Here is a 72,089-nt window from a genome sequence, read left to right on the forward strand (position 1 = left end):
CATGTTACCATCCTTGGTATGCCATTTTATCATTCTAGGTATCCAATGTTACCATACTAGATATGCGATGTTACCATACTGGGTATCCCACGTTACTATACTAAGTATTCCGCGTTACCATACTAGGTATTCCATGTTACCATACTAGGTACCCAACGTTAACATACAAGGTATCCTGCGCTACCATATTAGGGTGGGTTACCATACTTGGTATCCTACGTTACCATACTAGGTAGTAGTTTGAAAACAGCAACTTCAGTGCCGTCAGGGTACCCTCTTGTCATTTTGATGATAAGTCTACAACACGGCAAGATAGCGAAGTCTTAACGACTATGTTATGCCGTTAGGTGAGAATCAAGTGAGAATTTGAGGTTAGAATCCATAAACAATACCAAAAGTCCTTAACCATTCATCATATATACGCCAATGCACACAAAAAAGAACATCCAAACAAATAAAAATAAAAATTGAATTCCCAAGCAGATAATTGACCGTCACATCGAGATATGATAGCCATTTTTTGACGATCAATAGTCTAAATGAAACGGTCAATTGTGCACTAAGGGATGAAAATTCAACCTTTTTTTTTGCTCTCTCAATAATAAATTTCACATACATGTATAAAAAAAAGAGAAATAACAAGAAGATGCTAAATAAAAGGAAAGACACTTAATAGGACATATTTTTTGACGGAAATCTATTTATTATCAAAAAAAATAAAAACTTTCTTCTTATAAAAGAGAAAATAAAAAAATTAAACTTTCAATAAATGTGACAAATAAATAAAAAAAAGTGAAAAAAATTTCATTCAATATGTGACAAATTTCAAAGATTGAAATCGAATATTTTGTGTAGTGTTCAGCTCATAGAAATGACAAAAACTAAAAAATCTCTAATAATTATTATAATTCGAAAGAAAATAATAGACAAAAACAGGTATAGATTTAGAATATTTAATTAAAAAAATGAAAAATGAGAACTACATACATGTATGATACACTATATTAGAATCTATATTGAAAAAAACAACGCTAATAATCGAATGTTGACAAAAAAAAAATATTTAATTAATTTTTTCTTTTTAATCTTCAAATTTTCAATCTACATATTTCAGAGAACCAACTTAACTATATTAATATATCTTTCGTGTGGAGGAGTAATTAAAATAAAAAAGCTTAATAAACTCTCTTTGTAATTCAGGGCATGGGGTAAAAGCTGTTTGCGTGGCTCTAAATTGTTGTGTTTTCGTCTATTTTTCTCTCCCCCCTCAAATTAATTATTAATTGTTTTGTTAACGTGAAATTATATTGTTGTTGATTGGAAAATGAGGATATTTTGACATTTTACTTAAGAATTTCTTACTTTGTATTTCTTTACTTTTGTTTACCTTTAGATTTTTACGTCTTAATGCCTCTTGATAAAGATTAGACATTGAAAAAGCTTTTATGAACTGTTTTAAATTTAAATTTCCTACTGAATTTAATAAAAATGGCGAATTTTTGAGAATTCTATGGAAAAATTGAACTAAGCAGATAGGTTAAACGTTAACAGAGCTATTAAGCAGCTCTTTTAAGATGCATCCAAAAATTGTAGACCAACGTACTTAGAATTCAGGAAATTGGTTATTAACCGAACTCCAGAAATCTCAATTGATTGTCTTCTACAATTGGCAAACATTTTCGATCGATTGCTGCCGATTAAAACAGAATTGTGCAGTCTTTTGTCGTCTATCGTATTTAGGAGAAAGAACAATACTTATTTATCAATAAATATAATTAAAGAACTTCCTAATGGATTTAAATAATAATTATGTTTATTCTTCAGAGTTTAAAAACAAACTAATGTTTTTATATGAAAGGGGTCAGCAACTATGAAAGGGGAATATCAACTAATTGTAGTTGCAAATACAATTTGAATATTAAACGACAGTTGATATATTCTCAGCATATTGCTTTTATTGACAATTTAAATCGATTTTCAAGAATCTTTAGTCAACCTTAACAGACAAAGAGTAGAGCTAGCTGAGAGCAGCACTCACGAACTTGCTCATCTAGTATGTGTAAGATGAGCACAAGCTTGAGCTTGCTCATCTAGTATATGTAGGATGAGAAGACCCGAGAACTTGTTTTATGTCTGTTGCAGCAATATATTCTATATTATCCTTATCAAGTGGCATTAATTCCTACCTAACCTTAAAAAATTCTAAATTTTTATCCTACTATAAACTCAATAATTTCAAAAAACATTTATATTCTCCTCTATAACTTGATCAAAATTGAGTATCGTTCAAATTTACAAACACAATAAAAATTTAAGTGAATGAGAAACAAAAAAAAAACAAAACAAAATGTGGAAAGAGCCTAGTTCAATTAAATACCTTTAGAGATCTCAGAGCAATCATTTTAATCAAAAAAAAAAAAAACGTATGAAAGCTTTTAAATATATCCAAAAAGTCATGGATATAACTCATTCAGGCTCAATTCATGACGAACATTTACATACATTAATTTAAATTAGATTTATGCAATAAAAAATTATCGTTTAAAAATTGAAACTGATAAGCCAAAATTGAATCAATAATTGCATTTTTTGCAGAATATTTTAATAAAAAAATTAAATTAAATTAAAATCAGATAAGTGAAAATTCAGAGTTGGTAAAAAGGTGATTGGGATAGACAAAAACCGTACAAATTCTTGATAATTTGTAGGGTTTTCCTACAATCCAAACAGGCAAAACCGTACAAATTCTTAGTAGTTTGTATGGTTTTTTAAAACACAAAACAAGCCAAAACCGTACAAATTTTTGATAATTTGTATGGTTTTTCTTACAATATCAAACAGACAAAAACCGTACAAATTCTTAATAATTTGTACGGTATTCTAAGAAAAACCATACAAAATATCAAGAATTTGTAAGGTTTTTCCCTATCACAGGAACCTTTTTTGCAACTCTGGTGAAAATTAAGTTTTTTTTTAAATCATCAAAAGAGCTTTTTCGTTTGTAATTCCTACATTAAATAAGAATTTTCATTCAAAATAAATACGATTTTCATTCCCTCATCTATTTTGAAATAAAAATAATAAAAAAATCATACAAAAAAGGCATGATTATGCATTACATTTAAATTCTCAATAAATATATATATTTCATACTATAATTAAGAAATGAAAACGTACTAAGAAAGAGCTTTTGTAGAATTTTTCATTGTAATAAAAACTAATAAATTGAGAGCATGAAAATGATGAAGTAAAGTCTTTATAATATTGTATGTTTCTATATTCAAATTTGATTAGATAGTATATGAATAAAGTTATTCTATAAAAAAAAAAAAAAAAAAAATCTGAAACAAAAATGAGAAAGAAAATGTATCGGAAATAAGAAGCTTAATTCAATTTATTCTTGTTATAATTTACTTTTATATCTTTCAGGTGCGATGAGGAAGGGAGCGGCTTATATCATCAGTGAAAATTATTATTGAATGCGAATGGATTAAGACAGTGATGGGCAACCTGTGTGTTGAGGCACACTAGTGTATCTCTAAAACAAATTAGAAATGCGATAAACAGTAAGCAGAGTGTACCTTTGGTTGAGGTTTACCACTAAGATGTGCCGCAAAGAATAAAAGGTTGCCCATCACTGGATTAGAATTTCTCTTTCGCTTTGAAGATTTGAGGGAGAATTAAAGTGTAAGATTGCGATGCTAAGAGTTATTTTGGCGCATTTTATCTCGTTTTTGCTCAATAAACTGTCTTTAAGATAACCCTGGGAGTAACTCTTTATGAAAATAAATTACAGAAGTTGCTCAATTGCTTGGATTTGAATGTTTGTTACGTTAGAACTTGTTAATGTCCAGTTGATGACTAGTTCTAACGTAATTTTGTCCACTCGAGAAACTGATTTCCAACTTTATTTTCTAAAATAACTCACCTTCGCAGCAATTTTAAAAAAATTTTGCAAGAATCTCTGAGAAAATTGGCAATATAATGCTCTTGTCCGAAAAGTTCCTGAACTTGATGTGTTGGTAGAAGTTATCGAAAGATAGAGCTATCTACAGACGTTCTCTAAACGCAACAATGAGCCCCCTTGCGCCCTAGACAAGGAAGTAAGTATGTAAGTAATGCTCTTATATAGGCTAGTATATACCAATTCAATGTACCTAGCCACAGTTTGATTCTGGCAACACTTCGTAGAAACCGAGCAGAAATAATACAAAAGAAATCAACTCATACATTCTCAAAGTTTTCCCGTCGGAAATAATAGATTTAGAATTTTCCTTTCTTAAACTCCAGAACTTACTAGTCAAATGCATTGTCCTAACAGGTTTTCATATTACAGAATGTCCACTGTATCTAAGAGCGGTCTCTTTACCTGTTAGGATTGACTATTAAATAAATTAAATTTTTGAGTTTTCTTCATATTGTTACTAATTTGACGTTAAAGCAAAGGCTTCTTTGTGTTTTGCAGAGTTAACTTTGACTAGACTCTTCTCATGCAAAGTGGATATGCCAGAATATACTGTCAATATGTATATAAGAACAAAATCTATTATCTGAAAGTAAAATTTTGTCAATTAAATCTAAAAATACCAATTCTTACCTTCAAACTGTCAAAAAGACCAAACTGCATCAAATAAAGCTTCTTTTTAATAAAATCAATTTTATTACAATTTTCTTCAACTTCATTTCCTCTCTCTCGCCGCAAAAAAAATATTGAAACCGAGTGCTCATCCCACAAAAAATAACCATTCACATTCATGACTTGATTAAAATATTCGACTCAAAGTATCAATCTCATAAATATCTTGATAGATTTCCTCAAGTCTCGTACCAATTTTCTTCGCAATCTCCTGCTTATCATTATAATTTAAATGCATATACTGCCATAGTAATTCACCATCAAGAATACCCCGTGCTGGATTTGCCAATATTTTTCTCCATTGTTTGATTGTCCTAAATGATTTTGGATTCAATCCACATAAATGAGCACTATGGGTAAATAATAGATTTTGTAACATAAAAAGACGACGATATGTCTTCTCCGGAAGTGGCAAAATATATCCAAAGCTACCATCTAGCGTCGCATAGAATGTCATGTGCTTATTATCATACGCAATAACACGTTTATCATATTGCTGCTTTAAATTACATGCTACACGAAACATTGCATTCACCTTTTGTCCTAAATGATAATCAGCCTTACGTATAAGCTTTTGTCCACCATGTGATTCACGCGAATCTGGTTGATACATAAAAATTGATAAATTTGATTCCGTATCTGATGCAAGAAATGCTAAATTAGCATTATCAACAACATATTCAATCTGATATACCATTAAAGGATTATAATCACGTGATACAATCGATAATGTCCTAAATTCATCTTGAAATCTCAGCAATGTTACTGATTTATAAACGTCAGCAATAAGTATAAGTGATTTTATTGATACCATTTGATGAATGTAGATATTAGTGTCAATAAAGGCAACACCTGTCAGATCACCATCTTTTAATTGCCATAAATATACTTTTTGTCCAACAGACGATACGAGTAATCCACGACAACTTGTTACAGCCGATACCGGACCTTTTTGCTCTTTCGCATAAATTTGCTTCAATTTATATTTTGTCCATGGCTTATCTGGTTCCGGTACGACTTCAATTAAATCAAATAATAATATACGACCACGTGATGTTATATCCTCACTATAATTGAAATTTGTACCCATACAAATATATCCTTTAAATCCAGATTGTGCACCTTCATATGTCAGCATGACCATTTTTAATGTCAGGACATGCTCCCATTCGTCCAATTCTTTTTGTATTTCAGGAACAATTTGCCAATTTGATGGCGACACAAGAACAAATGTAAATTTATCAACATGTGGATATAAGAATCTCTCGCCACGATTATCCTCAAATTGCTCCTTATCCTCGCCATTAAAACGGAAAAATTTATTTGTTACTTCCTTACTGTCTAGAACTAAACCATAAACTTTAACGTCTGGATGATAGACAATATGTGTTGGTGTTGTACGTAATGATACTTTATGCATTGGACAATCAGCATCAACATTAAATTGCTCGTTAAATGTTGATATTTTTAAATTATCATCCGTAATGTTAAAGTATAGAAATCCATTTGGACAATTGATGTTATTAAATTCAGCAAAGCATCTTATACTTCCACTATTTGATGGAATTGAATCGTCATTAAACTGATGAGTCCTTAATTCACCTTTAACTGTCAAGTATACAAAGTATGATCGACGATTTCCACAAATACAAACGCCTGACAGTCCATTAATGTTGTTAAAGAAACGAAGCTTTTGTGCATGTCCTGGATTAATTGTAATTTCCTCATTCTCATCATTAACATCCATCGGTTCATCTTTAGCTATTTGATCTATTGAGGAATAAATTATTGTATGTCTCATACGACGAAAACGTATTTTTAAATTTCCTTGGATATACCGAAAGACACGATAAATATATAAATCATTTTTCATTCGAATGAACAGCAATGGACGACTACCATTATGTCCAAGACCACGCATTAAAATTTCACATGGCATTAAGTCAGATAACGTTTGATCCATTTTCTGTGATGTCTCTTCATTTGTTAATGGTACAAATTCCATAGCATCTGTTAATACTTTATTGCCACTTCCAACATCCGTAATTAAATAAACAAGCTTTAAATCCGGTACGGAATAAATTTCAAGATTTCCATTATCTCGTGTCACAAACAGCCAGTATGATGGCTTAATTGGTTGAAGGAAGCGACGCCACCAATCAGATCGTTGTGCATTTGAACTTAATGACATGTCAGCCATAGATTGCATTTTAAATTTACTTCCTGTCTCACCATATAACAAATCCTCTTCATCCTCAATATCCTTGCCGGGTTCAGCCTTCATATATCCACCAAACTCATGTGATCCACTTGCTGTCTTTGTCAAATCCGCATAATCATCACAGCTAGTTGTAAACATGCCAGATGTGTCTTTATAAATTGAAATGCATGTTGCAGTACCGCTAATACGATTACGATTCATATATAATCGTTGTGATGTATTTTCACGATTGTCACGCAATGCGAGCGTTATAACTTGTCCATTAGAAGCACGTACACAAATATATGGATCGGCAATTGAAACATTTGTTAATGGATGTCCTAAATCAATTGGAATATTTTGGACCAATTTTGTACCTTGAATTAATCGAATAGATTTCGATGTGACTTGTACGATATAACGATTGGAACCAAGATTACCAATAAATATTGTTGGTGTATTGCATGCAAATCCTGTATTATGAATGTCACTGATTTCATCGCCCGTTCTCAAAACCATCGTTGTTGACCTTTGTGTGAGAATCATGAAGGAATGCTTATTTTCATTTTTCAACTGTGAATCATCGATGACCGTCCACAAGTCTAAACATCCATTTAATTCAAAACTTGTAAGAACTTTTGGTCTCAATGTGTTATGCATAAAGACAACAGAACCATTCTTTCCATGACCTACACTTGCCACAACTTCTAGTTCCATTTTTGATACATCACGTTTATCACTCTCATCATCCTCATCTAAATGTTCATCTTGTCGTGATACACGCTCTCCAACAGCCATAAAACCAATAGGCGAGAGATTTATTAAGCTATCGCATACTTCAAATATATAACTTGATAAATGTACAGATGTCTTTGTTGACTTTGCACCGTATACCAATAGTTCTTCTTCTTCTAAACGCATCTTCTTGGCTACTTGTAAATCCTTTTCGACTGTTGGCGTGTCTGTATCCTCAATTGTTATAACTGTATTGTCATCTTTCTCTTTAAAACGTAACAGCAGTGAATTTCCCAAACGTGATCCCAAAAATAGGTATTCTTCGTGGAACAAGCAAATCTGTGGAAATTAATAAAATTTTTATAACTGTCAAAATAATTTTGAAAAATAACGGTGAATTTTGTTTTGAAAATTTCAAAAAAATATCGACCGTTAGCATTTAAAATTCAAAAAGCCGTTAAATTCGTTCAGAAAACGACAGCTCTAATTAATTAATACTTACACAACTCGTAAGGACACTCGATGCAGCACGACTAAAATGAAAGCTCCTCACACTTCTCATCGAGTCGGCAAGAAGCGATAAAACATACAACTCACCATCTTTAAGTGATAATACCAATTTATCGTTACTGATGAATGCCACTTGAGCACAATCTAAGCTAATTTTCACACCATCTTGTGGTCTTAATGGAAAATTTGTTGAGTGATCGGCCGAGCTATTGAGACTGACACCATAACTTGGTACACTTTGGTTAAGATAGATTAATGAATTTACGCATAAAATTAAGCATCCACTTATTGGCTTATTAATTGGAACAGCTTGAAGTGCATCAAATGGTAAATTTGTTACTGACCAAATTACAGGATGTACACGTTGTTGAATGTTTAATGATATGGCAACAAGACAGCATGTATCATTTCTTACGGCGATTCGTCTGTTATTACGAGATAAAAAGCATGTTAATTTCCACTGTTGACAGAAGTAGTGTGTTGCAAACGGTTTTGTGCAACATATCACAACACTTGATAGTATGTGTGACTGTATCACAATAACCGCACACAGCACACAATTATCTACTCACCCAGGATAAGTTCTAACAGGTTCATATAAGATCAATAAAGTAGGCTCATAGTAGCCTTGTAAAAATTGAATATCAATCACATTATCGATTTTCTCGTCAAGATCCTTCAATGTAATCAAATAAGATGGCAAAATTGGAGTTTTGGCAATAAGCTGCATTGGGGTCTTTTTCATTGGCTTAACATCCTGAATCTCAATTTCATCCAACGTATTGTCTTTTCTGAATGGTAGCACGACAAGCTTTTTGCCATACACAAGCATCACTGCACATCGATTATCTGGATCAACTCGGACCATTGGAATGTGATGATTTCCTGTCCAGCCGCATTTTACGTCATCTTCCTCAAAATAATGGAGTGATAATGTTTTCAAGTCATATGTGTCAGGATCGTGTTGAACAACTGACAATTTAGCTTCTTGGAAGCTGATTAGAAGTGCATCTCTTGGTGAATTATTTAATGACACAGACTGTAAGGACATGATGTTTCCAAATATCTCATATGATGCCATACATTCCATTCTCATGTTTGGTGGTCGATTATCTGGAAATTAGATAGTATTATTATGCGGTTCCTTAGATTAATATAATTAACTTACCGGAAAATTTCTCTTTTGTGTTAAGCTCAACTTCAGGAATTACTCGATAAATTTTCAGGACATTGGCACCACCAACAACTAAGTTCTCTTCGAGATTGTTGAAGAACTTGCATTTAATTGCGAATTCAACGCCTGTTGCAGGAATTACCTGCTTACAAATCGAGAACATCTCTAAAAAATAAATTTTCGGCTTAATTAAAGGTTATTGATGATTATTGGATAAATAATGATTTTCTTACCGTTCTTTTAGTTTGTCCTTATGCTAAGAAATGTTATTGAGACAGTCTTTATGTTTAATGATCAAGTAATGTTGATTTAAGAACTTAATTTAATTATTTTCTCAATGTTTATGTTTTGAAGTTTTTTTGAAGGGATTGAAGCTATGAAAATTATTTTTGAAACAATTTGAAATTATTTTGACCGTTAGACTCAGCTGAAGCGTGGCTTTACGCAATGATTAGCAAAATTTTGGAAATTATTCACTTTCGTCTAAATTTGACTGTCTGTCGAATATTTATCATATATTTTAAATTTCAAAAGACCGTTAATCAATGTTTACAAGTCTTTAACAACTTAAAAATCGATTTATGAGATTTTATGCAATTTAATAAAATCATTCGTTTGTAGAGTACCTAACTTGATGACGAATTGCGCCCACGCCTACACAACCACTAAGTCATTCACACTTAGTTATTATTATTTGTGAAGTTCTATTGGAATGTTGAAAATATATTAAGAAAAATTATGTCTGTTGATTTAAAGAAAAATAAGGATCAAATCCTGGATGCTTGGAAGAAGGTCACTGAGAATGAAGACGGATATGACTGGGCACTATTTGGATATGAAGGAAAATCAACGACATTAAAAGTGGTAATTTTTTTTCGCATAATTCTTCTTCTTCCTGTAATTTGTCATTCTAGAAGCATTTATTCCTCACACAAACATTTGTTATCATATTTACGATAACGAATGAGTAATACAGTATACAATTTCGACACCTGTCATAACATTTTAATTCAATATTTTCTGAATGAAAATTTTCATTGATTTTGCAATTTTATCAATTTTTCTTATTAATTAATTAATAGGATGCAATTGGATCAGGTGGAATCGAGACAGTTGCAGAAGAGATCAATGAGGGCAAGATACAGTATGCATTCGTGAGGATTTTAGATCCAAATACACATCTTGTTAAGTTTTTATTAGTTAACTTTCAAGTAAGTTCATTAACATTTTTCCATTGTTCACTTCCATAAATAATGATGAATAATCATAAATTCGTTCATTCACAGGGCGAAGCAGGTAACTTTCATTATGCAATGGGTAAATGTATTTTATAAATAATTAATTAATTAATTTTCTCACTTAGTGCTGGATTTAGTGCATAAAGGGACCTGCTCGAACCATATTAGAGATATTAGTAATTTACTAAAAAATCAATTAACAATAACAGCATCATCAATAGATGATTTAGATGAAGACATTATTGTATCAAAATTATCAAAAATCACGTCATCTTATGACTTCCAAAATCGTGCAGCACCCACTGATGAAAGAATTGTGATCGGAACAAACTATAAAAAAGTCGTACCGACAAAAGAAATTGATTCCGTTAAGCGAGATGAATTTTGGAAGCAAGAAGAAAAGATTGAAAAAGAACGTGTAGCACTTGAGACAGAAGCACGACGACTTGCCAATTTAAAACTTGAAGAAGATCGTTTAAAGCGTGAACAAATGGAGCATGCAAAGCGCGAACAAATGAATAAAGTGTTAGATGCAAAACAAAAGACAGCACCAAAACCTGAAAAAGTAGAAATTCATCCAGTAAAGCCAATCATTGAACGTGATGAGAATGCACGTCCAAAAGCTGAAGAAATGCGTACTGAAAGACGTAAAGAAGCTCAAGAGTTAATTGGTAATAAAGTTAATGCTGCTAAAATGATGTTTCAACAGCAAGCAGCTCAAACTACAGCTGTAAAAGCTTCTGCACCTGCAAAGCCCATTCGTAAGACAATTCCTAAACACGAGCCAGAAATTGTTCCACAGATCCCACAAAAAGAAGAGGAAGTAGAAGAAATTCAAGAATCAAGCCACGTTACCGAATCTTATGAGCAGCATGAAGAACCAGAACATGAAATATCAACAATCAAACGATCACCGAAAACACCAACAACACCTGAACAAAATAATGCATTTATTGAAAATACCACAAATGGTAATAAGGTCGAAGATGTTCAAATTATTCCACAAATTGAGCCTGAACCGCAACCACAACCTGTCGTTGTACAAGAAAATGTTCAAGAAATTTCTCAAGTTTATGAGCATGAACAGCCAGAAGCAGTCGCTGAGGATTTAGGAGATCAGTCAATGATGAAGGCTGTTGCACTTTATGACTATCAAGCTGTTGATGATACAGAAATTTCATTCGATCCAGGCGATTTAATCACTCATATAGATCAAATTGATGCAGGTAGGGTATTGGATAATTTGGAACCTTACAAATGTTTTGGTTGGAATTGTATGGTTTTGGGACTTGAAATCAACTGTAAAAACTGTGCAAATTCTTTGATTGATTGATAATTATATTTATTAAGGTCTATCAGCTTATAGCTATTAAATGACCGTTATCTATTCCGATTTGTTTACATATTAATGAGAGATATACAATGTCCTTTGTAAAAATATTTAAGAAGAAAATTTCAAGTTTGACACAATATTCAGTTAATTAAATAAATTGGTACGTAAGTCTATTTCCATAAGGAAGCCAATTAAAAGTCAAAACACCATCAACTATCAGTCGAACTCCGTTCGCGATATTTGGCCACACACAAAAACCATCGCTGAACGGAAATTACTGCTAACAATCGACAAAAGTCAAGACTCGTCAATGGCTCCAATTCAATTTGCTGTTTGATATATTCCTTTTTGTCTCAATTCCATGTTGTCGATGCTAATATGAAGAAATCTGGTCAATTGTAATTGATTAGTTGAAGCTTACTGGTGATATATGGCCAAAACACTAAAAAAACCATCACCAAGTAAGAATTCTACGTCACATTAACTGATGATCCAGGCAATTCCATGTTGTCGATGATAATATGTAGAAAATCTGGTCAGTTGTAATTGATTAGTTGAAACCTACTGCTGATATATGGCCCAGACACAAAAAACCATCATCTAGCAGGAAATCTACGTCACAATCACTTTTGATCCAGATATGTCGATGATCCAGATTTGAATTGATGGTATTCCCGTAAATATAGGTTACGTTTTTGGAAAGAATTGTTTTTTGATGGAAAAACACTAAAAACCCATCGTAATACAATTAATATCCTTACAAAATCCTATTTGTTACTGTCAAATTCCGATTAATCAATTTTCGGCCAATATCAAGGTTAATTTGAAAACCTCATTTTTGTCAAGTCCAGTTTTTCCTCAATTTCTCATTAAATCGCGACTTTGTTGAGTTCTCTCCTATGTTTCGTTGTTCCTTGGTCTTAATTGTGTACTTTCATCCGGTTTGTCACTTATTCCTACACGTATTTAATTTAAAATTAAGGATTTGAAAATTCCACAACCTCCTTGTTTGGAGGTTGGGAGAGAACTCCCTGTGCAAATTCTTTCTTAAAGCATGCATATGGTTTTAATTTCTATTTAAATTTTGTAGAGCCCTACAATTGTTTTGTGATATCTGTCGTATGGTTCTTAAACCAATTTTCTTTAACATTTCATTTCAGGATGGTGGCAAGGATACTCTGTGAGATTCGGGACTTATGGACTCTTCCCAGCTAATTATGTGCAACTCGTTGATGATGACGTTCAAGTTCAATAAGGGAAGAAAATCATCAAAAATTAAAGAAATCTATTTCTTAATTTTACATTTCATTTTATGCAGTTATGACTTATGTTAAGAATTTTTTTAAAAAAACAGGAAAAAGAAAAGTATTTCTATGCAATTTTACTAATCAAATCCTTTATTTTGCAATTAAATTCATTTAATGAAGAAAACAAAATATATAAATTTAACATATATGTTAATCTGTTTAATCTAGTATTATCTTGATCAATAAAAAGATTCATCTCTTCTGTCGTAATAAGATTGAGTAATTGACTGTGGATTATTGCTCTTGAAAATGTGAGATTCTTAATGCTCTATTTCCAGCTGAATGTTTGATTCTTTGATGTTTCGGATGCTTATTAACATACATGAGCGATGATATTTAATTGAAGTTCATGGAAAGGTCAATTATGCGACATAATATAGAATTTAAAGTGCTTTAAAAAATACATTGCGACATGTTAATTTTTAACGATCTTTTGAAATTTGAAATGTTAAAACTTTTGAAGGGTTTTAAATGGATTATTTTGAAAATATTTAAACCGTTAAATAATAAAAGTCAGCAAAAGTCAATGATATTGATCCAGCACAAAGTATTCATGCTTTACACAAAATTGACATAGTGTCACATAAGATTAAATGCATTCTTCTCAATAATTGTGCTAAAAACAACAGGTGATCAAGATAAACATTTAGTTCCGTAATTTTCAAGTATTTGATTAAATTCAAGCCATGCATTCATTCCTCAAGAATTTATTAGGTACATGGGAAAGTGTTGAAGCTGTTGGAAAGTATCCAACAATTAAGGATTTCTCATATAATGAGGAATTAACATTTGAAGAAAAAGGCCAACCAATTTTGATCTACAAAGCCATAACAAGCATCGGCGGAGTCACAAAACACTGTGAAAGTGGATTTATTCGTGCTAATCCACAGACAAACAAGGCATTCACCAATGAAGCTCACAATTTTGGACTGTCTGTTGTTATGGAAGGTGAAATAAGTGAAAATAAAATGACAGTGGAATCAAAGGAAATTGGAAGATTGTCAGTTGCAAAGGAACCGCATGTCACAAAGATTTCCAAAGTTTACGATCTGTCCAATGAGGACACTCTGGTGATTACAACTGATATGGCCACAACAAGCACTGAAATGACTAATCACTTAATTGTAACATACAAAAAGAAAAATGTTTAAAAATTCTTTATTAATGTGAATTGTGTCTGGATGTTTTAACATATTTGGAAGGCATCATTTGATAAAAACTGTTGTGATCTACTCTGTAGTCTTCAAGACAACTCTGTAGGTGTTTAATGTAATTAATCGCGATCCTGGAAGTTGTAAGAAATTATTTTAGTCTGTTTAGTTGTCAATAAATTTGAATTTTTCTACCTCAGACATTCGATTTTTGAATATTTCTTTCCAGAGGGCTTACTCACTGGTAATCTCCTGTAAGTTAGGGATGAAAAATTGAGTTATTTTAGGATTTCTTAAAACCATACAAATTTTTAATGTGAATTTGTAAGGTTTTGAGGATTTAAATTTCAAAAATACGTTAGATTTTCAAAAATTGTAAACAAAACTTACATTCTTAAAGTATCAAACGCACGATTCATATCTCTCATTCGATTCCTCTCACGATCACATGCTGTCTTTTTAAAAGCATTCTCAACTTCCATTGCACGCTTCTTCCAGTCTTCTTTACGCATCCCCGAATTTTCATTTGAACTTTTTGAATGATGTGAATTGTAATTGTTATGGAACATTGGACTATCAGGAATTGAATGTAAAGGAATGGCACCAGCGAGTGGATAAAACACATTTGCAGGATTTGTGACATAAACTGGACTTGTATAATTTGTGTAATTTGGAAAATTTAATCTTTGGTTCCAATCATCTCCATAAATTGTTGTTGTGGCTAGTGGATTACTGGCATTAGAAAAATCCAATGTAAAATGCTTTGGCGATGATCGAATGTGATCAGTAATTGAATCAAGAATATAATTTACAGGCGCATGCGACTCTAATTCTAAAATAGTTTTTGGCTCATCGTTGTGCAGTTCCGATGGTAATTCACGATATTCAGCCACTGGTTTCATCACTTCCAAATTTAATGGCTGTAGATTTAAATCATCCATGAATTTTTATTTTTTTTATAAATTTTTATCAACTTAACACTTTGAACGACACTTAAGGAATGATGAGATACTTGACGGTACCCGATTAGTCATCATCCAGGTTCTCTCTCATTTGTGGATGGATAGAGAATAAAAATTTTTATCCGTTTGAACAAGTGTTTCCGATATACAGGCAATAGTTCACATATTTATTACTTTATATTGTTATGAAGTAACGTAAATAAGGGAGAATATTAACAATAAGCAATAGAACAGTGAATGAAGAAAGGAAGCAAATATAAAGTTAAGAAAAAAATTGGAGCAACAGCATTTTCTTCCGTTTTTTATGGATATTGTTATGGTAATTAGGATCCTCTGATGTTGTCTATCATTCAGTCTTCTTTTGTTCATTACAGCAGTAACGCGTGGCTTAATATTTACAGTCAAAAGTGATGAAGAATGAAAGATTTCCTAAAACTATTAATTAAATTAAATGTTTCATCTGCATTAGTATTCAATTTAAGGCTGTTGAAGTAGTTCTGTTTATTCAAGTGTGGATGCAAGTGTCTTGTATTGTGGCAAAACTCAAAAAAATATTAAAATTGTGGATATTTTTGAGTTTATTCATTAATTACGTCTATTGAGAATTGTGAATTTTATGTTCATTCCTTATCTTAGTCAACACATATTTATATCCTCGATTTTGAACTAAAATTTGCAAATTATTAGCAAATCACCATCAAAATTAAACTTAGATCCTCAATATTCTAACGACTTTTTCAATTTCAAATCAATGTTTAACGCTTAAAACGCTTTCAATGATTTGTCTTAGCTGTTGCATTGCTAGAAACATTGAAGATGTTTCCAAAAACATTGCATCATAGTTTCTATCTAAGACACTTTCTTTCGGCCAGTTTTCAGATCGCCTCAACAGTAAATGTTTTTCAAAGCATTGAAGACACAAATTTCAAATGTGTCTTGACTATTGAAACATTGTAATGTTTTGATGTTGATGTTTTTTAAAGAAGAAACATTGATTTGTAAACATTTATCAACCGTCGTTAAAAACTTGAAATTTTAAAAGAGCTTTAAATTTTAATTTGATGGAAAATAACGGATGTTTATAGGATTCACGTGTTTAATAGGATAGTTGTGAATGTGGAATCGTTATTTATGATCTTAAGAGTAGCTAAATTAACCCGAGCGATAAATCAGGACGATTACGTTGGAAAAGCATTTGTCAGGGCTTCCTTATGACGGAGTTGCTTGGGATAGAGTTAAATTTGAAATTATTTTACTGAATTTTACGATAAAATCAGGCTTAAATATCAAAACATTGCAGAAATTCATTGAAATTCAGAATATTTGATTGAATGTCGTTAGAGTCGTTGCAACGCGTTGGGTCAAGGTTAAAAAACACTTTTGAGGATTTTTGGTCATAAAATATCAAAATATTTCCATTAAAATTCTGCCTACGACTCTGGTTTCTGACAAATGATCAAAAACCTTAAATGCATATTCAATCTAAAATACGTCACTAACAATCGATTACCATCAGTTCCCCTCATTCTGAAGCTCTATTACCCAAAATATAAAACTTAAATAATTTTGATTAAATTTAATAAAATTCCTGCAAAAACTTCATAAACATTTATTTACCCATAATTTTTATCTCACTCAATTTTCCCCAACCACAAACAAGAACTAAAAATGCACAAAGCAATTTCCACCCAAAAATTATCAGAAAATTAAATTAATTACACAATGGGTAAATATTCTATTATCATCATCACAAAAACATGCATCTCTAGCAACTAAACTAAAATTAAAATTAAAATGAGCAAGCACAGCATTTTTTGCATAATTCGTTATACTCGACGATAAAGTCTACATAATAAAGAAGCGGTAAAGAGGGAATTGAAAAAAGAGAAAAAAACTTAATAAACATTAGAATTGCGAAATTACATTTATGCTGCAATTAGCAGTGGTAATAAAATGCTAATCGTATTAGAGCGAAAGATAGAGACGGAAAAGGAGAAGAAAAATATGCGATAGTGGCCAAACAGTTTGTGTAAACACAATAAAAATTGTGGATATTAGGTAACTTACAGCTGTGAACAAAGGAGGAGGTGGAAGTAGAGCGACGGGATTTAGGGATTTTTAGGTTATTTTGACCGTTAAATTTTGAAAATCGTACCCGTTATTTTTACAATCCATTCAAATTTGTCTTAGCCGTTAAAATTTTAAATTAGTTTTGAACGTTAAAAATTCAAATTTATTCTAGTCGTTATTTTTTCCAATTTCTTTGGCCGTTATTTTTCAAAAGTTTTTGATTTTAATTGTTGAAGTTTCGAATTTGTTTTGGTCATTAATTTTCAAATTTCTCTTGATTTTGAGCATTTCAAATTTATTTTGACCGTTAATATTTCTAGTTCTATTTGACCGTTAAATATTCAAATTCATCTTGATCGTTAATCATTTAAATTCTACTCGACCGTTAATTATTCAATCCTATTTAAACTATTATTTCAAATTTGCACTAACCATTATCTTCAATTCCAATTCTTCCCTCAAATTCTCGACATTCCCATTCCCATTCCATCAAGAATCCCCATTTCAACCCACCAACAGTCCATTAAAATCATCAGAAGTGAAACAAACTCATAAACATTGATATACACGCGACAAAACAAAACCAAACCCATTGCAAAAAAAATCAATTATTGAACGATATGCGACACAACAAAACAAAAAAAAAAGTTAAAAGAAAACGAGATTAAAACCATATTGCCATAATAGTTTGCGGTAAGTAGAAAGAAATAACCATAAAGTCACATATTGGAAAATCTTCTCAGAACATAAAAAGAAACCACAAAAATGATATGGTGCAAAATAAGTCCCCACACTCGTATGAGTTGTGCGGTACACAACAAAAAAAAAAGATATAAACGAGCTGAGTTAAGAAGCATGAAACAAAAGGAAGAAGACACAAAAAAAAATTTCTTTTATTTTCGTTTTTATTCCCATAAGTAAGTCAGTTGAATGTTTCTATCCATTTGATACTGCTGGAATTAATGTGAAGTGAATGAAGAGACAAAAGAATGCGAAAATTTATGTGAAAAAGGAGAATGGGGAATTTAGTTTTTATGACGGTCATGAGTGGGGCTTCTTACTGTGTATTGGACTTTGGGGTTTCTTGGTCAATCATCTGCAATGAAGACTCTAATGGTAAGTTGGCAAATGCCAAGCAAATACTTTGAATATTAGATTAAATGCTTAATTTGTAGATTTAAATCACAAATTTTGCAACAAAAGTACACGCAGGAACTAATTGAAATAGATCCAGACTTCCTTTATGTAATTGTGGTATTTGTAGTTTAATTAAATGACTTCCTTACGGATTTATTTATTCACAATTATGTTTATTCTTTGGAGTTCAAAAACAAATGATTTTACTTGAAAAAGGGGTTTCAACTATGTGCAATAAATAATATTCAAATCTCAAATGAACGTTATAAAACTTCTTATTACTCAGAATTCAAAACCGACTGAATTTAAGTTGACTTCACTCAACTTTTAGCTCTTCCAATACTCAATTGCTGATACATTGATCAAATATCAATCCTTGATCCAAATCCATACCTTAAAACATAAACTATAGCTATGACTTCATCAACAATCTTCAAAATCTTAACATTAACTCACTAAAACAGAGCATGCAGCACTTGTTACCATTAATTTACCCTTCTACTTCTCAAATCCAATTCCAAAACACCTGATTAATTTATTTACTTTGTAATATTCTTAACACACAACACTCTTTGTCACACATAAATCATAAAAACATAAGTAGGCGGTGCCAGTGCCATCAATTTTTATTTTACATCACTTTTCGTCTCTCTTTAATTAACCCTGAACGCGTGAGCATCATGAGGAAAGGTATACAATTTTCAAATTAATAACCGTGATAATTATTTCTCTTCTTTCTGTTTCTGTTGCTGCTTTACACAACAGTCTGTGTTAATTGAGAATTTATTGAGTGAGGGAAATGAAAAAAAGGGGAGATGAGAAGATGCTCAAATTAATTTCGGTTAATCGTTAACTTTTATGACGTTTTTTTGTGCAGCAAAATTGGATTTGTAGCATGTTTTTGAGTTTCAAAGAGGTTTTGTAGAGAAAAATATTAACGGAAAAAAAAAATTTTAAATTTAACGGTTTTCAAAAATTTGAAATGCGTCAAAATAATTTTGACAGTAAAACTTTGGAGGAATTTCAAATTATTTTTGACAGTCGAGTCTTTATTTAGTTCAAAATTGGAAATTCCCTTTTATTACAGTCTCAACATCCAAATTAACATAAATCAACAAAATAAATCATCGACATTTCCATCATTTACTCGACTAATCACAATATCTCCTCGACATAATTACTAGTTAAATTCTAGAGATTTCAATCAAAACTGAAATTGAATTGCTGTTTATAAAGTCTTTATAATTAATAATTTAGTTGATATGAGTAATAAATTATTGTGTTGTGCATGTGGCTGCTGATGCATGAGTGCCTGCAATTGTATAAATTGACAACAATTAAAGTTGAATTGAATATTAAATTCGACTGGTACACAACAATTTTGGAGTTAACAAGAATGAGATGATTTTTTGGGGTAATTTGTAAGTGACGTGAGTTGTAGTAGGCATAGAGTAGTCAAGGAGCTTATTAAAAGCAACTCACAAAGCACACGACGATCAATTACGAATAATTTGGCTACTAGCCGTTGTGTGTATTGCCTAGAGTCAGATTCGGTGTCCGTTCTTCGACCAAAGTCATAAAAATCAGCTCCAACATCAGATTTCTATGGTCGTCATTTGTCAAGAACCCCCAAAGGCACTGACCCGTTAAAAAATTCATTTATAAGTTAATATTTTGATATTAGGATTGAATTTGTTGCTTTAAATTGAGAAAATTAAGACGACTGACTTTATACTGAACTAAGATCCAGAATACTGCCCATAAAACACTACCAAATGCATTCCAATATAAAACAAATTAGCCATTACTGCAATTCCATCATTAAATTCATTAATTTGAACATTTAAGCACAAAACAAGAAGGCAAAAAGTATTTTAAGTACTTCAAATGAAACAATCAGTGCTGATGATGATGCTTTTCAAGTACTTAAAATAACTCCAATAAGCTACACTTTCGCAATCTTCTTCTCCGTACTTACTCTTTAACAGCACATAACAAATAAACACAAAAGAGCGCAGGAAAGAATGGGATGAAAAAAAAAATCTCATAAAATGCACTTGTTGTTCTCTGTTGATGGAATTGAATGAAGAATTCTTCTTTTTTTTTTGATCAGCATCGATTATGTTCACAATACGACCCTTGTCTGACCTTCTCGCATTGTTTGATTCACTTTGTATTCACAATGAGCGTTGAAAATGCAGATTTATATTTTGTGATATTGTTGTGCTGCATTTTTTGAGATGATTTTTATGGATTTTGAAGGGAATTAAGTGAGATTTTAGGGAGAAGTTGTTCTGGATTGGAAAATTTATTGTTTTGGTTGTGAAAAAATGCGTTTTTGGTTATTTTATTGGAATTTTGAGACATTTATGGCTTGAAATGCTATTAAAGTTGCTTGCTCCTCAATTTTCAACTGATTTTAACAAAAATATGCTTTAATTAATGTTTAATTAATGAGAAATTACATTAAAAACTTTCGATGTGAGAGATCCATTATGCAATTTTCAAATATTCTCAAAACGTTAAATTATATGCATAGGAAACTTAGCAAGCCATGATTTCAGCAATATTTCAACATTCTCAACAAAGGAACATTTTTCACATTCAAAAACTCAAATACCGCACTTCAAGAGCTTCATTCTAGCCAAGCACCGCATTTGAAATTTTGTTTTATTTATTCCGTCCCAACTCATGACATTCTAAAGCCACTACTAAAGTATTTAATCATCATTATTTCATCAAAGAATATCCAGAAAAAAAAAGAATTCTTTTTTTTATGCGCACATTAAGTGCACGAAAAGGAATTAAAATTACGGGTTTCTTTCATTTCTGCATATTGTACAACATACATATTTATCCGTGAAAGAGTTACATGGGAGAATGAGATAGACGTTAAGTGGGAATGCATTGGAATGTGAGTATAAAATGAACAGCATACTGTAATGAATCATTCAATTCTTTATATCCATTTAACCGACCGCAAAAAAAAAAAAAATTAACAAGTGCATACAGCAATGTAATTTACACGTATTCAGATGTTATAAAGGATTTTTAATGCTGCTTCTACGCTTTATTCAGTTTAGCACAATCAATGGGGTTATTACTGCTCTCCGATTTCAATCCCGCTCTACACTATTCCATCCGTTTTAATTCAGATAGAAGTACAGTCGACATCGAGGAAATTTATTGAACTTTAAATCAGGTTTCTCTCACAGTTCTGATTGAGTAAGAGGAGGTATGGGAAAATATAAAAGAATTATTGAAGTACGTGAAATAATTTTAACTTGCTTGCTGGATTTTGTTATCATTAGTGGCATGATAGTTTGTCAAATTGACTATTAAATGGTTGCTGGATGGTATAAGGATGTCGTCATGTAGCAAATTGAGTTGCACTACTGTTTTGGCATCTTCTTCAATGTGATACGTATTGGAGGACCGGAAAGAACAGTAAGGAACACTTTGGATTGATATAGGTGTCACAATGGTATACCAAATTGATCCACAACACCCCATAACCCTTAAAGCCCTTTAAATACGCTCCTAGAATCACTAACTGCGCTTCATATCTTCAATTACCTTCCACATGGAATTCACTTCTTCCAACTTGAAATCATTTCTTTTTCCATTTTTTTCATGATAATTGAATCGATTTTAAAGCTGTTTAACTTGAAAATTGCGAATCAATGAGATAGAAGTAACTAAGAATAATAAATGTTCCCATGATACTGTGAAGAAACTCATTATTTATTAGTAAATTGGATGGATGATTTGTTATCATTATTGAGATGTCTTTAGCTCGTTTTAGCTTTTATGAAGAGGTTATTATGATTAAAAGTGAGGAATTGGTCAATCATCTTATTGGCACTTGGAAGAATGCTGTTGATGGAGGTAGTATTGCATTTGGTGTTGCTAATTGGGAAGAGTTAATTAATGATTGAAAAAGCTTTAGGATCTAAGGAGAGTTTGGATCAAAATAGCTGTTGCCGGCCAACGAAGTATGCAAGAGTAACTAGACCAAAAAATTGGATCGATTAGATTAAAGCAGAGATTTAGATTCTCATTTGAAGGATTCGTAGGGAAAATGGCATAACATCCAATTCACTATTTGCAAGTGAATATCTTTCTAATAACTAAATATTATACAGACAAACTATATATTTTTGGAAAGGTCTTTGGATGTACTATCTGACTATGTTAATTATATTAAGTTTGAACCGGTTCAATCGGTTCAAAAAACGGTTCAAACATATCGAGAAAAGAACCTTGAATAACTTTAGTATCCTTCCATTAATTTTGAAAATTCTTTTTCGTCTGATAGCCTATAAGTTTGCCATCAACTTTAATAGGGTTTAAATTTTTTTAAATAGCTGGAAAATCATTTTTTGAGGCCCCCAAGTTTTACACTAAAGTGACTGGCATTTGAACATGAAATAAGATATTGAGCTGAAACCTTTTGTAATTGAATTCTATTTTAAATACCTATCGAATGATATATAACTTATTGGGGTTAGTACGTAAATTATGCCAATTTTTCAAAAAAATTTTTTTGACATAAAACTTATCCATTACATTTTTGGCCATAACTTTTTTCCAACTAACTTTTATAAAATCAATCTTTTTATGGTTTATTAATCTTTCAAAAACCTTTAATTTGATATATAATATGTTGGGGATAATTCAAAAGTTTTGACAAAAATTCAAAAAAATCATTTTTTCATACATTTTCTATAGAGAAGAAAAGTAAAATATATTTTTTCATATAAAGGTTTCAGCTCAATATCTTATTTCATGTTCAAATGCCAGTCACTTTAGTGTAAAACTTGGGGGCCTCAAAAAATGATGTTCCAGCTATTTAAAAAAATTTAAACCCTATTAAAGTTGATGGCAAACTTATAGGCTATCAGACGAAAAAAGAATTTTCAAAATTAATGGAAGGATACTAAAGTTATTCAAGGTTCTTTTCTCGATATGTTTGAACCGTTTTTTGAACCGATTGAACCGGTTCAAACTTAATATAATTAACATAGTCAGATAGTACATTCAAAGACCTTTCCAAAAATATATAGTTTGTCTATATAATATTTAGTTATTAGAAAGATATTCACTTGCAAATAGTGAATTGGATGTTATGCCATTTTCCCTACGAATCCTTCATTTGCTTAGCTTTACATTTTGGAGATACCATATACATCTTATATTACAGGAACTCTAGAGCAGCGATCATTCAAGCTGTCTAAATCTGAATCCTACCAGACAATGAAAGACAATGTCTTCCAAACATTCAAATGAATCAACAACAAGATTCATAACCTCAAAAATTAATCCAATTTCCAAATCTCAATCGAAAGCCAAAAAACCATGTCAAGTCCCAAACGAAAGCATTTTTATTTGTTTTTCAAGTGCAGTTACAAACGATTACAAAACCACCATAAATTTACCCCAGCAAGTCTTTCTTTCCTCTTTTCTTTCAATATCAAGGACGATTCGCATCCCACTGCGAGGAGCTTTTTTCCTCAAGAGAGCCTCAACAAAAAAAAAGTCTTTTTTATGAATTGAAATAAAAGGAAAATTGTTCAACCTTAAAAAACAGCATCATCATCACATACTTCGATGTCGTACACCAAAAATTTAATTCATGACAAACTTTATGCCTTTTTTTACACCTTTTTTCGCAGATTTTTTTTGTGATTGTCTGTTAACGGCATATACACACATTATACCTCCTTCCTTTCACAAATGTCTCATACAAAGGAAAATTGAGGGGACGTTCATAAATGACGTCTATTGAGTTGTCACAAAATTGGAGACAGTGTTTGACGTCGATTATAGAAGCTTTGAAGCAGAGTTGCAGAACAGGCACCTGATAAAGGCAAAAATTTCTTGATAATTTGTATGGTTTTTCTGACAAAACCTTACAAATTATCAAGAAATTGTACGGTTTTTGTTTGAAACAAATGCCTGTTTTGCAACGCTGCTTTGAACTTTGAGTACGGAATCCAGGTTTGTGGATAGATGACAAAACCAATCCAATTCAAGCTACGTCCTTGAAACTACACATCATTTACCAACAATCCCCCCTCCAGAAGCTTTCCATCGTCTTTCAATGCTTTTCAAAATTGCGATTCTAAAATATTTTTTTGTGCTTTATTTCCTGCTGAAAAGGAAAGAAAAGATGAAGAAAAAGTTTCATGTGTGTATCATTTTTTAAGAATTTATATTCGCTTCAATAAATTTGAAAAGCGAAACCGAAGAGAGGAAGAAGAAAAAAATTGTGTTCTGTATAGAAAAAAACAGAATTTTTTGTAGCTTCTGTTGAATGTCGTGAAATGAAATGGTATATTGTGTTGAAAGGAAAGAGAATTAGTTAAGAAGTTGAAGATGAAAATTGGAAATTTTTGACTTTTGAGCGTCTTTTGGATTGAAATTTGCGTTTAAGTAGGCTTTGTGACACGGTTGGTAATAACACGTGGTAGCAGAGAAGGTCTGGACGTATGGAACAGCTGTGATCAATCGCCTTTCTTAGTTGGCGCCTAAAACTGGCTCTATCGCTGGCTGCCCTTTGCAAATTACCAAAACCAAGTGTTGGAAAGAAGCGGTACACTTAGCATATAATCCAGATATCTTGGGTTGGCCATTTGGACGCCATATAGAAGCCATTTGTGCCGATCAGGTAGAAATCCTTAAAATCCGCCAAACTGCATCATTTCCAGAGCAGCATTCCAAACTGCATCATTTTGTACTCCAAAGAATCAAAAAATCCAGCACAGATTTTTTTCACGGATGAGAAATATGAAAAAACGGAAAGTGATTTTGATTTACGAACATGCGACGAAAGAATTGTATATGTCTATGAATCTACAATGACGATGATGATGATGCCTTCGAGATGTGACAACATAAATTGCGAAAATATACACAGCAATAAAAGAGAATGAATGAACTTAATAGAAATGCATATTTTCGCTTTCTTTTGATATGTTTCAATTGTGTACATTACAGTACTTATTAATATGGAGTCACGCTATAATGAATGAATGCAAACATTTTGCTTGTCTTTTTATTTATCTCTATCTGCTGATGCCTTGCAACTGTAAATTTTACTTTTTTTTTTGTTCGAGTTCACAGAAACATATTTGTATCTCTTCCATTTATTATTCAGGAAAAGTATCGTTCCTTTTCTTACTTCCGAAATTATTATTTCTTTCCTGTCTATCTCGATATAAATGCAAATAAATTTATGTCTTTCATAACAGAAGCCAGCTGAGTTGTATATGAAATGGGAATTTACTAGTTTTGCAGTTGCAGGATATGATGGAAGTTTTTTGAAATGGAAATGGATAAAGTTTTTTGGGAAATTAAATTAAAATTTTTTTGTGAAAATTGAATTTTTTTGGATTTATTATGAGACAGATTGATGAATTTGAATGTTGTTACTTACCTAGATGCTGATTGACTGTCTTAAGTGATGTACTGAGCTATCTAATTGATAATAAAGCTTAATTTAACAAATAAATTAGATCTGTACAATTTGAAGTTCAAAAACAAACTAAACTTTTCTATTGAGGGGAATAACAACCATAAAAGGGGAAACCAACTTAAATTCCAGTTGCAAATGCAATTTAAATATTAAACGACAGTTGATAATTCCTCAACATCAAGGATTATACTATAATCTACACAGACTTCAATTCCAATACCTTAATCTTCCTCCTTATTCCACATTTCCAATAAAATTTTAATCAATCTAAAACTTAAAGCAAGAAATCCAAATGAAATTGGAAGTAACAGAAATTCCTGAAGTAAAACAAATAATCTAGACAAGACGATCAACATAAAATCGATTTTTTTTCATCTCCAGCTGTCTGTTTTGGTGTAAAATACTGAGAAATTGAGGCACCTTATCAGTATTTTATACTTTCCACTAATATCGACAAGCATTCTGCTTGAATTACTGATTGAAGCTTTAAGTGAAAATCAGCTTTACGATTTTTATCTTCTTCTTGTCCTAAGCTAAGACATGATGTACATTTGGGGTTATTTTGAGGTTAGGTAACACTGTAATTGACATTTTTTGTTCAGTTTCTCTTCTGGAATGTAACAAAATTTGTGTCAAATGAGAGGAGGAAGCCCATTGATGATCCGTAACATCCAAGCAACCCCATTTAAGCTTTAAAGACATGAAATTCTCTCATACAGAAAACAGCAGGAACAGCAATGTGAATTGGAAATAAAAAAAGATAAGAATTGTAACTTATTGCGAAAATTGCTTCATGTATATTTGATGTTGTACTCAATTTACAGTGAAGTAACATGGAAATGAATAAATACAGAAGAAGTCGAGGAAGAGAAAAAAAATCAGTTCGATAAAAAATCATCCACTATACTTACTGCTTACTCCTGCTTCACTCAATATAGATTTTCTTTACATGTAAGTGAGGAAAATGAAAACAAATTGATTTACAAAGTGCCTGCCTTGCTATGTACCTTCTTTCAATATTTTTACAGGTTTAGCTTGAATTTTTTCGAGGATTAAAGTGGATGATGTGGAGGCAGTTTTGCTGGTAGATCGAATTTAAGGAGAATTTTTACATTAAGAGCATTTAAATTCAGTCAATTTAGGTTTTGCAGGTAAAATATTGAAAAATCTTAATTTATTCCAAATTTTGAACTTTATTAATGACTAATTTGCATTAATATTGTATTTGCCACTTTTTTCTAGTCAAAAATGCATTAATTCATACAAAATTCTTCGTATTTACAGAAATATCGCAAAAATAAAACTAAATGTGGACAAGAACACGTGTCAGAACTTAAAAATTGCTAGAAAAATGAAAATTCAAAACTCCAAAATCCGTTAAACAGTAAATTTTCATTAAAAACAAACTAAAAGCGTCACATCCACTTATTGTTCAATCCACATCTTCTTCTTCTGTATTATAAAATTCCAATAGAATTTTTCTTCATCATCTTCTTCCTATTCTTGTTCAGATTCTCGCTTACTTACATTTTCCATGCTCTTAGAAAATAATTTGATTTGATTTGTTTGTAATGTGTTTGCATAACGTTAGAAGCATTATGTAGATTGTAATCTGATTTGTCGTATAGAAAGTGTAGCGGCATTAACAGCAAGGAAAAATAATAAAAAAGAAACAATTTTTTTTTTGTGTTGTTGAAAATAAAATTCAAAATTCATTTATGTTTAAATGTAAAGCTTACCATCCATTTACAGTCTATTTATTTACTTAGAGTAAATTTTTTTTTATTTTCTTCTTCGCCATTGCCAAAAGCAAAGTAAACCGCGTCATTTGTAAACAGATTTTTGCTTTCACATCAGAAAAATAAACATCCTAAAAATAAGAAGGAAGATTGGAGATAGCGAAGAATCGCCAAATGTCGCATGGAAGAGAAAACAAAATGCTAAGTCGCTTTTATTTGGTGGGGGAGGGGGACTTTTTGGGATGAATTTGTCAGAATTTTCAATTAGTTTTTGAATCCTTCCTGGAATTCAAACTTTAAAGGATCAGAATAAAACCAAGAAAAAAATCAAATTTAAAATTTTTAAAAACTGATAAATTCAAATTTTGAAAATTTGTTTAAATTTAAATGTCAAAAGTTTGTGAAAATTCAAATGCTAAAAAGTCGTTAAAATCAATTTTCAGAAATTCAAATTCAAAATTTCAAATTTCCGAAAGCCGTTAAAAATCTCAAAAACTAATTCCAAGGATCCAAGACGAATTTTCATCGCTTGAATTGTAATGAACAGGAAAATGAATTCTTTTTTCATAAATTCAGTGGAAAAAGTAATTATTCCTCTAAAGGTGCTTAAAAATTTCCACTCCATTCGAATGTTTTTCACCTTCTTTATGTATATTTTTGTAGTCTGAACATCTTTTCTTGTCATTTTGATGTTAAGAAGTTTACGAAGTGGAGAGAACAAAAGTGCTCGTGGATGCAGAAATAGAAAGAAATTTTGTTTTTAAGGAAATTATATTGAGTTTACAATCATGCGCCAATTGAATAATATTAGCAATTGACAAAAAAGGGGAATATTTGGAGGTTAAGTATTGCCTACCATAAAGTTATTGAGTTATTCTTCTACAGAACATTTGATCTGTCCAGAAGTATCAATTGTCATCCATAACCTCTCCAAGACTGCTCCTGAAGTTAACTTTCTTACTTGTCTATTCTCAATATCATATTCAATACTGTCATTATCTTTTTTAAAGCAGAATTGATAAACAAGCATCTGTCATAGGCAAAAACAATACAATTTCTTGACATTTTGAATAGTTTTGTAAGAATAACCATCCACATTGTTAAGAAATTGTAGGGATTTGCCTGTAACAGACAATAATTATCATCAGCATCTTCCTAATGTCTGATCTTCTGTCAGATATGGATGATCCCCAATGAATTTGGTCTCGTCATACATTCTATAAATTCGCATTTCATCACTCACATTTTATTCAGTCTCCAATCATCAATCCGAGTATAAAGTTCTAAATTTTTTCAAACATGAGAATTTTACATTCCATCTGTTTACTGTTAGCTGTTTTGATTTTTAAAGACGTAACGGGACAAAGTTTCGGTCAAATGTGTATTGATCAACGAGTCAACTGTCCAAAAGGGACTGAGCCTGATAGAAACGGAATGTGTCAACCTAATAGCGCCACACAAAAGGAACTGGCAATCATTAACTCTCTAAAGAAAAGAGAAAATATGAAAGGAGATAAGCCTTGGTCGCTAACTGGGATACTTTGGAGATAAAGTTCTAGTTTTAGGTTAGATTTAAGGTTAGGTGTAATATCTGGATAGCTTTATGATTCGGTATTGAGTGGAGAGTTTGAGATAATGTTTAGTTTATAGCTAGACCTACGGATTGTGGCTAGTGACATTAGTTGACCATAGATCTAGTTGTTAACTAGACATTATGTCAAATTGTCAAATCAGAACTGCGTATCGACGCATATGGCCTGCTAACTGTTTGTATTTGTTAGCTTTGGACAAGACAATTTGAATAGCTAGATCACTAAGATCGAATCCAGTCAACAAATATCCCATTAGTGATATTTTACAGTCTTTCCATTAAACTCTAAACAGACTTTTTAATTCCACCATAATTAAATTATTTTAATTCCACAAACGAGATTCACATAATCATGATAGTTATAATAATGACGATAATAACAATATTTATAAACACGTTTTGCGGAAATGAGACTCAATTAAGAGACGACTTTATGCTGTTTTATGTAATAAATAAGATAGCAAACTTAAGCATCCTTAATTCTCAACACAAGAAGGGAAATAATTTTCAAAAGATTAAGTAAAAAGACATTTTAAAAAAAGGAAAAAAAAAATCTCATCATTCTCAATCTACCTTCCTTCCATTCCACTATACAGCATAGGCAAGCGCCACGGAAGTTCTCCTCTTAATTGAATTAAATTTTTCTTTTTTCTCTCAATGGTTTATTTTAATTTAATTTCTTTTTCTACTTTTTTGCTGTTCCTTTCTTCTTTATTCTTGAGAATCTCTCTCTCTCTTTTCTGCATAAAGAAGTAAAAAGGCAATTGTGCCTTTGGTTTTAAAAATTTCAAAGCAATTATGTTTCTGTTTAATTTAAGGAAAGGTTCTGCCTTTTGTTTATTGAAAATCTTTATGTTTTTTATCTCAATTGAAATAAAGTATTTTTGTGACAATGTTTTTTAGGTTTTTTGGATGTGGATTTGGATTTTGTTTTTATGCTGTTTTTTGGGGAAATTTTAATAATTCTTGGAAGATTTCGATGTTATGCAATGTTATGTAACAGAACAATACTTCAGTGATGAATCTAACTTTAGACGTCATCAATAGGACTCAATTAAAATTGATTTGGACGACTTTTAAAATACATAAGTTAGTACAAAAGTCATCAATTCTTTACTCAGAAAAAAGACTTATGACAGCCTTAAACTTGAATTTTTGTCTAAATTCTAAATTTGATTTGTTTACATATTCACTTGAGCTTTTTAATCAAAATTTTCCGATCCAATTCATGTTTTTTCCAATGTTCAATCATTGTAAACTACTAATCTATAGTGAGCAAAGAGTTAAGAGCTACAATCAATCAACCAATAACTCTAATTTGTTCAGTAAATTAAGTTTTTCAATTCATTCATTTTTGCCATTTTTTGTAAACAAACATGTGTAAAAATGCGAGAAAAGTTCAAATATTCGTAAGAATATTCGATGTTTGCTTTATTTCAGACTCATATCGGTCTCAGACTGGATTGTTCGTATATTTTAGCTTCGTGTGCTCACTTGGTTCAAAATTATTGAGTAAGTAATCGACGGCTCAATTACAAAGACACACTGAGATCGAATTACGTTTCAACTCTTTTTGGATTCCTTCATCTATCTTATGTTGTTCGGTTTCCATTTACATGCACAAAATCCCAAAGATCTTTTCAGTGACATTTAATTACTCAAAACTTTTCTAATTTTATTCACGTAATTCTACAATTTATTTGCTGAGTACTGAATTCATAAAACAGAAGAATTTTAACTTTTACAAATGGAAAGATTTGCATTCAAAATTTACTTTTCAGAATAATTTTTACCAAGCTTTGTATTTTAAGTAAGTAGAAAAAACTTCTTTCAATTCAAATATTTTCCTTTCCCACAGACAGCATCGAAACTATTAAAGAACAAGTCCATAACTTTTTCCATCATTTACAATCACAAGATTACCCAACAGACGCCATTATTTTTATGAAGTTCAATACTCAATTTCTTTTTATGAGGCAGGAGACTCGACAATAATTATTATTGTAGGAAGATGTCTACAAAGAGAAAGGAAAATTGAGAAAGTGCGGAAAAAGGAGGAAAAATCTTCAAGTTATTGAATGGGGGAAGAAATAAAAAAGTACATTAAAATCACTGCTTTTATGACTCATTCGCTTGTCTAAGAATGGTTGAATAAAAAAAAGTGGTGAGTTTGTTGGATTATTCAAATTTTGTGGTGGATTTAGAGGCGCATTTATGAATTTTAATTTGTAACGTATTTTTGAGATTTGAATTTTTTTTTAATTTTTCTGAGATTCAAATTGAAAAGTCGTTATAAATTTGAAATTCAAAGAACGGCTAATCCATGCAAACCGGTTTGTTGCCTTAATTGACAGTCGGTCAAAACATAAATTAAACTTAACTTTTACCACAAACCATTGCATTTGAAGACAAAAAAACGAAACAAGAAGCAAAAAAAATTTATTTAAATAAAAATAGAAATGGATTTTTTGCATTATATAGTGAAATATGAGATGGAAACTTTATCTTTATTGCATGTGGCAAATTTTATATTCTCTTCCTTACACTTTTTTTTCTCATTTCTAGATGACTGAAGGAATTTTTTCCCTTCGTCTAGCTGCTGTGCAATGAACAAGTTTCATAAATTCATTTCTATTTCTATTTCTGGATTATTTTCAACGACCAATTTGTATCAAGTAAAAGTTTTTCTTTTTTGAGTTTAAAGACTTATGTCCTCTCTCATTACTCTTAAAATGTGCTTAGAAATAATCAACAATTTTATGACATTGCGAGAAGAGATCAGAACTAATCTAACATCTTTTAAAATTGAATAGTGTAATGTGACTTGAAAGTTTCTATTTAAGTTAAATGATGAGCACAGCAGGAGATTGAAATTGTACAACAAAAGTAGAAGGTTCATTGAATTTAAAAAAAATTACAGATATAAAGGGAATTTGTTAAAGTTAATTCAATAAATTGGCATTTTATGAACACTAATCTAATCCTTGGGTAGAAATCATAAAAAGTTCGTTATGGTTGAGTTGAATGCAAGGGTTGTGAATGGATTATAATTCTTTACATTCAAAATTCAGCTATTTTTAGGGGTTTAACTTATTTTTGAGTTGTTATGTAGACAAATAACATTTTATGCTTTATAACGGTGAAAAATTATTTGAATTTTCAAGATTTAATTTCGCATCAATTGAAGCAAACAAATTTTCACATGTAAATAAAGAAATATTTATTTATGTTAAAATATTAAGTTTTAGGAGGTTTTTAGTGATTTGCAATAGGATTAAGTGTTATTAAAGCATGAAACTAGCAATAAACAGAGATTAAACTGTGAAGAAATGCTGCAAATGTAAGAAATTGAGAATAAAATTCAATTTTTTTTGAAAATTAAGAATTTAAATATATCTAGTTGACATCAACATATTCATTGGCTTATACAGCAACATCTTCAGGTAAGAATACATACAAATTCCATCCCCTAGCATCCAAAACCCACTCAATATTCAAATCAATCGATATAAAAATCTAGAACAAATCTTTTCCATTTCCATAACACATTTTTTCCTTTCCATAATCCAACAAAGTCACATTAAGATATCATAACAAATTGCATAAGTGCATCACCCACATGTACACAAGCCATGAATGCTAAATGGAATAAATTTGTGTTTTTTTAAAATAAATTCATTTTATTTTTTCTCGTTCTGCACAATTTTCCCATTTTCTCACATCGCTCATTTATGAAACAAGTCACAGTGATTTTGGAAGTGCTTCAATCGTACACATTTTGCTAATTTATTTACATCTACACACATTCCATGAGTAAAACCTTGATTATATTTACTCTTATTTTCCATGTTTCTTGACTTTATCTTCAACACTTCCCATTTAATGCATGAACGAAATTAAATTACATCACCTCATTGTCTTACATAATCTAAACAGAAACAACAATTGCTATTATCGAAAAAGCAGAGTTTACATGTGTACGCACGTACAGAATGAAGGTAATAAAATGATAAGAATATTGATATCAAACAATTTTTTTTTTTGTGTGTGTTCCTTGTCTCGTCTTCTTCCCATTTTATATGTTATTTGTCATGAATTTTAATGAAATTCTTTTCTGTGTTGGCAGGAAGTGTCTCTTATTATTAGATGAGCACAGAAGTGTGCAGCAATTAGTAACGATAAATTTACATCATCCTCACATATGGATATGAGCTTGTGTATTGTGTCAAATGAACAAAGGTTAGTAGATTATGGGGAGTGAAGGTAGTTTGCTGGTTTTAGGAGAATATTTAGGATTGTAGCGCATTTTTTTGTTGATGGATAATGTTAAACTGGAGTTGATTGAGTAGGAATTGAAGTTCAATGACATGAAGTTGGTGTTTAATGATTTTTCAGTGATATTGATGCTGAATCACGCCAAATTGGTATTGATTGATACTAAATTAATACTGAATGATGTTTAAATGAAGCCAAATGATGTCAAATTAAAGTTAAATAACGCAAATTTGTCGTTGAATGATGCGAATTTGAAGCTAACTGATGCAAAATCAAAGTAAAAGAACGCGAATTTAATATTGAATGAGGCAAAAACTGTAAATGATGCAAAACTACCCTAATGACTCGATGCAAAGTTGATACTGATAGATGAAATGTATTACACGCAAAATTGGTAATGATTAATATCAAAGGAGGTAGAACTGATGTTAAAAAATGAGAAGTAGACAATAAATCATGCAAATTGATGCTAAATGACGTAAAATGGAAATCGAATGACGCTACTCTGATTTTGAAAGATTCGAAGTAGATATATTAGCATCAAATGATGCAAATAAACACTGAATGACATAAAGTTGGCGTAAAATGATGCAAAAAATATGCCGAATGACACTAATGTTGAGTAAAATGGCAAGAGATTGTATTAAGGACGCTAAATTAGCTTCAAATGATGCAAACTTCGTGTTAAATGATACAAATTTAAATAAGTCAAAATTAATATTAAATCACATAAACCAGTTGAAAAAGCAAAATTCGAACTGTCAGTCAGACCAAATTCTTCCAAACCCAATCAATAAATTCCAAGAAATCAAGTAGATCCTCATCTACAAAATATAAGGAAGCAATGCACTTACAAGAATCATAAGCATCAAAGAATCGACTCGTCACAAAAAGGGAGAGAAATAAAGACTTTTTTTGAGGGAGACCTCCAATCATTTCATTCACGTATTCGAATTTTAAGCTTCACTTCACACCACTTCACTTTTTTCCTCCTTTTTTTTGCTGTGTGTGTATGACTGATTTGTGATCGGAAAGGAATTTTTACGCTTTTTTCTCAATTTTTTGCGTCCCTGAAAAAAAAAAAAAAAAATTATTCCTAACATCGTCTAATTGCTTTTCATGCTCTATTTATTGATAAACAATTTTAAGGCCATACACAAAAGATTTTATGTATTTTTTCGAACAGTCAGTAGGGATGATGAGATTTTTTTTGTCACAACCACAAAAAATTTCACAATATCAACTTTTTTCATCAAATTACATAAATTAAAGTGCCATGTCATGTGGAAATTCATTTACAAAATAATTTCAATTTTGGCTTTTTTGGTTTTACATCCCAAAGTCAAGGGAGGACAATGAAAAATACACATTTTTTTGGGGAGAAAAATAGTTGGTTGTTACTGTTGATGACATGAAACTGTCACAGTTTTTTTGCTATTTTTCAATTAGAGTTGAGGCTGGGAAATTGATGAGAGTGGGATTTTTTTGGAGAAGTTTCAATTAAAGTCTTGGTCGAGTGATGGTATTGACAGATTAATGGAAATTTTGATCAAATTGTTGCTGGGTAGAGTTAAATTGAATTAAATTTGATTAGAATGGGTAAGAAACTGTTTAGGTTCGTAAATATCCAATAAGACTATTAACATGAAAACCACAAATAAACTAGGAATCAGAGTTGTTGTCTAAGGTCCCTGCTGTCCGGTCGTGAACATCGGAAGCTCAAATGCTTAGAACTCTCTACACTGGATGCCGACTGTTCACATTACTCGACGGAAAGCTTGTCCAATGGACGTTTTGCTTTCCCCAACTTTGGACGTTGCATGACCCTGAGTATATATATAGACACAACGTACCTAGCCACCAATTTGTGTGTCGCAAATCACACATACCGAGTTGATGTGACTAGAACAGCGAAAAAGCATCCGAATTCAATTAGACTATCCTTGGGATTGAACCCGGATCGTTAGAACGGTAGTCCGACCCTCTAACCACTTGACCATTGCCGTTTTTTCGCTGCTATTCGACAGAAAGCATTTTAATCTACTTTAAAAAAACTCAGGCAGCAAAAAAGCAGCTGTAACTATTAAGGCACCAAAACAGCTGGACGACCAAAAGTGTAGATCACCGCATTATGCCGCTCAAGTGTATTGTTGATAACATTTGATCTTCCCAAACCCTACTGATTCTAATTTAGCCTATACACATCAAGGTCAACAACACTGCTAACATTTAGAAACACTATCAACTCCTTCCATTCTATTCAATTTTTCCTAGAAATTTCATTACTTTATAACAATACTTTGTGGCACAACAATAAGAAACTTATTTAATTTTCCCATTCAAGCAGTACAGGAAAAAGCAATCAGGAAACCTCAAAATGCAATATTTTATTTTGTTCCAAATTTCCCCATTCCATGCCCCAAAACTTTCAAGTGCTTCTGTAAAAAAAAATTAGTATGTGCAAATAGAAAAAAAAATCCTCTTCAGACATCACTTCAGATAGAAAATTCCTCTCCTTTCACTTTTACGAAGGCAATCTGAAGGAATTAAAAGTTTTTTTTTCCTTCCTCCTCTTTCACTCTTAATTTTTCTCTCATTTTTTTCTCCTGCTTGAAACTAATTAAATGCAGTTTAAATTAACTTCAACTGCAGATGTATATGGCATACAATGCGATGGCATGCTCTATGCTCTGTTAGAAGTAGGAAAGTTTTGTGTTTGATTTAGTAATTGAATGGGTGTGAAGTGCGCATTTTTTGATGTTAGAAATTAGGAGGCTTTGTGACTGAAAATTAGGATAGTTTGAATTTTAAAAATAACGGTCATTTTAAATTCAAATTTTATGTAGTAAAGGATCAGAAGATTTCGAAGGTATTCCTGGATTTGATTTGTTGAAAATGACACTAGAGTCCATAATATCCTAAATTGGCGGAAGGTTTCGAAGAATAGAACTGTCTTGAGACATTCCCTAAGCGTGGTAATGAGCCCTCGTGCAGCCAAGGAATGAAGTAAAGTTAGTTAGAAGGTTTCGATGGTTAGAGCCAGACGTTCCCTTCAGTCAAGGCAGGAAGGAAGCAAGTAATTGACATGAAATATTCAAATTTTTGAAACATAACGTTGATAAATTCAAATTTATTTTGACCGTTACAAATTCAATGTTCGTATTTTGTCTAAAACAGGTTGAAATTGGGTTGTGGCAGTATAGTTAACACCAGAAGGCAGCCAATTGGTAAATTTGATTAGTTTCGGCACTTGGCTGCCACTTAGTTCTAAGTAGCCCTCTCGTCGCCGTAGCGTCAACATTTCATTCTATACCGATCTTGTTTCTAATCCTTAAAATACATAATTAATCAAAAACCATTCAAGAATCCCAAAACTACCGCAACATCCAATTAGTAAGTTCAACATACAATCACAAAAAAGACAAAATTTCCACTGCCTTTTTTTGCAACAGAAATAAAAAGTTTCGTCTCTAATAAAAAAAGAAGCGTACAGACGACACAACTAATTAAACTCTATGGATTTTGTCACTTCCGAACGACTAGAAAGTGTGAGTTGGAGAGACAAGCAAGAGAATATTTAAGTAAGAATTAAGTGCACTTGAAGTTTTTTTATGCAAGAAGCATTTAAATGTCATTTAAACATTCATTATTGCTAACAGCACAAACTATGTTTGAGAATGGAAGTTGAATGCTCATCGCATATGATTAAAAATAATTTTTTTTTGTCATAATTTTCATAAAAAATTAAATATGAAATTTTATTTTTCATAATTCTACGTGAGTTTTAAATAAATTATGAATTATGTCCCCATCACAAATTTAGTGTCTGTTTTGAGTGATGATAGAACAGTTAGGTACGGCACACAGCATTTATGTATGTGAATTAATACTTATTATGCATGATAATTAAGAATTATATAAAGAGCATAAATCTTCAACATCCGTCTCATATTCTGTTTTGTGTCTGTGTGTGTTTGCCTCTTTATGCCTCTAAGCAAGCGTGCGGTGTTAATTGAATGATTATGAATGGAAGGAATGAATGGATGATTTGGGATAGGGTTGGGACTTTTTGGATAAAATGTGGAATTTTGGAGTATATTTTGATGGATTCTAGTCAATTTAGAACTGATCAGGTTGTTGGGATATCTAAGCAATTGAACTTACTACCCTATTTGTCATGTCTAATAGAGAAGAAGGAGAGGCAAGAAACCTATGGGAGGTTATGGATCACAATTGATCTGTAGGACCAGCACAGTAAATAACTGAGTAGAAGTTAAGAAATGCTGAAAATTTAAAATTCAAAGCAAAAGAAAATAACGGTAATTCAGAATTTGAAAAGTAACGAAGTTCAAAATTTGAACTTTATGAATTTTTAGTGCGTTTTTTGAGGATCCTTCTCCTTGCATCGTTTTTTTGAGGTTATGTCCTCCAAAACCATCAAAACTTTCACATAGATTCAACATTTTTATTTATTTATCAACCAAATTACATTAACTTTGCTAAACTAACAATAGAAAATTCTGAAAGTGCAGCTATTAACAGCAGTCTTTAGCAGGCAACGAGCATGCTTTCAACAGCAAAGTAAGCTGAGGGAACGCTCTAGAGATTGATATTACTAGTACATTAAGGTTGAAACAGCTCTTGAAAGAATACTCACTGTATATTAGAGAAATAACAGTAAAAATGCAGCTATTAACAGCAAAAATACAGCTAATAATCATCTAAAATCAACGTTAGCTGAGTCTAACCCTTGCTTATTGCCAATATCTTAATACCCTCTAGGAATTTCATTCTAAATGAATATCCTCACTCCACAGCATATGATGGCACATTCATGTCATAACCCAAGCTACTCAAAAAATTTGTTACACTTTCATTCCTCATAAACATTTCATGGATTATGTAAAAAAGAATAAGAAATTTTAAAACAAAAAAAAAATCTTCTTAAAAACTTTTTTTTTTCATTCCATTTCGACATGAGAGAATCAAAAGACGAGCAAGAACAAGAAGAATTAAAAAATCATGTTATCGCGTGCTTCACAGCTATTAAATTTAACGGCAACATAATTTTCTTCATTTTCTTCACCATGCCAAACATACTTTTTGTGTTTGTTTGTGATGAACAGCATAAATATGTAAATTCACTAGCATCTGCTACTTATGGAATTTTAAAACTGTTTATATGATTAATATTAAAACTTGTTGGGGTCAACTATCTTAATAAGATTATATTAGAAATTCAGACATTAAATAAAATAAATTATCAAGAGCTCAGCATTAAGCTTTAGACACAAATATTTATAATTAAAGCTTTAATTCAACATCATTGGTTTATGTGCATTATCAGGTTGATTGAAGAGTTTAATGTCATTGCCACTGTGATTGTTCCTTGTTGAGTCTTCAGACAGTTTGAATTGAACCAAGACAATCAAGTATGTTGCTATTGATGATGCAATCTGTATGTCAAATGAGAATTGAGAATTCAAATTAACGGAAATTCTAGATTCAAAAAGTAACGGAAGTTCAACATTTAAAATAAAGTTCAAATCGAGTTTCAAAGTTTGAGAGCAATAGATTAATAACGGAAATTCAAGATTGAAAAAGTAACGGAAGTTCAAAATTCAAAATTAGGTTCAAATCAAGGTTCAAATTTTGAATTTCATGAGTTTTGCCGCGAAATCTAAAAGCAGTTTTTCTATAAAATTCTACAGTATATCCACTTACACTAGTAATAACACTCAAATCAATATTAAACAAGCCAGCAGCTTTCATTTCAACTCGAGTAAATGTCATGATGGAAACAAGCTCATCAATTCTACAACGTATAGCCTCATCAACAGCAAATCTTCGTTTTGTACTCTGTACCCGCTTAATGAGTGTATTCCACATATCTTTAACACGATGACCGCTGATAAAAATAACCCATAATTCAAGTATATGCGTAAATATTAAGCTGCAACTGGCAGCTGTACTCAAAACAGAATTCTCATTTTGAAATGAATGTCGAATGTTATTAATGACGTAGAAGAGTTGTACGGTAAGGCATATGAAGGCTGATAGAATGGTAAAAATCACCTGCATGAGAATTGGAAAATTTAATGTTATGATATTGGATATTAGATGTGGATTAGACATAAATCCATACCTTTTTACCAAAATACGAATTCATTTGTAAGCAAATCTTCTGTACAATTTCAACAATATCGTAAATATTCTCAATGATATCAGCTCTAGTTGTGCACGGTATTATGATATTCGCAAGAATAGGTCTCATATTATTATTTGATTCCCTCGATGACAGTGGCTTTGAAGGATTTGAAGTCAATTCAATCATCCATCTAAATCATATTCCATGAGAATGATGATTGGAAAGAAAAAAATAAATATTTGTGATATTCAGCATTAGAGCCAAGAAAAAAAAAATTCAATTACAATCGATTTTCCTCAACACTTACTCGATGGTTTTGCCAACAATTCGTAGGCGTTCAAGTAGCACCGTCATGTAGAGCGCAAACATAAAGTTGAAAGTCAATAAGCCCATTTTTGCAACAACAAATGAGAGCCAATAAAATGTTGATGCCACTTCTGATGGATTAACGCCCATGAGATAGTGTAGGGTTGAAATGCTGCCGGCACAGCATATTATGACTGGAAAAAAAAATTGATGGGATTTTATGGATTAAATAAAGTTTTTTATGTTTGTGGAAATATGGTGTGCTGGGTATTAAAGTTTATGGATGGAACTTGTTGGAATGCTGATGCTTTTGTGGCTTTAAAATTGTTGATTTCGAAAAAAAAAGTTTTAAATTTCAATTTTTAAATTCAAAAATTTTTTTAAATTTTTAAATTCCGATAAAATTTAAAACTTTTAAAATCAAAAATTAAAAAAATTTTTAAAATCCTCAAATTTAAAAAAAAAGGAAAAATATTTTAAAAAATTTTAAATATAAATTTTTAAAATAATTTTAAAAGCTTTAAATATCAATTTTTTTAAATTTTAGAAAAAAAAATTTAAATTTAAATTTTCAAATTTTTAAAAACTTGAAATAATTTTTGTTTTTGACCAATTCAAAACTTTTTAAAATATTTTCAAATTTTTTAAATTACAAAAATTTTTCAAAAACAAAAAAATGAAATATTTTAAAAATTTTTGAATTTTTTTTTTAAATTTAATTTTTTTTAAATTGGGACCAAAAAATTTTAAGAAACTTTAAGTTCTTCTTTTTTTAAATATCTTTTCAATTCTTTCTAAAATTTAAAAATTTAAATTTTTTCAAAATAAATTTAAAAAAAAATTCAAACAACTTTGAATTTCCCATTAAAGTCACAAAAAAATTCCACAAATATTTACTAAAAACAGCAAAAATGGAAAGCCTCTTAATTCTTAAATGCGACGCTCCATACGAAATCTGCAGCGCTTGCAACTTTTGATCCAATTCCTGAATCAAAATGCCAACCGACTGAATTGTGTAACGAGACCGATCAGCCGCAACGAGAACAATAAAGAAAATTGCTGAATTTGGTATAAACTGTAAGAAAAATAAGGAAAAATTGTGTAATTTTCACCATCATCAAAAGGAAATTTGTGCTTACTTGAATCCAATTTGCGGTGTTTGAAATCTCCGAGACAGCTTTATTTTTCCAAAAAATACTACAAATGCAAATCGAGTAGAAGAAAATCATCAAAAATGTCGGAATTCGAACCAAAAATCTCAACGATGGCTTCTGATTCTTTCCATCAACCTGTAGCATGAACGGCGTCAAACCGAAAAATTTTGCAAGATGAAAAAAATATAAAATGCTTATCATGTTGAGCTCTGTGATTTCCTTTCCCTTTCAACACCGTGAATGACTTAACAACTTATGATTGAATGGAAATGAAAATGCTTCATTTTAACTTACCAAAAAAATATAGTTTATTGTTATTACTGATGTGTTGGCGTCAATAATAAAAAAAATTAATTTTTGGGTGATTTTCTATTCATTATAATGCGCGTCTTCAAGGCATCGACTATGATTATAATGAAGAATAATAAATTTTCATGGATTGAAATTATGCCGTGTCATAAGCTATTGAATATCAAGAATTATTATTAAAATGAATATGATTATTAATTTTCGTGATGATTGACTCATTGACTTTCATGATATTATTATTATTTTCTACCCCCATTCCTATGAATTAATGAATTATATTGCGATTATTGGGTGGAGATTACCTTGGAATGGGAAACTGTTGAGGCATAGGGTTGAGTTTAAGGTTAACTGTCACAAATAGAATTGATAAAGTGAAATTCTAGGATTCAAACTAACGGAAGGAAGCTTAACTCGGAAACAAGAATCCAAAATGAGCCTGAATTCTAGAGGATTACTCGACTATTTCCCATAATAACCTACATTATTGCAAAACTTGGAATCGGAATGGCATCTTACGCGTATGGTGGCAATCACACGTATATTCTGGATTCAAACCGATCTTATATTGCTTCTGGAGCCGGTTTTTAATGCAATCTAGAGAAAAGGACCACTGAACTGATAATCGTTAAGCTAAATTCTGAAGAATAAACAAAATTTAACTGTTACTAAGGGAGGATGTCCAAGATTAGAGTAGAAACCAAAGAAGCCATCTGATGGATTTGGACTATCTAATGGCTATTTATTACTTAATAACTATACTCTGAAGACAATTGGCCACCAATTTGAGACAATTTGTAAACTCTTGTAGTCATTTTCTAGTGTATACCCAAGTATAGCCAAGTAAATATCCTCTCTATGAGAATTTGTGGATACCGAGAGTTCGGGAAACTCTATACCCAAGTCTATAACCACTTAAGTGTCAGATTACTATCCGATGACTATTATTATTATTAGATTGTCCTATTCTGACATTGAAAAATCTTAAATTAGACTAGTTTTGCATCAAATTCCCAGAATCTAACCTCAAAATTCAACTACTCTAAGCAAATATCCATCGAATGCCGCAAAACATTCAAAATTACCTAAATTAAAATTCATAAAATTAATTTAACCTACGGCATTTAGTAAACAACTTGTAAATATTCAATTTAAATGCAATCGACCATCCCTCGTCCAAACAATCCTCATTCTACACACCAGTCTACACACCAACAAACCATAAATAACGTCAAGAAAGAGTTTTTTTTACTTCCAATAAATTGTTTTTACAAAATTAAATTTTTCTCATTTCCCCACAAAGTAATTTTCCAATAAATTCGATCTTTAATTACATTCAACAAGAACTGGATATGGATGGTAGAAAAAATTGATTACAGAGCCATCAATAACTAATCGTATGCAATGTGCTGTCGATTGACGACAGACAGTACAGTTCGTTAACAGAAATAATGATGATTATTTGAATAAATTTGATTCATTAATTTGAAATGACGTTGAAATTTCATGTAATTGGAAATAACTTTTTTTTTGTTGTTGTCGTCGTGGAACGGACATGCATATTTATGGGTATGGATAGTTCAAAATCCTGTTAATGGAAAAACACAATTTTTTTTTGGTATTTTCATCTTTTTTGCTGATGTTGATGAAAATTTCGATTCTCATTAAAATATTTCCATCGTCAGTCGATGCAAAATGTTAATTAAAATCGGTATTATCCAATGGATTGGAAAGTATTGCAAATTAATGACTTGACATTTAACGCACTATTATGCTTAAAATCATTAAATTATACATTCATACTTCTTTTTTCATTTCATTTCATTCAACACTGTTTGATATTTACTCTTTATTCAGTATCATCGACCTCATCATCTATGCAGATTCTGCCCTGAATCTTTGACTTTATCTGTGCTGTTTGTGTATTTTACTTCGCTCTTTTTTTGTAGTAATGAAATGCAATTCAATATAAAATGCTGTATGGAAAGGAGTTTGGATTTGGAAGGTCGAAGCGCATTATCTCTGATTATTTAAGATCCAGAATGGTAAGCCATGCATTAAACCCTTGAGTTTGAACTAGAGTTAAGCTTAGACCAGTGGTGGACAACGTGTGTGCTTCGGTACACAATTTGTTACTTATAGAGCTTTAGTTTAGATGTTAACAACTTGTTCTTACTAGGATTTGAACTCACACCCTCAAGATATTCCATGTCTCTTACCTTTAAGTGATCGAAAGCTACTACGGCGAATGTAAATTCCAGAGTGCGGCAACCTGAAAATCGAAAATTCGACATTTGATTGTCGAATTTTTTCTCAAAATTCGATGTTTCATTAGAAAATTTAAAAATAATTTGACAGTTTCCAATTTTGTAACAAAATAAATATTTACGAAGTTTTCATTAGAAATTCTCATTCTAATACAAATTTCGAAGCTTCTAATATCCTAATACAATTCACTTGATGTGGTTTAACGTTATTTTGTGCATAAATTTGCTTAAAAATTCTTTGTAAACATTGAAAATTTTTTCAATGTGTTTTGAAATAATCGGTTATTTCTTCATAACGGAAATTTATTTTTTGAAAAAAGTAACAAAAAAATAATTCAAACAAAAAAATAACAGAAATTTTTCAGATAGCCGCACTCTGGTAAATTCATGTTATGTCTAAGCAGAATGGAATCTGGGGTATTGAGTAGAGATGTCAATACAAATACCCAAATACCCAAATATTTGGGGTATTTCGTACTATTTGGGGTACCCCAAATATTTGGGTTTAAACCCAAATATATTTGGGTCTACCTTAAATCGTCAATATTTAGGTACTCAAAATAAAAATTTTCATTGAAATTTATTGTGAAATTTTTTTGCCAATTTAAATTTAACCTCAGATTTTGAAATTAAAGCCTAATAAGCTTACATTAATAAAATTTGTCAATCATAAAGTTAGTATAGACATTTATATTGAATTTAAGTTATATTTTAGTGTTTTTTGATGCATAATCTAGACCGAAAGTATAGTAAAGTTGCATAAATTCAGTCTTATCATTACCCAGACACAATAGGCAATCTACAGGCAGATAATCATATTTCTGTATGCTATCTGCATAGAAGATAGAATCTTCGAAAAGGTAGTTTTGTTGATCTGTTTTAGAGAGAATTTAAAAAAATCTGTTCATGAATCTCCTGCCATTGTCTGTTTTAAACATTTCTCGTTGGTACAACTTTGGTACAACGGTAAAAATGGGGACAAGAATTAAAATATTTACTCGATTGACTTTTTTAGCTCATTATTTGAATTAAACTAAGCGGTAAATGACTTTTGCAATGATGTCAAAAAAGCTCAGCTGTTATTTGAGACAATTTTTAAACAAAATATTCTTGAAATTGTCCTTAACTTTACTTTTTAGACCAAATTTTTTTAAAAATTATTTGTACAAATATTTGGGGTTTACTATTTGGGTATTTGGGTATTTGTACAAATAGTGAAAACCCAAATAATTGGCATCAATACTATTGAACTATAAATATATAGGCATATCTGCCAGTGCGAGAATAAGGCATCTGTGACGTAGTGGTTTGGCAACGGATCGGATGTTTTTCTCACTCTATTGTGAGTCAATGGGTTCGATTCCCATCAAAGAGTTAGAACACTCAATCACTATATAGACTGTAGTCGATATGACAAGGATTTGCAAAATATTGACTAATATTCAGCTCTGTCATGGAACAAAATATGTAAAATACTGCAACTTCCCAGCTTTAAATCACCAATTCTTACCAAAACTGTATAAAAGTCATCAAAATTTGATGCATTACCACTAAACCAATAACAATTACAAGAACAATATCCAATAAACCCTAAAACCAACAAACTATTTCAATAAATCCATCACACCTCAAAGGTCACCTCACAAAAGGCACTAAAACTATCGTAAACATCACATAAAAATGGATTTTTGCTATAAAATTCAGCTAAAAAGAAGCACAAATAAAAAACTTTTCCTTTTAATGACTTCAGTCAGTTGAAAATTAATTTTGAACATATATCTTCTATACATTCATGTGTTAAATATGCGAAGCTTTCAATTACATTCGTTGCCGGAGGTGATGGCATTGCTGATGTTAATACTGTTGCCTATTTTTTGTTGATATTTCCGCTATTTCCACAACTTTTTTTTATTCATTATCATTTTATAGAACAGAAAAAGGTGCTAAAAGGTATATACAGCGATGAGTATTAAGTTAATGATGTTTTGTTGGTGCGGTTTTATTTGTAGCTAGTAGACTGTATGACTGATGATGAATATGGGTATCGAGTTTCTTGTAATTATGGACATGATAAATTGCTACTGAAAAGAGCTTCGTTGTTCTGAATATGAATCTCTTTTTTTTTTTGGATATGTGATATGGTGATTTTATTCCTGCGAGAGAGACTGACTTAATGAGGCTAAATTAGATTGCTGACTTTGATATACCTGTGTGGTTTAAAGTTACATCGTGTATTAAATTCGGGAAGGCTTTATTGATGTTTGACAAAAAAATGTCAATTTAGTGATTTCGAAACAAAATGAAAGCTTGAAGTTCAAAAAATTCAATTTAAGAAACCGTTAAAATTTGAATTTTTTAAAACGGTTAAAACTTGAATTTTCAAAAACTTTTAAAAATCTGAATTTTTTAAAAACAGTTAAAATTTGAAATTTAAGAAACGGTTAAAAATTTGAGTTTTAAGGATCCGTTAAAATTTGAATTTCCCAAAATCGCTATAATTTGAATTTTAAAAAACTTTTAAAATTTGAATTTTCAAAAATCGTTGAAATTTGAATCTTTATTTTGAATGCTTTTTAAAAAAATCACGTCCTTACAAAATCCTGTTGAAATACTTACAAATTGAAAACAAATATCCAATCCAATTACTAACAGCAATAAAATTCCAATTCCTACTCTATCCATCCCGAAAAAATAACCAATCTATCTAAAAGCCATAAAAATTTCACCAAAACTTCCCAAAACACCAAACTTTTAATTGCATTCTGTCAGCAAATTATTGCTAGATTGAAATATATTGAAAAAATTTTCCATCACTTAATTAAAAAAAGTTCCACTTTCATTTATCTGAAAGTTTTTTTTAGTTTATGAGGAAATTTTTTTTAAAAAAGATTTGTTCAATTTTGCTTACAGAAATTCATGTCGTAGAGCATATTACATACATGAATAAGAAAGAAAACAACAATTTTAAAGCCATACAAGAATGAATGTAAGGAATTACAAAGCAAAAGTTAAAAACAATAACTTAATTTCCAATACAACATACTGTAAAATGGAAAAAGTTTATAATTCACCTAGAATCAGGGTTGGGAGCTGGTTGGGAGTTTGGTGACATTCTAGAGCTAAACAAGACGGGTTTGACAAATCAATCAACTTACCTAACTGCGTTTTGTGTATTGAAACAGAAAACTGAATTTTTGGCTTGACTTTTTTCAAATTTTTCACGATTTGAAATATTTGCGTTTAATTTAAGCTTCGATCCTTAATATAGCAAGAAAGATCACTTTTTGAATCATTATTTAAGTAATACCTTCCGAATATTGCACTTAAATTGCACTAAAAAGAAAATGATTGCATTTTTAAGAATTTTCAATGTTTACTTTTAAGCGGGGCAATGAACTTTTCAGAAATTTCTGACTTTCGATTAAATCATAGAAAATCTGAATGATTCTCTTAATTCAGACTAAAAACTTCAATTCCATGGTCTAAATTACCCAAAAAAAACACCTGCAGCTTTATCACCAATAAACAGCACCCCTGCATAAACAATAAAAATATTTTTTCTCTCTTTTAAAAACATAAGAAAAATGTGTAAGAAAACTAGAAGAAAAAATTCTTTACAGAACAAATTCCTTTCAAACTTTTCCAATGTAGATGTTGGAGAGGAACAGGAAACAGAGAAACTTTTTTTTGGGGTGGGTAAGAAAGTTGCATTAAAAAAATGAAAAACTTTTTCCATTCAAATGAATTTGAAAATGAAAATTTTGTGGTAATTTTTTCAATTCTATGCCAAAATACACAAAGCTGAGAAAAGGGAAAAACTTTTGTCTTAAGAGGCATTTAATGAATTTACGAATTAAGGATCGACAATCCAAAAAGAGAACAGATAGACGAGGGATGGAAAATAAGAACAGATTCGTAGATTTAAACAGTCTAATTAGTTGATTAAAGTTTTATCAAGATTTTCCTACGATTCATCACGTCCATTGTTCCTATCAACATCACATCTTCATCCCTTAATAGATGGTTGATTTAGCAATCAACTTGCCGGAACGATAAAATAATAGAGCAAGGATTTTTTAGCCTAGTTTTGAGATAATGAAGCTTATAACCTCACTTTGATTGGGTGGCTGGCTGAGTGGATGGATGGTTGGGTGGATGACTGCCTGGTTGGCTGGCTGACAAACTGGCATACTGACTGATCGGTTTACTGACTGGCTGACTTGTTGGCTAGCTGAATAGATGGTTGGCTGGCTGTCTGTTTGATTGGCTGCCTATATGGATGGCTAGTTAGCAGGCTGGCTGATTAGCTGGCTTGCTAACTGGCTGTTTGCCTAGCTTAGGCGCAAGATTTTAGCAAACAGGCATCGTCGAGAGCTCTGGTTTGAAGAATTAGCTTCATACCATTGAGTTCGTGGCTTATCGATTGGTTCAGTAGCTTGAAACCTTGGTTAGATGCTTTAATTAATGATTTTTCAATTTTCAATACAAAAAACACGTGTTTTTAGCCCTTTTAAAATTTTGAATTTTTATCAGCCGTTAATTTTCAAAAAAAAATTAACCGTTATTTTTCATAAAATTTTCAGCTCATTTTCAAATGCTTGTTTATTTGAATTCAATTGTGCTTCCTTTCTATTAATCAAAGTGCTGGATAAAAATGCGCCTAAATCCCTCAATCAACAACACGAGGACTTTTAACATTTTTTTGGGTCCAACTTGTAAATTTATGCTTAAAGCAAAATTCTGACTTATGCTTCTTGTTGTTTTTTTGTTGAAATTAATGAGAATAAATAAGAAGAAATGAGATTGAATAATCCTCTATTATATAAAGTTAATCATATAAGGTAGATATTTTTATGCGGGTGAAAAGGGTCGCATGACATGTTAAAAAAATATATTTATAACTAGTTATTTCATCATATTTAATATAAATATTGATATTGAATAAATTTAATATGTACATAAGCAGTATGTGTGTATGTTGAGTTCAAACAAAAAGGTAGCATGATATTCATTTTATATAGGCTTGACATACCGAGTTGTGCAGGATTAAGCAGAGATTTTAAAGAAATCTTGAATTGAGATTTATTTAAAGCCATTTCCTTAAATTTAAAGACGACGCCAGGTCTGTGAATATAATACATACGATCGATCTATTTTACAGCCGGATTCTGCTAGTTTTTCAGCAGAAGTCTGTCATTTTATCAGCTATTTTTGCTAGAAAACATTAGAAATCAAAAGAATTCGGACAAAACAGACGTAAAGTCGGTCGGAATTAGAATAGGGTATGTCATGTAACATTGTATACCAAGAAGGAATAGCAGTGCTAAGCCTAATTATCATGTCACAAGGAATTTCCATCAAGTGCATCAATTCTAAACCAGAGTTGCCAAACATTCACCTGTGACAGGCAAAAACCGTACAATTTCTCGATAATTTGTAACTAAAACCATACAAATTACCCAGAAATTGTACGGTTTTTGTCTGGCACAGGTGCGTGTTTTGCAATTCTGCTCTAAACTAAAGACTGAAATTAAAACATCCCAAAACCTCCACAAAGTATCAACAACAGCTCGGGTATTAAAGGTAGAATAATGTAGAATGTATCATCATCCCCATCACCTCGCCCCACAAAAGCCTGCCAACATTTTTTTCCATATCAATCTCACACGCAAACAAAAAGGAGATTATTTTCTGTCATAACTTATGCCTTGTTTATCAAGACAAAAAAGAAAATTTAATATAAAAAAAAATCAGACGTGATCCCTTTTTGTGATGTTGTTGTTGTTGACTTTTCCAACAAATTAACAGTCACTTTCAAATTATTCCTGCATCTCCTCCCTTGATGCTGTTTGATGTCAAATATTTTTTTAGTAGCAATATATAGTTCCATTGTATTGTTGCCATACGGAAGAGGAAAATTTGCATATTTTTGATGAAGTTTCAATAGCATCAAAATCTCATATTTTTTTAATGTATTGGGGATGGAAGTCAAACATAGTACGTGTAAACTGGTGTTAAATGTTATTTTTCTGGACGAAAAACTTTTTTCCAATTTTTTAGGGCATTTTTATAGCCGGAAAAGAGGTATTTTTCCGTTTGTCTGTCTGTCCGTCGGTCTGTCTGTTCGTCCATCGATCTGTCTATCTGCCCTTCCGTCTGTTTATTTTCCTTCCGTATGTCCGTCCGTCCGTCCGTCAGTCCATCCGTCTAATTGCCAGTCCGTCCATCCGCCTGTCTGTTCGTATGTCTGTCCATCTGTCCGTCCGCTCGTTAGTCTGTTCGTCCGTCCGTTAGTTCATCTGTCCTTGTGTCAGTCGGCAGTAGTGCAACTCTGCTTCCATTTTAAGCTTTTTCGATGCGGTTTTGATTATTTGTGGGGAAACTGCCCTTCTGTCGGTCACATGTGACCACGTCTTTACTAGTTTTGCCTTGTATGGGCAACAAAAAAAAGTTCCTTTTTTTACGCCAGACTCTCATTTTTTATAAAATTTTCCGTAATTTAGTTTGGCCAGAATGAAAATTTTTACCCAGCCTCCCATAATGATGATGGAAATTTTTTTTGTTACCAACACAATTGCATGAAGCCAAAGATTCCTTTTTCCTTCTTCTACTTTTTTTCTGTGTAATAAACTGGAAGTTTTGCTTCCTTTTTTTCTGGCAACTAAATTATAATACTCGATAATAACTCCTCATCAAATTATTATGTAAAAATTTATAGGATATGAAAAAAGTTTTTGTTATTTTTTTGTGGATGAATATTTGAGCATGGGTTAGTTTTTGTAGCATTTTGTCATGGTTAAGGTGTGTGAATTTTAGATTTGAGGTGGATCTTTGGGGTTTGTGGTTGTGGATGGCTAATATACATTGATTCACACTTTGGTTCTCACCAATTCAACACCAAGCTCCAATCTCAGGGTTGGAATAGAAAGGCTCATCCAATTCAACACCAAACTGCTGCGGTATACTAGTAAATGGTTCTCAGAAGTTGCAATATTGCTCTGATGAATTTCACCGAATCCCAAATTCAGACTCTGATGGGAATTGTACTCTGGCCAACCTTAGGCTCAGATGCCTTCCGAAAATTAGGTGGTGAATCTTCAAATGAAACAGAAAGCCTGAATTATTCTATTGTTCTGTCCAGATGCGGAGGCTGCAGTTTTTTGCTATGCGGCATCTGATTTTTACATTACTAGTCTAAATGAGTTTGGAATTCTTTGAAAACAAGCACAATGCCATTGTCATCATATGAATTTCAATTTTCGTGGTATCTTATCAACCAAGTTGCAATATTACTCTGATTGATCATCTCAATAGCCACCGACCATAAATTTGATCAACTGCGTTTCCTAGAACACCTCAAAAATCCAATCCATCCTACATACATCAACTTATCAAATATACAAACAGCAACAACAAATAAGAACAAAACTTTTTTTTTCTCCTACATAAAAAAAGGCAGCAAAATAGCATGAAAAAAAAGTTGCGAGAGTAGAAAAAAGCAGCAAACATGAAAGCACATCAACAATGTGTTGTTTTTCATTTTTCATTCTATGTTTGGCACGGTTTGTGAAGCATAAAAACTACACATAAACTTAAAGCAATAGCAGTTATTGTAATGAATGGGTTCCAACTCATTCCTATATGCCATCCCAATCGATGTAAATTATTATCTATTCAAAGACATTTTTTTGGTGTTCCTTCATATGCAGCATAAGTGTTTAGACACAGTTTTTTGTGTCCTAGAAATCTAGTCAAGCGACAAACAGCTTCTTTAACGGACGGATGAATAACAAAATTGATGGTACAAAAATGTCTCTATATGAGATGGCAGGATGTGCCTTCATCCCTTTTTTTGGAGTGTATGTAAAATAAATTTTTATGTCAGTGGTGTATAAACAATGATGTGTAATGGGGTTGTCTAAGTCTATGTTGAATTGTTCATGTCTTTTTATGCTGTCGATGGGGAAATTTGCTGTTCTTTGGTTGAAGTTGTTGGCTTTTAGCAACGAATTGTTTGATCTTGGCAACAAATGTAAGTTGCTTGGTTTTTAACAATATTCAATATTGCTCATCTAATTCAATATGCCTACTTAGTTATGCATTATTCAAACACTAATCTTTCGCAAACGACATTAAGAAGGCAGAGGCAGTTATGTAGAATACATACGGACTTCATATGATTGCCGAGGCTCGTGTTGTTTCCATATGGCTTTCAAATGGATTTTTCGTGTAGCTCAGACTTGTTCTCAACACTTTAGTCTACTTAATGGACATAGGAATTAAGAATTATCTCAAAAATGGACTTTATGTATCGAAAGTTAATCATAATATACTCAACAGTGTATACTCAACAGCGTATACTCAAGAATGTATACTCAAAAGTTATACTCAAAAATGCATACTCAAAAGCGTATACTCATTGGATGCTAAAGTCCTTAACATTTCAAACTGGCAGAAGTTCTCGAATTATAAAGCCTGCTTAAGACGTTCTCTCTGAGTGGAAATAGATATATGTGCTCCCCATTCAACGAAGCAAGCAAACACACCTTCAATATGTCCATAGCCCACAATACAACTCCCAAAAGATCCTCAATCACTTCCATTTGCATTCTTCCACCACCTCTGCACTAAATGTACAGCAACATGTATAAAACCAAATATGCCAAAAGCTACCAACACCCAAGACCTTCCCTGACATGACATGCAGTCTCACCTCCATCGCTCTAACACCACCGACTGTAACTATATACGTTTAAATATAATAATCCCAAAACATGAAATGAGAAAAGTTTGATTTTTACTTCCACATACAATAAATAGCAATTTTTCACACTCAATGTTTGCTACTGAGACTATGTCTACATACTTTGGTCTAACCGTAGTTGGGTGGATGTCTATGTTATGTAATTGCTCAACACACACTTACATTTTTTTTGGTGTTGCATGTTTGCCTTGTTATTTACTTTGAAATAAACCTAACAAAAATAATAAAGAATGAAAAAAATTCTCAAGTCACGTAAAGCTATAAAGACATCGCATCCTTATCGTTTCTATTAAGAAGTTAGCAACAAGAGCACACACACTACATACACTCCATTTATTTAATCATTAAATGAAAGCTGTTGAGTCAGCAACTTGGTTATATCTTTTTTTTTTTGCCTGCTGCTGATTGTGCAGAACATTTAAAGAAGAATGAAGGAAGTTGGGAATTAGTTGTAGATGATGTGGTTAATTGGGATGTATTGGACGCAGTTTTGAATGTCATTGTAATGTTGCAGGATGATACTTCGCTTATTAACAGATGCAATGAACTGTAGTTTCTGCCTTAAAAATGTTGATTTTGTACTGTGGTTCAATACAACGATAAGAACTGCACAATGAGCAATGACCTTCCAATCGGAAGGTTTAAGTATGCTTTGTGTCTTTCTCCTTACTAACCCTCGATAGCTCAATAGGTAAGAGCACTTGATATGTTGTCTGGAATCAAGAAGACGTGAGTTCGAATCCCACTCGGACTATGTGGTAGAAAGTATCATTTTTCACTGGAACCTTACAAATAGAAAGGTTTTGAAAAAGAAATGAATGGAAATCACCCAATTTTGTTAAGGGAACGGCTTCGGATCTTGCTCTGGCGAGTACGTTGTGGTGTTACTGGTTGGAGTTGTTACAGCGATGAATATAGTTGTGTACACACTTACATGACTGGCTTGGTAATGGAAATTGACAAGCAGTAACCATTGAGAGTCAGCTTTTGTCAGTTTCTTAGTCTCAGCACTTTTGCATTGTTGTTCACACAGAAATCGTATGAGCTCCTTAGGTCTACTTCGTCATTACCTTGTCATACCTTTAGTTTCTTGACTTTTTTTTTTGAGGTAGACCTACCTCGAGAATAAGAATTAAGGTAGAGACAAAGACAATCTACAAGGACACCAAAATGTCAAAGACAATCCAGCATCATCTCATCAACCACACACATAACATCCAGCGACAATAATTTTTCCCTTCCCTTCCTTTTCACGCTGCAATGAGTCTCAAGGAGCAGCAGTAATAAAAAAAATTTTCATCTCACATTAATGCTCTAATTTATGGAAATCAGTTATGTAAAGTGCCTCAAGCGTCACACAAAAAAATTGCAAGCATACATAAAAAAAAAATTAATTAATTCATTTCTGAATTCATGTGTAACATAAAGTTTAGCGCCGTTTTAACAGACATCAGTTTTGCCACCCATCTTTCTCTTACATCCTACCCGACTCTTTATCCACCCGACACAATATACACAATATATTTTAAATAATAAATTCAGCTCAGGGGGTTACTGCATGGAAAATATTCTCTCAACCAAAAAGCGATTAAAACTTTTAATTGGAGAGTAGCAACAGCAACAACAAAAAAAAAACTGAGAATTGTGCACATGCATTGTAGTTGCAGAATTGTAATTTTGAGTCGCATCGAAAAACTAGTATAGACGTTGGTACTCGTGAACGACAAATGTGCAAAGAATTCAAACATTAGCCAAAAAGTCGGACTGACAGGACGGACAGACTAACAGGACGGACAGACTGACAGGACGGACAAACTGACAGGACGGACAAACTGACAGGACGGAAGACGGACAGACTGACAGGACGGACAGACTGACAGGACGGACAGACTAACAGGACGGACAGACTGACAGGACGGACAGACTGACAGGATGGACAGACTGACAGGACGGACAGACTGACAGGACGGACAGACTGACAGGACGGATATACTGACAGGATGGAAAGACTGACAGGACGAACAGACTGACAGGATGGACAGACTGACAGGACGGACAGACTGACAAGACGGACAGACTGACAGGACGGACAGACTGACAGGACGGACAGACTGACAAGACGGACAGACTGACAGGACGGATATACTGACAGGATGGACAGACTGACAGGATGGAAAGACTGACAGGACGAACAGACTGACAGGAAGGACAGACTGACAGATACATGGACGGACAGACAGACAGACAAAGTGCGGACAAAAGTGTCATTTTTTCAGGAAAATGCACCAAAAAAAAAATGAACGGATGAGGAAAAGCCACAAATGTGTGACGATGAAAGATTAATTCACATGATTTGCATAACCAACTTATGTAATTAAATCATAATGGATATTATTGTTCGTAGCTTTATATTTTTACTTCGGCAGCTCGCGAATCTATTTATTTTATAAAAAAAGCAAATAAAAGTGAAAGCATTTAAAATTTTATGGTTTAGTTTGTTAATTACATTTGTTATTGATGGTTGTTACTAGTTGTCGAATGTTTAAGGTTTGTTTACTTTAAGAATTTCAAAAAAAAATTTAAGGGTTGTTGTGAATATGTCAAGTCAAGTGATGTGGATGTGATGTGAAAAGTTTAGAGTTTATCGGCTGTTTATACATGAATAGAGAAATATTGATTTTATTGAGGATATTGAAAATAATTTTGAGTGGATATTTTTATGTGCTCTGGGTATAATAGAGTTATGATAACAATGGATGGACTATATGATTGATGGAATTTTGTGAAATTAAATAATTTAGAGTATGAAGTGGTTTATGTAGAGTATCAATGTGATTCATGTGGCTGAACTAGGTCTATAGATGATGTCTTGACATGTCCTAAAACAGTGCTGCCCAAACTGTGTGCTGCGGTACACTAACGTGGTTTAACACGTGGTCGCCACGTGAGCGACACGTTGCCACCACGTGGTTTACCACGAAGTTTTATCGTGGCATAAAAAAGTTGCTTAACACTGTCTAGGGTGAAGCAGATCTCAAAACCATATCGAGGGGTCTAAAACTACATCCAAACCCTTAAATATTGGATATACTTAGCATGAAACTGATAAATAGTCTTAAAAATCAATTTCCTTTCTCTTCAACAGTTAATTGTCATATTGTCACTCCTAAAACTCCTCAAAGTCTCAAGATGTGAGCCACCACCACCCTCTTCATTCTACAATCGTCCATCGTCGAATCCTCAACCGTTTGCACCGACGCTAACTCCAGACACATATGGACCACCAAGTCAAAATTTTAATGGGTTAAATACTGGATTTATATCATCTACACCATCCAAAAATTATGGACCGCCAAGTCAGTCTTCATCGAATAGTTTTGGGCCTCCGAGCCAGGCTCCATCTAATAGTTATGGACCTCCGAGCCAGGCTCCATCAAATACTTATGGACCACCAAGTCAGACCCCATCGAACAGTTACGGATCGTCAAGCCAGGCTCCATCCAACAGTTACGGACCACCAAGTCAGCCTCCATCAAACAGCTATGGACCACCAAGCCAGCCTCCATCCAACAGTTATGGACCGCCAGCCCAAAACCCTTCAAACAGCTATGGCCCACCAACATTACAACCAGAATATGGAGCACCATCTGCTGACACAACACCATCTGCAGTCGTCCATAAGCATGTGTACGTCCACATCCCACCTCCAGAACCCGATTATACAAATCCAGAATATCCAATAAAAAATCCAGTTCAACCAGTGCAAAAACATTACCGAATAATATTCATTAAAGCACCGACTCAAGCGTCACCAACAATTCCGCCATTACCGCCCATACAATCATCGTCTGAAGAGAAAACAATTGTCTACGTTTTGGTGAAGAAACCTGACGACTTACCAGAAATAATATTGCCAACACCAGCAACAACACCGCCAACGAAGCCTGAAGTCTACTTCATTCGTTACAAAACAGAAGCTGATAAGTCGACATCGACACCAGAAATAGAAACAAGTGGTGGATATTACTGAAGGAAGTGACGATGATTTTTGATATAATATAAATTTTGAGGGCATAAGGTCAATGAATTATTTCATCATCACGTCTCGTTCCTGTCGTCATTTACAATATGCTACTAATGTTTAGTACAAAAAAAAGAAAATCTATAATAAATTCTACCTGAATTAAGATCCTTGATGCGTTGTGATTTTTCTCTATTCAATTCCCTCTGTTTTTTTGCTGTTCCTTTAGCTCATCAAATGACGCGCCATTCGCACGCACAACAAAAGCATGTCATGGAATGAAGATGGAAAGAAAAACAGGAATGAATGACAAATTATGCATCATCAATTACATGTCAACACTCGTTTCGTCTCATTCTGTGATGTAGATGTTGTAGTAAAAGTACCAGGATTGTGTGTCTCATTGCCATTGATGCTCACTCTTCTTTGTTTGCATGGAATAGGATGGAAAATGTTGTTGGGAGAATTCTAAGGTTGGGATACTTTGAAGCGCATTTCAATTTACAGTTGAAATTTGAATTTTACAAAACCGTTAAATTTGAATTCTACAAAACCGTTGAAATTTGAATTCTACAAAATCATTGGAATTTGAATTCTACAAAACCGTTGAAATTACTACAAAAACTGTTGAAATTTGAATTCTACAAAACCGTTGAACAAAACCGTTGGATTTATTTTAAAAATTTGAATTCAACAAACCCGTTTTGAATTCATTAACATTGGAATTTTAAAAAACCGTTTATTCATCATAACAGACACTTAGACAAATTTTAGGCATTTTACTACACATTCTTCCATAACATCAGCACCAAAAAAATTGCGACTAAAGATAGACGAATGGAATTTTATGTGCAATGGATGGGTGAGTGGAGAGCAAGTTACACAACGAAATACAAAAAATAATATAAATTACTATGTATAAAGCTCAGGATTCTTGCTACATTTTAGTGACAATGCCCTGCGGTGAGTGGAGTGGGACATGAGGCTTTTAGTGACGCATCATTTCATGTCCTCTCCATCTTCCTGTACATCTCATAAAAAAGTTTTTCCTTTTTTTTTTTATTTTGGTAATGGCAAATGTAAGTAAATTTGTTGTGGATAATCGGAGGGTTGGGTGAGGTAGGAGTAATGTGACGACCACTACAGGAAAATAACATTCACTTATGACACATTCCCATGCACAGTAAGAGATTTATGTTCACAAATTATTGCCGCCCATCAAGAATATGATGAATAATTACTGTACTCAATAAGCTATTAGTTATTATTATATTAAGACCTCAGAATTATTTTTTGCTTCTTTTCTGATGGTTTTTTATTGTTGGAAGCACTTTAATGTGATTTTCGATATTGTCAATAAATTATCAGAATGAATTATTGGCTTGGGAATGGGATTTTAGGTTAATTTTGTGTGATTTTACAAGTTTTTCAAAAAAAAAAAATGAGAAATTCGAAATTAAAATCGAAGTTCGAATTGATTTTCGAAAAATTCGAAATTGATCTTCGAAAAATTTGAAATTGTATTTCGAAAAATTTAAAACAATAGTTACAAAAATTCAAAATTAAATTTAAAGAATTCAAAAATAAATTTAGAAAAATTCGAAATCAAATTTCGAAATTAAATTTCGAAAATTCAGAATCAAATTTCGAAAAATTCAAAATCAATTTCAATTTAAATTCTGAAAAATTTGAAAATACAAACGTTTAAAAACTATAAATTTTGTTTTCGAAAATTCAAATTCAGAATAACCGTTAAAATCCTAACCTCAAAAAAATTTCCCAAACTATTTCCACAAGGACTTTCACCTACATAATCATGAGTACAACAACAGCAAAAAAAAATGATTGAAATGGCGCCAGTAATTGTATCATAATATCGACATAAATAAGAGCATAAAGAGACATGACAACGAAAAATGAGAATCTGCATGACATATTTTTATTTTAATTCAAGTAGACTATCGATGAAAATGTATCACATTGATTTTCATTCCTCATCGCTTTTTTTTCTGCCGTGATTTAAAGCATTATGTACTGAATCATTTAATAATACTTGAAAGCATGTCATTTAAATGTGTGGGAATTTTTTCACATTTTTATTTCCTTTTGCTTGATTTTTCTTCCATTTTTTTGTCGTGTCTTTTCTATGACAGTGATTCGTCTGATTGATGAAATTGTATAAAGGGAATTTATTTGAATAATAGATTAGATTTATAACTTGAATTAAGGAATTAAATGAGCTCTAGTTGTGATGAAAATTTTTTGATGCACGAAAATCGATTGACGATTGCTTGTCGAGGAGGTTTTTGGGATTGAATATGAAATATGTGGATGTAAGGAATTTAAAAAGAGAATTTTAGGTTTCTGGGATGAACTTCCAGGTGGCACAAGGGTTGAACATGGAAATTGTAGAGATTTTTAAACTTGAGCATGAACTTCCAGGTGAAATAAGGGTTGAATATTGTAAACTATGGATTTTGGACTTTCAGGGTGAACTTCCAGGTGGCACAGGGGCTGTATGAAAGATGATATGGATTTTGGACTTTCAGGATGAGCTTCCAGATGGCATAATGCTTAAATATGGAAATTTTTAAGTTTCAAGCATGAACTTCTAGGTGTCACAAGGGTTGAATATATAAAATATGAATTTTGGACTTCCTGGATGAACCTCCACGTGACACAAGCGCTGAATACAGCAACTGTTGATTAAGGGAATTTCAATAGAAATTATTAGAATATATAAAATGTGGATGCTGGGATTCCAGTATAAACTTCCAGGTGATACAGGGGTTGAATAGAAATTTTAAATTTCCAGAATTAACTTCCAGGTAACCAAGGGGTTAAATATGAGAAATTAAACTTCCAGGTGGAACAAGGCTGCGTTTGAAAGCTATTTGGAGCTCGGAGCTCAGAGTCAATCTCCCTTTATAATTCAACATTACATCCTCTTACTAAATTCCAACTAAATTTTAAATTTTTCATAAATTTTCAATCAAAACATCTCCTGAAAAATTCTTCAATAACAAGAATTCGATATTTTTCATACAGAATATTGTGTTCCAACATACATATATGATGCAACATTAATATCTCATACACTAAGTTCATATCAGGAAAAGCGGTAAGCGAAAGGAGAAAAAAAAAAGTATCAAAAAGGAATTTTACGGATATTAAATTTCCATTTAAAGAGTTTTAAATACAGCAACAAGAAGCAGCATAAAAATAGAGAAAATGTGATCCTGCTTGCAATACAATAATAACTCAACGTATCGCGGAAAATCCCTTCGAAATTGAATGGAAATTAAAATCTTTTTTTCCCTAACACTCGTATGTGGATTGGATATCCATCCCTTCGTCTATTATTTATGAATCTTCAACATTTTTATATTATGATCAACACATTTGAGTCATGTAAGCATATATATGTGAGTCTAAAGTACTTTTCGATGTCATAAATCTATAGAAATGAGGACTTCTTTATCTTTTGTCTTTTTTATAGATTGGATGTGAGGCTATTATCTCATTGAGGACATCCACATGTGTTATAAATAAATGAACAATTTTTCATTTAATATGAATTTGATGTACAACTCTGTTTTTATTGCCCTACGACATAATTATGTATTTTTTCATCTCCTCTACGGCGACATTTTGGTATTAATGTTTAATTAGAAATTTGTGATGAAATTTAATGCTCAATTGATGCTTTAATAAATATTTTCTGTCCTCCATTAAGGATTATTTTTTGTCAATAATAAAATAATTTATTTCTTATTGATTTTTTTTTCTTCTTGCCTTTATGGGAGGAAATTGAGTTTTTCTTGGGATTAGTGATATGTTTGGGTTGCTTTGTTGGTTAACTGAATTCGTGTTAGCGTCTTTGCATCATTTCTGCATCTTTTTGAGTCATTTTGAATTTTCTCTGCTTCTTAATTCGTTTGCATCTTTTTTTTCTTCGTAAACTAATTTTTTGCATCAATGCAGCATCTTTTTTATATCATTTTGTGTCTTGTTTGCATTTTAGTCGTTTTTGCATCTTTTTTTGCTTCTTGAACTTGTATTTTGCATCATTTTGTATCATCTTTGCTTCTTAGTCGAATTTGCATCTTGAACTAATTTATTGCACTATTTCTGCATCATTTTGAATCTTCTTTGATTTCTGATCGTTTTTGCATCTTTTTTGCTTTTGGAATTAATTTTTTGCATCATTTCGTGATTTTTCAGAAATCATTTTGAATTTTCTCTTCTTCTTAATTTGTTTTGCTTTTCTTTTTGTTCCTGAACTAATTTTTTCCATCAATTCTGAATCTATTTTTATCATTTTGTGTCTTCGTTGCATCTTAATTGTTTTTGCATCTTTTTTTGCAACCTCAACATTTTGAACCTAATTGGCTTCTTGAACGTTTTTGCATCTATTTTTGATTCATGAACTAATTTTTTACATCTTTTCTGCATCATTTTAGAGTCATTTTGAATCTTCTTTGATTCTTAATTGTTTTTGCGTCGTTTTTACTTCTTAAACACATTTTTTGTTCCATTCTCGCATCTTTTAAATCATTTTGTATCTTCTTTGCATTTTGAACTATTTTTTTGCATCTTTTCTGCTTCTCAGTCTTTTTTTGCATCTTTCCAACACAAAACTGCACGAACTTATTACTTCTACCATTAAAATCACATCTCATTAACTTCTCTTTCACAAATATTTCCGTTTTAATTCATTACGACAGATAGAAAATTGAAATGAAAGTCATTAACTAATGGATGGACTTAACGGCAATCGACGTCAGACACAAATTACGATTCAATTACATCGAACTGTCTTCTATTTAATCTCACAATATTTATTAATTTTTCAAAAAAGAGTTTCCAGCACGCCTCATGTCTCATCCTTTAATGTGAAGGAAGTAGAAGAAGCAAAATCAATTTTTCCACTCATTTTCCCACTCAATTGAGTGTGCCCATCATCATCATGACTAAATGCTCAATGATGAATAAATTGTTTCAAGTTAAATGACATAAAATGAGCATTCATGTACACATTGTGTTATATTTACCATGAAAATTAATGATATTGCTTTTGAATTCAGACATCCAGTACAGTATGCACTTTTTATCCATACGTCTGTAAATTTTTTTTGCAAATATTATGATTAATAATGCAACCCTCAGTGTCTTGTGAATATTTATTCATGACAAATTGAGTAACGGTAACGTAAGGGACGATCTACATTCCTTTATGCATACATGACATGTTATTCAGTCAAAACGATGAATGGATGAATGTTTGGTGCATTTTATGGTGAATTTTTTTGTGCTGTTGACTTTCTATTGAGGAGGAATTTTTGGAGGATATTGCAGGGAATTTGAAGGGATATTGGTTCTGTCCATGACATCGGCAAATGACGATGCGATATGGACAAGTTGGAGCTAAGTGTCCATAGGTCAGCATATCGAGTGTCACATCAGTCGAAATCAGTCCTTAAGGTGTCGTCAGGGCAACTTGAAGTCTTATCGTCAATTTAAGGACGAGGCAATGTCGTAGCGAACACACTGAGTTGTTCGGACTTGACTATGAATCCATGTCCATGGATTTGGTAAAATATGGAAATTTGTCATGTTTCAGTCAGTCTGGTAAACTTCGTATGCATTTCAAAATCGAGTTCATCATGAATCTTGGAATCCAGAAGTCATTTTGACCTAAAATTGGATTTTTTAGGATCTAAGGAGCCTTACAAAGCTATCCTATCCCTTTTGATGAGCTTCAAGAGTGTCACATCCTCTAAGACACCATTAAATCCTCTAAAAAATCTTCAAAATCCCATCAACATCCCTGCAGCCAACAGCACAAAATGCCTGACACAAAATGTAAACAAATGATGATGGCTTAACAAAGACAAAAGACTGAGATATATGTTGAACGACATAACCGCAAACAAATGAACGAAACAACTAGATTATGATTTTAAGCATCGTCTATGTACATACATTCAGGGGCTTATGATAATTTTTTTGGGCTTCATTATTTAGATGCTGGCTGAAAATGTAAAGATACAAGGATCTTCTTAGTAATTTGTAAAGTTTTTGAATTAATTTAAGCGATAAAGGACTTCATTAGCGACGGTTAGGATGGATAATGGATGAAAATATGTAATAAAAGCAATTCTGGGAAATTGGTTCGGTATTCATTGGGTTTATGGAATATTAATTGGAATTATGTTTTTGGCGATGACCTCATTTTGACGGTTAATTTCGCTGATTTGGGGTTTTCACTTCAGAATGTTGAAGGTTTAGTGGATGTTGTGTAGGAATCCGAATAGCACAAGTCAGTTAATCGATCCAAAATCTGGAGCCAAATAGGCTTGATCCTGGCATAGTGAATTTGAATCGAATCATTCAGCAAGTCAGAGACAAGTTGGTCTAGAGATGGATTTTGGATCGATTAACCGACTTGTGGTGTTTGGAGGAGCATTATAGTCTGACGACTCACACTATAGAGCTAGTAACTGAGGATCCAATGGCTTTGCTCCTAACAACAATTCCTGTAAGTAAGTTTGTCAAATTCTAATGAATTCGATCAATAAAAACAACATTAAACCTAATTTTCTTCAAAACATTACAAGTTAAACTCTAAATTCTATTAAAATCTCATTCATCTTAGATTACTTGCAATCTTACTTCTCATAAATCTCTCATCTATTTATAAAAACATTAATAAATCGCGTTATTTTCAGTCAACATTTTCATTTTTCCTTTCTTTTTATAAAAAGAACACAAAATTATTTCTTCCCGCCTACAATTTACGCTTTATTCTGTTGTTGCTGTGTAAATGTACATGCATAGTTAACGTCATTTCATGTCGTTGTTTATCTTCCTTCTTGTAAACTTTTTTTTAACAATATCATTAAGTAATGTTTTATTATTATTAAATTCAGCCAACGCATCTTGAGGTTAAATGCAAGTTAAATGTGTATTGAGAAATGAATGAGGTAAATGTACATGAAGTTTGAATAAAGAATTGTGGATTAAATGAATTTGGATCATTATTTTGATTGAGAGTTGGAATTTTTCAAGCAATATTGAGCAATAAGCAACAATATTAAAAATTGAGCAACAAAGATTAAAATTGACAGTAAATGTTCGAAATTAAGCAACAAGGTTCGAATTTGAGCAACACAGTTCAAATTTTAGTGACAATATTCAAAATTGAGCAAGAAAGTTCAAAAATTGAGCAAAAAGGTTCAAAATTCAGCAAACAAGCTCAAAATTTAGCGACAAAGTTAAAAAATGGAGCAACTTATTCTATCATTGAGCAACAAAGTTCAAAAATTAAGCAACAAGGTTCAAAACTGAGCAACAAAATTCAATATTGAGCGACAAAGTTCAAAAAATTAATAATTTATTCTAAAATTGAGTAATTAAATGAATTAACAAATGATAATCAGACAATGTCTATGTAGACGACTAAAAATAATCAATTAAAGCAGTCTCTTAACCTAGACCTCAACTCCATAAACGCAAATTACCAGACAGACAAAAAGTAAATTCCTCCACGAAAAAAAAAAAGTAAAATAAAATAAAAATAAAGTAAAAATTTACAATAAAAATTAAGAACGAAATGAAAATGAAAATGTTAGCGATAGCAACAGCAGCAGCACATCCAACCGCACATTACATTACAAACCAAGAAGCACAACATAGCATTAAAGCGTATAAAGTTGAAAAATAATATATAAAATTGAAACGTGTAAATTGACAATAAAAATTGAGAGATGTTTCTCCCTGTTGGATATACAATTTCTTTTCAATTACACAAAAGCTCACAAAGTAATAAACATTCTCGCTCATTAAATTCTCAAACTGCCATGAAGAACAGACATAAAAAAAAAATTTCCTGTGTTGATTTTTCTTCTTTACTTTTCGTGCTAAATGAAGACAATTTTTTTTCGTCGTAACTGCTGCTGCTGCTCCGTCTCATTCAAATGCAGTGTACACACAGTTTGCGAGGCACAGGGAGGAGGAATAAAAAGGAGGGAAAAAGAAGTTATTGAACGAAAAAAAATTCCACTTAACTCTTTTTTTCTTTATTTTAATATTTGCTGAATGCTACTGCTGCTTTTGGCAATGTACAGATACTTAAGTTTAATTTTATATCCATTAAGATGAACGTTTATTTTAATGTCTTTATATACAATTTTAATGTGGAGGTTGGTTGAATGCTCATTTAAATAATTTTTGACGCTTTCCCATGCTTTGCTATGTTGAGGACAGATTGGGTCGGTTTGGGATTTGATGATAAGGTGTCTGGACATAAGAGTAATTGCTTGATGCAAGGTAGAGCTTGTACTCGACTCGAGACGACTCAAAACAACTGAAATCACGTAGAAATCTATAGAAAATTGACCCGAACAGCACAGGGTGTTTGCTAAGGCACTGATTATTCGTCATATTACCTTTAAGATGCAAAGTTGCCTTATCGTCGACGACACTGCTGATTTTGACCAATTTCTACTGAAAAAATGCAGTTCTCCACATTGTGTCACTCGGATGATTCTCAAATTATGCTCAATGTCTTAGCTAAGACCGAGAATGTACAATTTGGCAATAGGCAACCCGAACAGCGCTACATAGTCGATGTCTAAATGCCCTGAAAGCATCAGTTGTTGATTAGATAACATTTTAAGGAAGCATGATTCGACTTTGGGAGACAGGAATTGGATCAGAGCATCAAAGGCAAACTACTCCGACCATTGAACTCTTGGAGTAAGGCAGTTGATAGAATTAGAGTTAAATTTGGTTCTTGTAGTTGACAGAAGACAACCAGCGATAGATTTAGATTCAGATGCCAACAAACAAAGGTCATGGATCACAGTTGATATGTACGGCCAACGAAATAAGTAAAGTCAGCCGTAGACAACCGTAGAAAAGGAAAAAGAGCTGCAAATAAAGAAACTGGCAGAAGTAACTGTTTATGCCAGGAACACAAACCTGTTCAATCGTTTCGTTAGCGCTCTCCGTCTCGCAGTGGACTAACAAGGACTGTTAATGACAATATCCTCCTCCCCTTCACCCTCATGCTACTACAGTAAGTGATTTAGTCTGTCACCGCCTAAAAACTCTAATATTAAGCAACATCAATATCACAACATGCGCTCCATAACCTCCTCAAATCCCCTTTCAATGCCCATTTAACCAGTTCCTCAATTCCTTCATGCTTAAAAAACAACAGTCCCATTTATATCACATAATATTCAAATTGTGTGCCCTGTGTGCAAGTCACAATCAATAAGAATCATGCAGTGTGATGAGGTGTTGAGTTCAGAGAATGAACAAAAATGCAAATTTTCAATTCACAACGTGAGCGAATTACTTAAGAAGAGATTAATTTCCATTTTTTGATGCTGATTCTGATGATTTCTTGACTTTTTTCTTATTTCCCGTGAGGCAAATTGTGCGACGTGCTAAAAAACAATTGATAATTCGTTGGAATGGCTGAATTGTTATCGGAAGTAAGAAATTGAATTGGAAATACGATGAAGAACTAATAACTGTGGCTGTGGATAAAATATTAAAAAATTTCTCATTTTTCTCAATGGATATAAGTACCATCTGTGTCATGTCTGGCTTTTTTTCATCCTTCCTGCATGTGTACATGAACAATTTTTTTTGTTTCCAGGCTCCAGCAGCAACAAACATCATTTTAATTTCCTTCATGCGCCAATTTTTTTGAATCCTGATATTACTTATGCCACGTCTCAGGCGTTGACCGAATAATTCAGGGAAATATTTTTTTTATTGCCTTCACTCATCCATAAATGCACATTTTTTTGTGTCTTGTGTCTTGTGAATTGTGGATTATCTCACATTGCTTATACGCCCGCAGTATAAAAAGCTCTTACAAAAATAAACATCAACATTCACATGATTGCAATAAATAATCTCTCTTTTTTTTGGAGCATTTTGTAGATAGTTTGGAGTGGAATGTGCTGTTGGGGGTGAAGTTTAGAGTGTCTGGCTGGGAAAATATCTAGAATGGCAATTTGACACACTTTTATTGGTCTAAACCAGTGATAGACAACAAGTGTCGCCTGAAGACTAGATGCCACCTGTAAATCTTTGAAAGGCTTGTGAACTGTATGTAATAAAATGCGGTTTTGTCTTAAACCTGTGTACCAAGATGTACAACGGAACATCCTAATAAGTTGGCCAGGAAATTCAGTCACTGGTCAAAATTGATTGAATATACTCAGACAGTGTTGATTATCAGTAAAGGAACTTGTTTCGAAACTCATGAGTGTGGCACGATGAATACACTCAGGCCAACGCATCGCCGTGTCTGTGACAAGATCTTGTCTCGAGCTTCGAGCCTGACGGTTGAAAAACGGCTGAATTCCATGACGAATAATGAAATTTGTTGCATCGAGTTGTTCAGGTCTGCTTTATGACATCAAAAATGCTCCAATTATGATTCTTCTGGTGGTTGAATCTCTTAAAATGAACTGGAGACCAGTTAGCTAGATTTTGGACGAAGCAAAAGTGCCTTATTAGATCACTTGTCCAGTCGTGAGTCAAGAAAGTTGATATTTAACTTCAACTCCTGGGTTCAAATCCTATCATCAGGAGATCCTAACCTATAAGTGATTTTCCGGAAGTTCAGGATCTTCGGCTTCTTAATTGCAATAGTTTGATCCGAATCCCAGATAATAGAGTCCACTAATCTAGTCCATAACCTCAAAATGCGCCACATCCAACCCCTTCAAAATAATTCCCACACATCGTCATCCATGCATGTCTCAGTCATTGGCTTCAATACAATTTATTTATATTTTCATGCCATCCTCCAAAGTTTAGTAATTTTTTTTTCTCACAACAACAGCATCAAGCGAGCACTTCTGCTATAGAGCTTATCTAGAAAATTGCACTTACATGAATATTTGCATTACATTTGGCAAATAAAATATTTACAAAATAGAGTCGAAACGTTGATTGGAACTGAGTTAGCGTGTGCGGATAAAGGAAGGATCGAAAGAGGAAGGAGTTTGGATATACAGAAAAAAAATTTCATGTTTATCGCATTTTTGGTGTGTCACATGCTTTCCATATTCGACTTCCAAAATAACAAACTGTTCATATGAATTGGATATGCTTAATGTATTCAGAATGTAACATACGTAAAATGTGATGACAATGCAATTTTCAAATGTATCGATACATATTCTCTAGTATGTTGGAATGAAGGAAGTTATGGATGAAGAAAGGAATTGTGACAAATAGGAAATATTTTTTTTATGGTATGTGCTCGGAAATGCTATTTCGGAGATGAGGATTATCGATGAATTTTTTTCGGAATATGGAAATTTTTTTAAGACTGGTTCTCACTGTTCGAGTTCATTAGGAATTTATGGATGATTTGGAGACTGATTTTGGATAGTTCAACAGTGTAGTGGGTCTGCATAGTCAGTTTAAGGAGCAATTAAGCTCAAAATTGGATGTTTTTTGTGAATTATTCTATTTAATGTAATTTAAAGCGCGTGTTTTACATATAATATGTAAAATGGATGTTTTACGTAGAATGAACATTGTACGTACGTAATTTACAAACATTAAATGTTTTACGTATAAAATACGTACGTAATTGACAAGCATTGGATGTTTTACGTACAAAACATGCACAATGAACGTTTTACGTACGTAATTTACATACAATGAATGCTTTACGTACAAAATACGTACGTAATTTAGAAACAATGAACATTTTACGTACGTAATTTCCATACAATTAATGTTTTACGTATGCAATTTACATTAAATTAATGTTTTGCGCTGATAACAGCGCATTATGTTGTTTAACATCTTTTGTAGAATTATTTGAATCGTTTTCTATTCAATTTACCCTTCCAATCTAGATTCTACACCACTTAACCTTCAAAACTTTTCTCAAAACTCTTCTTGATAACTCCACATCCGATACAATCCATTAAACCTTCCCTTTATCTCACCCAAAACTAATAGAAACAAAACCTAATCTAATTTTATTAACCAATTTCATCCACAACACGTTATTCAAAATATCAAACGCCTTTATCTCAAGCTTAATATCATCACGTATAATGCGAGCATTTCCATCACCCGTTAGTAGCTTTAAAGTTAAATCAGCTAATAGTAATAAACATAAAATCAAATTTCCTCCAATAATCGTCTTGAAAAAAAGCTAAAAATTGAAGTGAAAAAGTTTTTCAATTCCAATTTTCGAACTTTCTGCCTTAAAGCTTATTATTACCATAAAACTACAATTCAAATGAAATTTGATAAGTAAATAAATAAAAAGAATCTTTTTTTTATTATTGCCAAAAATCAAATCCCATGAACGTATAGACATGGCAAATTCTCATCATCAACATCATATTGCCGAAAAAAATATTTTAGCATAAAAGGAATCAAAAGTAAATAAATATTGAATACAAATTGTGTCTTGAGGCAAAGCTCTTTAAATATAATAACGACCACAAGAGAAATGAGATTTTCCTTCCTTTTTGAATTTTGCATTTGTCTATTCAAATATCTTTGATTCTCTTTACGGTCGGTCACCAATTCTATAAATATTTATTAATTATTACCATCGTTGCATTTCATCGTTGTCTGTTTCTGGATCTTTCAACAAATATTTGTACATTTATTTGGATATTCTGAGTGAGTTTGTTTTAGATTCATTAGGTACGGAGGAGATTTTATCGATTCATCCATATATAATTATGTTTAGATTCAATTATGTTCCTGCATGTTTAAATTCTTAATTTTAATTATCGGAAAATTTGAAATTTGAACTTTTTGAAACCTGCGAAATTCAAATCTTACAAAACCATTAAGATTCAAATTTTAAAAAGCCGTTAAAATTCAAATTTTACAAAAGCCGTTAAAATTTAAATTTTACAAAACTGTTAAAATTCAAATTTTACAAAACTGTTAAAATTCAAATTTTACAAAACAATTAAAATTCAAAATTTACAAAACCGTTAAAATTCTAATTTTCAAAGCTGTTATTCGAATTTCACAAAGTCGTTTAGATTCAAATTTTACAAGACCGTAAAAATTCAAAATTTACAAAACCGTTAAAATTCAAGATATGTATTTTTCATTGAAATTGATATCTGACAAAATTCAAATATTAAGAGACGGTTAAAATTTAAATTTTCCATTCCCGTTAAATTCATTAAACCTTTTCAAACCATTTAAATTCCATTTAAAATCAATAAAATGATTATTGACACCAAACATTCAATTCTTCACAAAAAATAGCCCAAAAACAATTTCCTCACATCATTCCATCCATCCATTCCACCCAACCAGCAAGTATCATCTTTCCATAGAGCATAATGATCAAGACCGTTTATATCGACTAAATTTGACACAAATTAACCAAATAGGCAAATCATGACACCATCAACGCGACGATTGCCGAAAAAAAATATCAAATTCACCTTTTCATCACTTTTAAAATGATAATAAAATACACCAAAAAATTGCTTTTCGCTTTCTCGCATCAGACGAACGACTATAGCCAGCTTAAATCTCAATCATATCTATCAATCATTGGAAAATCGAAGAAAGATATCGAAAAACATTACCTCATTAACAATAAGGCGTGGGTTTCAATCACTTTTACGTTGCGTACCTTGTCAAATACATATTTATGTCACTGTGTAGTGTTTAAGCCTCTTCGATTACTTGTTGTCTCTTTACTTTTGTCTTGTTTTGAGTGAGGAGAGGAGAAAATTATTCTTGGAAATCGAAGGTGATTTTGTGGGTTCAATTGCTGCTTATTTGAGGGAGATTATTATTGAATTTGATGGCTTGTTGTTTTTACTAAGTTACGCTGAGTTAAGCTGAATAAACTGGATTGGAGTGAATAAGCTGAATTGTGGTGAATAAACTGTATTATGGTAAATAAGCTGAATTGTGGTAATTATGCTGAATTGTGGTCAATATGTTGAATTAGACTGAATTATGGCAAATAAGCTGAATTTTACAAAATAAGCTGAATTGTGGTAAATTAGCTGAATTGTACTGAATAAGCTAAATTGTGTTGAATATGTTGAATTGTACTAAACAAGCTGAATTGTACTGAATAAGCTAAATTGTACTGAACAAGCTGAATTGAATTAAATAAGCTGAATTGTGGTGAATAAGCCGAGTTGAACTGAATCTTAAGCAATGCAGCCAATCCACAATTCCTCCTTAAGCACCAACAAACTTCACTCCAAACAAAACGCACTCAATCCAACTGCAACTCCGCTTTCCGCAACTTGTTTTCTATGTCAAACAGTGAACATTTGATTTAAATGTCGATAATTTTATATTCCGTAGATTAAAAAAAAAATCAAATAATTGTGAAACAGCATAGACAGATACAAAAAAGAGACAAAAGAGGCACAAAACATAAAATTGTGTTGTTAAACTTAACTGAATATCTCATAAAATGTCAATAGCAAATGCCAATTATCGACAGCGATACATGCACACATAAAAAAAAACTTTTAATCAATAAAATGTGCGTTTTTTATGATAAATGATTTGAACAAAAGGCAGCATAAAAATGCATAAAAAAAGTCTCTTAAAAAATTTATTGCTATTCAATTCCGATTCGCATTAGGGGCAACAAGCATCAATTTTTTTAGTGGATTTTTGAAAAAATGTTGCTTATTAATTCACTTTGGTCGACTGGCTGGCTGGGTTACTAGATAAGGGACGAGATCTCAGCAACCAGAACTCGTAGAAAGCTCTAGATTGAAGCATTAGGTTTGTGCCATCTAGTTTTAGCGGTACCAATTCGTTTGGAACTACAAAATCATCTTTATCCACGTTAATTAATGATTTTTCTTTAAATAAGCAAAAGAAAGGAATTTTTTTCAAAGCGTTGCTTTCAATATTTTCAAATATTTAGCAACCGTTAGAAAAGTCAAATTTTAAAAAACCGTTATCAGAAAAACTAGGTATTTTTATTGCATATTTTCTCGAAAAGGACTTTGATCCTACTGGATCTTGTTTTGTAGATCTGGAAGTGACTTGGACCTTACTGGATCTTGTTTTTTTAGGTTAGGCAAGTTACTAGAACCTAACTGGATGTTGTTTTTAGGTTTTAAAAGTAAACTGAACCTAATTGGATATGAAATTTACTGAATCTTGCTTTATTGGTCGAAGAACTGGATTATGTGATTGATTAAAATTAGTTTATTAATCAATTACTGATGGCTGGAACAAAAATGCGCTTAAGTCGCTCCATAAGGTCGAGTACTTTTGTTATTTATTTTCATCTCTTCCACATTTTTTGTGTATATATATTTTTTCGGCAAAAGGAAGACAGAGAAAAATGAAATTTTTTTATATATATTATTTTCATGTGGGTGTAATGCGAGTTTTGTGTCTGAATAGTCAGTTTATGATATAAATTATTGATGCCGCACTATGTTGTCTTCATATGACGATGATGATGATTGTTTTGCTGCATTTTAAAACAATTTATTTACTCAGTCATACACAAAAAGAGAGAGAATTTTTATTGTAAATATTAAAATTGAGCCCCAAGGAGCTCCT

The 72,089-nt window shown here is 32.0% G+C and overlaps 6 protein-coding genes across 6 annotated transcripts; 3 read left to right on the forward strand and 3 right to left on the reverse strand.

Annotated features, from left to right (window-relative positions):
- Positions 1-4,637: 4,637 nt before the first annotated feature.
- Cpsf160 (cleavage and polyadenylation specificity factor subunit 1) lies at positions 4,638-9,625 on the reverse strand. The gene is made up of 5 exons (XM_070634616.1): positions 9,489-9,625; positions 9,250-9,420; positions 8,654-9,194; positions 8,074-8,506; positions 4,638-7,910 (listed from the first exon to the last, which is right to left on the reverse strand). Exons 2-5 carry the CDS (start codon positions 9,416-9,418, stop codon positions 4,764-4,766), a joined length of 4,290 nt encoding a protein of 1,429 aa, XP_070490717.1. The 5' UTR covers positions 9,419-9,420; positions 9,489-9,625; the 3' UTR covers positions 4,638-4,763.
- A 293-nt stretch (positions 9,626-9,918) lies between these two features.
- Positions 9,919-13,356, forward strand: Abp1 (Actin binding protein 1). Its single transcript, XM_070634675.1, has 5 exons — positions 9,919-10,119; positions 10,338-10,466; positions 10,542-10,551; positions 10,619-11,719; positions 12,987-13,356. The coding sequence occupies exons 1-5, from the start codon at positions 9,994-9,996 to the stop codon at positions 13,079-13,081; spliced, it is 1,461 nt and encodes a 486-aa protein (XP_070490776.1). The 5' UTR covers positions 9,919-9,993; the 3' UTR covers positions 13,082-13,356.
- A 463-nt stretch (positions 13,357-13,819) lies between these two features.
- On the forward strand, positions 13,820-14,284 carry LOC139086538 (peroxynitrite isomerase THAP4-like). Its single transcript, XM_070635004.1, has one exon. It carries the CDS (start codon positions 13,820-13,822, stop codon positions 14,282-14,284), a length of 465 nt encoding a protein of 154 aa, XP_070491105.1.
- On the reverse strand, positions 14,276-15,308 carry sage (salivary gland-expressed bHLH). Its single transcript, XM_070634475.1, has 3 exons — positions 14,675-15,308; positions 14,480-14,536; positions 14,276-14,418 (listed from the first exon to the last, which is right to left on the reverse strand). The coding sequence occupies exons 1-3, from the start codon at positions 15,223-15,225 to the stop codon at positions 14,295-14,297; spliced, it is 732 nt and encodes a 243-aa protein (XP_070490576.1). The 5' UTR covers positions 15,226-15,308; the 3' UTR covers positions 14,276-14,294.
- A 23,539-nt stretch (positions 15,309-38,847) lies between these two features.
- LOC139086539 (putative gustatory receptor 28b) lies at positions 38,848-40,139 on the reverse strand. Its single transcript, XM_070635005.1, has 4 exons — positions 39,991-40,139; positions 39,681-39,873; positions 39,260-39,610; positions 38,848-38,991 (listed from the first exon to the last, which is right to left on the reverse strand). The coding sequence occupies exons 1-4, from the start codon at positions 40,137-40,139 to the stop codon at positions 38,848-38,850; spliced, it is 837 nt and encodes a 278-aa protein (XP_070491106.1).
- A 14,858-nt stretch (positions 40,140-54,997) lies between these two features.
- Positions 54,998-56,510, forward strand: LOC139086540 (basic salivary proline-rich protein 2-like). Its single transcript, XM_070635006.1, has 2 exons — positions 54,998-55,027; positions 55,626-56,510. The coding sequence occupies exons 1-2, from the start codon at positions 54,998-55,000 to the stop codon at positions 56,508-56,510; spliced, it is 915 nt and encodes a 304-aa protein (XP_070491107.1).
- Positions 56,511-72,089: the final 15,579 nt, after the last annotated feature.

This window comes from Chironomus tepperi, unplaced genomic scaffold (assembly GCF_022539635.2).
Source record: "Chironomus tepperi strain 1889 unplaced genomic scaffold, CSIRO-AGI_Ctep_v1 contig_85, whole genome shotgun sequence".
In the NCBI taxonomy this organism is placed as follows: domain Eukaryota; kingdom Metazoa; phylum Arthropoda; class Insecta; order Diptera; family Chironomidae; genus Chironomus; species Chironomus tepperi.

Excerpts from the sequence above, each read along its gene's own strand:
- Cpsf160 (XM_070634616.1), bottom strand. The coding sequence starts at position 9,418 with ATGTTCTCGATTTGTAAGCAGGTAATTCCTGCAACAGGCGTTGAATTC. Across the intron at positions 9,195-9,249 it reads CACAAAAGAGAAATTTTCCG|ATAATCGACCACCAAACATG; the intron begins GTAAGTTAATTA and ends TCTAATTTCCAG. Across the intron at positions 8,507-8,653 it reads CCTGTTAGAACTTATCCTGG|ACGAATCGCCGTAAGAAATG; the intron begins GTGAGTAGATAA and ends TCGTAATAACAG.
- Abp1 (XM_070634675.1), top strand. The coding sequence starts at position 9,994 with ATGTCTGTTGATTTAAAGAAAAATAAGGATCAAATCCTGGATGCTTGG. Across the intron at positions 10,120-10,337 it reads AATCAACGACATTAAAAGTG|GATGCAATTGGATCAGGTGG; the intron begins GTAATTTTTTTT and ends ATTAATTAATAG. Across the intron at positions 11,720-12,986 it reads TATAGATCAAATTGATGCAG|GATGGTGGCAAGGATACTCT; the intron begins GTAGGGTATTGG and ends ATTTCATTTCAG.
- LOC139086538 (XM_070635004.1), top strand. The coding sequence starts at position 13,820 with ATGCATTCATTCCTCAAGAATTTATTAGGTACATGGGAAAGTGTTGAA.
- sage (XM_070634475.1), bottom strand. The coding sequence starts at position 15,225 with ATGGATGATTTAAATCTACAGCCATTAAATTTGGAAGTGATGAAACCA. Across the intron at positions 14,537-14,674 it reads GCGTTTGATACTTTAAGAAT|GAGATTACCAGTGAGTAAGC; the intron begins GTAAGTTTTGTT and ends CCTAACTTACAG. Across the intron at positions 14,419-14,479 it reads TCAAAAATCGAATGTCTGAG|GATCGCGATTAATTACATTA; the intron begins GTAGAAAAATTC and ends TACAACTTCCAG.
- LOC139086539 (XM_070635005.1), bottom strand. The coding sequence starts at position 40,139 with ATGGGCGTTAATCCATCAGAAGTGGCATCAACATTTTATTGGCTCTCA. Across the intron at positions 39,874-39,990 it reads ATTGTTGGCAAAACCATCGA|ATGGATGATTGAATTGACTT; the intron begins GTAAGTGTTGAG and ends AATATGATTTAG. Across the intron at positions 38,992-39,259 it reads ATTTGAGTGTTATTACTAGT|ATTGCATCATCAATAGCAAC; the intron begins GTAAGTGGATAT and ends TTTGACATACAG.
- LOC139086540 (XM_070635006.1), top strand. The coding sequence starts at position 54,998 with ATGGTTGTTACTAGTTGTCGAATGTTTAAG. Across the intron at positions 55,028-55,625 it reads CTAGTTGTCGAATGTTTAAG|TTAATTGTCATATTGTCACT; the intron begins GTTTGTTTACTT and ends TCTCTTCAACAG.